The 60948-nt window shown below is 50.4% G+C and overlaps 7 protein-coding genes and 1 pseudogene across 7 annotated transcripts; 2 read left to right on the top strand and 6 right to left on the bottom strand.

Moving 5' to 3' along the window:
- Positions 1-2711: 2711 nt before the first annotated feature.
- On the top strand, positions 2712-4367 carry LOC120683332 (E3 ubiquitin-protein ligase Os04g0590900-like). Its single transcript, XM_039965405.1, has one exon. It carries the CDS (start codon positions 2898-2900, stop codon positions 4119-4121), a length of 1224 nt encoding a protein of 407 aa, XP_039821339.1. The 5' UTR covers positions 2712-2897; the 3' UTR covers positions 4122-4367.
- Positions 4368-10236: 5869 nt separating this feature from the next.
- LOC120684025 (GPI-anchored protein LLG1-like) lies at positions 10237-10933 on the bottom strand. The gene is made up of 3 exons (XM_039966110.1): positions 10852-10933; positions 10697-10759; positions 10237-10604 (listed from the first exon to the last, which is right to left on the bottom strand). The coding sequence occupies exons 1-3, from the start codon at positions 10931-10933 to the stop codon at positions 10237-10239; spliced, it is 513 nt and encodes a 170-aa protein (XP_039822044.1).
- Positions 10934-23325: 12392 nt separating this feature from the next.
- Positions 23326-25107, bottom strand: LOC120683980 (E3 ubiquitin-protein ligase ATL6-like). Its single transcript, XM_039966065.1, has one exon. It carries the CDS (start codon positions 24701-24703, stop codon positions 23513-23515), a length of 1191 nt encoding a protein of 396 aa, XP_039821999.1. The 5' UTR covers positions 24704-25107; the 3' UTR covers positions 23326-23512.
- Positions 25108-26146: 1039 nt separating this feature from the next.
- LOC120682432 (pentatricopeptide repeat-containing protein At5g09450, mitochondrial-like) lies at positions 26147-28387 on the bottom strand. Its single transcript, XM_039964346.1, has 2 exons — positions 27997-28387; positions 26147-27129 (listed from the first exon to the last, which is right to left on the bottom strand). Exons 1-2 carry the CDS (start codon positions 28315-28317, stop codon positions 26212-26214), a joined length of 1239 nt encoding a protein of 412 aa, XP_039820280.1. The 5' UTR covers positions 28318-28387; the 3' UTR covers positions 26147-26211.
- Positions 28388-31085: 2698 nt separating this feature from the next.
- On the bottom strand, positions 31086-33213 carry LOC120682979 (dihydrofolate reductase-like). Its single transcript, XM_039964986.1, has 6 exons — positions 32861-33213; positions 32630-32728; positions 32487-32528; positions 32228-32357; positions 31600-31701; positions 31086-31376 (listed from the first exon to the last, which is right to left on the bottom strand). The coding sequence occupies exons 1-6, from the start codon at positions 33101-33103 to the stop codon at positions 31267-31269; spliced, it is 726 nt and encodes a 241-aa protein (XP_039820920.1). The 5' UTR covers positions 33104-33213; the 3' UTR covers positions 31086-31266.
- An 825-nt stretch (positions 33214-34038) lies between these two features.
- On the top strand, positions 34039-35023 carry LOC120680757 (the record flags this gene model as incomplete). Its single annotated transcript, XM_039962284.1, has 1 exon — positions 34039-35023. A coding segment is annotated over one exon (828 nt), but the record flags the coding sequence as incomplete, so codon positions are not given.
- A 2366-nt stretch (positions 35024-37389) lies between these two features.
- On the bottom strand, positions 37390-41523 carry LOC120681159 (annotated as a pseudogene).
- A 5757-nt stretch (positions 41524-47280) lies between these two features.
- LOC120680629 lies at positions 47281-48139 on the bottom strand. The gene has a single exon (XM_039962126.1). It carries the CDS (start codon positions 48093-48095, stop codon positions 47574-47576), a length of 522 nt encoding a protein of 173 aa, XP_039818060.1. The 5' UTR covers positions 48096-48139; the 3' UTR covers positions 47281-47573.
- Positions 48140-60948: the final 12809 nt, after the last annotated feature.

The raw sequence follows: 60948 nt of genomic DNA, 5'->3' as shown, positions 1-60948 counted from the left end.
AGCTCCACCACCCATCGCCCTCGGAGACCAAAACCCCAACCCCCCCCCCCCCACAAACCAGGGCTATGCAATCCGAGACGGTGCAAATGAAAATTTCAAAATCCCTCTACGAGTAGCAAGTGCGGACCTGATCGATGTGCAGAAGTCCAATCACCGTGGCGTCCTCCTGATCATCACCACGCCGCCCGTGTCGCCGGAGAGGGAGAGGAGGTTGCGGAGAGAGCGAGGTGCACGGCCGGAGACTGAGCGAGGGAGACGGACACTGAAGCGTCGCTCCACTTCTTTAGGCCCATGGGCCACCTGACCGGTGGGCCTGAACGCCACCGTGGCCGTGGATGCCACGCTAGTGGCCACGTAGGCCAAAACCGCCCTCCAAAACCAGCCAGGGGCTAAATCAGACTGTTTGTCATAGTTTAAAGTGCAGAATACCTGGTTTTGTAGGTTGGGGTGTGAAGTATTCCGGGCCCAATAGGTCAGGGGGTTATTTAGACTTTTTCCCCACAACCACAACTTGGCCTTGTTTAGATGCGAAAAGTTTTGAGTGTAAAGTATTGTAGCACTTTCGTTTGTATTTAGTAATTATTGTCTCGTCATGGGTTAACTAGACTTAAAAGATTCGTCTCGTAAATTATAGTAAAGCTGTGTAATTAATTATTTTATTTAGCTATATTTAATAATTTATATATGCGTTTAAGAAGATAGAAAATCTTATAAAATTTTGGAATTTTGAGTTCATATATACAAGGTCTTGGCCAGGCCGGTGCTTTGAAGCCGTCAAGGACGAGGTGACGAACCCCATCCCATCGCATCACAGCAACATGCCCCGCCACGCCAAGACCTATTTTTACAAATTTCTCCTTCCAGTCATCGTTCCGTCAGGTACACCACAGAGCTCACCGAGTCAAAAAGAAGATTAAGGTCAGATTTAGGCCCCGTTCGGCTTAGCTGAAAATGGCTGGCTGGGCTAGGCTGATCAGCCCAGCCGTTCGGCAGCTAGGGGTTGGGGGCAGCTACGTCGCTGCCGTCGGGGCCGCCCCGATCCGCCGCCGCTCGCCTCGCCTGCCCCTCCCCCACCGCATCTGCCTCCGGCCCGCCGCCCACTCACGCTCGCCGTCGCCCTCGCCCACTCCCGGTCGCGCTCGCCCGCCGCCCACTCGCGCTCGCACTCGCCCTCGCCCACTCGGCCCCGGCGTCTTTCCCGCCGTCTACATCGGCCTCCTTTGCTGGCCAGTGCGGCGTCGGCGTTCCCTGGGCTTTTCTTCTCGGCACACGCTGCGCTCCGCACCCCACCATGGCGTCGGAGGCCTTCGGTGGCTCGGCAGCCAAGGGCGGCGCCGCGGGTGGCCCGCGCCCGCCGCACGGCCTCCTCGTGCTCCGGGAGGGGCGCGCCCGCGAGGCGGTCGCGTTCGCGGCTGGCGCCATGGCGGCCGCGCTCGCGCTCCTCTGCTCCGCCTCCGTCCTCGCCCCCACGCCCATGCCCAACATCGTCTCCCTCCCCTCCCCCTCCCACTCCCCTGCCGCCTCCACCTCCATCGCCCCTGCCGCGGCGGCGCCGCAGGTCGAGCTCCTCTACAGCACCGCGTTGCTGGAGACCTCCATGGTGGCGTACTGGGCCAAGATCCCCGCCGTGCGCGCCGCCATGCTGGTGCACCCAGAGGCCGAGTGGGTCTGGTGTGTCGACGCCAACGCCGCCTTCACCGACATGGACTTCGCGCCACCGCTCGAGCGCTCTGCGAGCAGCGTCCTGGTGGTGTACGGGTGGGAGGCGGGGGCGTACGAGGAGCTGGACCTCATGGATGAGGGAGGAGCTAGCCGGGAAGCCCGACGCCGAGGCTGACGTCCAATCGGCGCTCGTGTACCTGCTGGCGAGGGACCCCAGCGGCGCGCGGCGGTGGCCAACCGGACGTGCCTCGAGATGCGGTACGCGGCCGCCGAGCACGAGAGGGGCGCCGCGGCGGCGGGGCTCCAGTGGCGGCACGCGGACGTCGCGGGTACTTCCGCCAGGCTGGGATGCTGGCACCAGCCATCCAGCCGATCCATCCAGCCGCTACAGTAAATACCAGCCGCCACTGTTCATTCAGCCACCTGACCAACCCAGCCGGCCATTTTCAGCTAAGCCGAACGGGGCCTTAGTTTTTTAAACGCCAGCGGCACCCTTCCAGTCATCGTCCCGTCAGGTCCACCTCCGAGCTCACCGAGTCAAAAAGAAGATTAAAGTCAGATTTAATTTTTAAATTCCAATCATAAATCCCATCACATCGTATGTTTAAACACAAATTAGGATCAATAAATATAGATTTATTATAAATCTTATTTTATAAGTCATAATTTAATCATAAGACGAATCTATTAAATCTAATTAATTTATAATTTGACCACTAATTACTACAGTAATCATCTTTTAATTATATATTAATTATATTTAATAAATTTGTTTAGTGTTTTAATTGCAACTTATGTAATTATTTTTATATTTAAATTGACACCCGAATATTGGAATGTTTGATATGACAGCTACTTAAAGACATAAACGGAGAGCGACAGCAAGGTTTATCTACGAGGAAAAAAACTTTTACTCCATGCCAGTTGCCAACAGTGACATGCCACTGGCCGCCGCCGGGCGGGGTTTTTCCACGCGCCCAGTCCAAGTCGGCCACCAACCAGAGCCCCGGCGCCCGCGGCCGCCCGGGCACAGCGGGCCGGTCAGCCTCCCCCAGTCCACGCACGGCACGGACACCCCGTCCGGCCGCCCGCGCACTCGCGCAAAGAAACCGAACCCCGCACGCATTCCCGCGGACCTTCCGAGCACTTTCCCCTCCGCCTCCCCCAGCCGCAGCCAGCCCCGGATCCACCAGCAGCAGATGCGACGCCCGATCTGACGCGGCCGATCCCCGGCGATGAGGCCTCGCCGCCGGGTCCTCCACCCGGACTCCGGCCCGGGCGCCGGGGGCTGCTTCGAGGGGTACGGCTGCGCGCCGCCACCGACGGTTCCCAGCACCCCTTACGCCGGCCCGGCCCCTTCCCCGGCGCCGGCGTCCACTCCGGTCCCAACGTGCCCCTCGGTCGCCTCCCCGCCGGCGCCTCCCCCCGCGCACAGCGGCAGGAGGAACCAGGGAGGAGGAGGGATGCAGGGGTACGGCCCCCCGCCGCCCGGCGTTGGCGGCGCGGGCGGCGACCACCGGTGGCACTACGTCAGGTACGTGCTCATCGCCGCGGGGGTCATCGCTTTCGTCTCGCTGATCCTGCTCAGCGTCTCGGTCGCCGTGCGACGGCGGCGGCGGCGGCGGGGGCAGGCGCTCCTCGCGCACGCCGCCCCGCCGCCGCCGGGCGCGGGGGACGGCGGCGGCGACCCCGAGGGCGGCGGCGGGGTGGTGCACCACGTCTGGTACATCCGGACCGTGGGGCTGGATGAGGCGGCGATCAACTCCATCGCCGTGACGCCGTACCGCGCCGGGCGGGGGCTGCTGGGCGCGGCCGACTGCTCCGTCTGCCTCGGCGAGTTCCAGGACGGCGAGCTCGTGCGCCTGCTGCCCAAGTGCGGCCACGCGTTCCACGTCCCCTGCATCGACACCTGGCTCCGCGCCCACGTCAACTGCCCGCTCTGCCGCTCCGACGTGCTCGACCCCGCCGTCACAGCGGAAGAGGAGACCAGCTCGATCCCCCCAGCTGATCCGGATGCGAACGCCAACGTCGAAGCCGAGCAACAAGCGGCTGCCGCGAGCGACGCAATCCCGGATAACGAAGAGGAGGAGAGCAGCCGCCAAGAAGCAGCAGCTTCACCCGCACAAGAGGACCAGCAAGAACAACCCAGCTCGCCGGAGCCGCCGCCTCAGCAGCAGGTGATCCGTCCTCCGCCGCTTCGCAACGTGCGGCGCGCGGCGTCCATGGACGCGGCCATAGCGTCAACCGCTCCAGAGGCAGACCCCGCGGCACCGGAGCGTTTGCCGGAGGCAGCTCCTGAAGAGGAGCAGATCGGTGGCAGGCGGAAGCGGTCCTGCGCGAAGCCATCGGGTTCCGGCCATCGGAGCAACCTCAGCACCGACAGGCCGGCTGCCGGCGGCGTCCCCAGGTCCTTCTTCTCGCTGCATTCGCGTGCTCGGAGCTCGGTGCTGCCGCTGTGAGCCACGGCGCTGAGATCCCCGAGCTGAATTTTTGCTCGCTGCTAATAATGCCTGCTCCTGTCGTTGATCCATGGCGCAATCTATATTATACTTGTAAGACTTACGATCTCGAAACCGAGGTTACGAGTAAAAAAAAGCACAATACGGTGAGTGGAAGTTTGCAATCGAGAGGTTGTCCCTAGCTATAATACTGTACAGCTATGTTCTTCTCTGCAGTATGGATTGAGGAATCGTCTTTGGTGATGACCCGATTCTTGTCTTGTTCTCCTTCCAGCGAAATTAAATATGAAGAGGTTAACCCTAAACAAGTACATATGTTCACGAATCTGCTAGGATGTGTTTAGATTCGTAAAATGATGGTAAAAAGGGTTACATCGGACACTGTAGCATATTGTAGCATTTTTCGTTTGTTTGTGGTAATTGTTGTCCTACTATGACCTAACTAGACTCAAAAGATTCATCTCGTCGTGTACATCAAAACTATACAATTAGTTTTTTATTTACCTATATTAAATGTTTCATGCATTAGGCAAGAGATTTGATGTGATAGGTGAATAGTGAAGTTTGAAGGAAGAAATTTTGAAACTAAACACAGCCCTACATGTTTGAGATATTCTTTCGTAGGCATTCTGTCGGCTCCATCTTTGTTCTCACGTTATAAGCCGGCTGATTTATAAGTGTTTAGGTTCTTGTCTTGTTCTCCTTCCAGCGAAATTATAAGCCGGCTGATTTAATAGTATTATATGAGAAGAAATAAATCAAAACAAGCCGAAATAAGTCGGAAAAAGAACAGCCGAACAGGGCTTTGTCCGATCAGCATTGGAACTGAGCGACGATCTTTGATCTGTCCTGAATCACATGAAGAAATGCATCTCCACATCTGGATTAGGCGTGTCTGAAACTGATCGACTGATCGTTCTCCATCACTCTTCCTGGATCAAAAACGTCCTTGGCAGCACTTGCTTTTTGATGTCTCCTGAAAGTACATGCTGCGGCTGTGTTTAGTTCCCCCAACTTCCTCCAAAATTTCCATCACATCGAATCATTAAATGTACCAAAAGACGTATGCATGGAGTATGAAATGTAGATAAACAAAATAACTAATTTCACAGTTTAGATGTACATTTCGAGACGAATCTTTTGAGCCTAGTTATTCTATGGTAGGATAATATTTACCACAAACAATCTAAAAGTGCTACAGTTCGCTACAGTGCCAATTTTGCAGGATTTCGTAGAATCTAAACACAGCCGCTGAGATCTAGGGAATACTGCCGAAACGTCGCATTCAGAGATCTGTTTATTTCCCAAAAAAATTTCTACAGTATCTATCCCATCGAATTTTCGGAAACATGCATGGAGCATTAAATGTAGTTGAAAAAATAACTAATTACACAGTCTAACTGATTAGCACGAGCTTAATTTTTTAAGCATAATTAGTTCATAATTAGATATTATTTGTCAAGTAACAACAAAATGTGCTACAGTACTAAAACCCAAACTTTTTCACCAACTAAACACCAACGCCAGCCACCAGTTCTGTACTGTACTGCTGTAGCTGGTAGCCTGGTGAAGTTAACTGCTGAGCCGAATAAAGGCCTTGTTTAGATCACTTTGCATTTTGGATTTTTAGATTTTTGGAAGGAAATCTTCAACATTTGAAGTATTAAATGTATACTAATTACAAAACTAATTATAGATCTCGTCTGTAAACTACGAGACGAATCTAATGAGCTTAATTAATTTATCATTAGAGCATGTTTACTGTATCATTACTGTAACAATTTAGTATCTAATCACATCGTAATTAGGCTCATTAGATTCGTCTCGCGATTTACAGTCCATTTGTGTAATGCGATTTATTTTTCGACTACATTTAGTACATCATACAAGCAATGTACAAAAATTTTGTATTTTAGTTTTATGAATCTAAACAGAGCCAAAATGTTACTCTGATCCATGTGATGTGGCCATAAGCCTCCTAACGATCCATATAGACGGTGAGCTAATTTTTAGATCAGTTCATAAGGTTATCAGAGGCAAAGTAGTCCATAACGCTACCGTCCGTCCACAAATCTAAAATATTATTTCTTTCTTTCCTGGTTTGCGCCTACGCATGCATGGACAGTTGTCTCATGAGGATCAATCCGTAGGCCATGGCATTTGGCTGTTCTTCCCGGCGGATCAGCTTTGATCGGCTGCCTAATACCCCTCTCATCTCAGGGTTTTTTTTATAGTAACTTTGGCTCTTTATTAATTCACCATAGCTTCAGTGATGTCACGAACCAATAAAATGTTTACAAATTCGTGCGGAGATGCACCTGAACAACAAGATGATCCTGTCCCTATCACAACAAAGTCAAGCCAAATCAGCCACACGATTGCGAGATCGCGGTGTGTGCACAACAACCACAGAGCTGAAGTTCATCCCCATAAAATACTTAGCTTCTCTGAAGAGCATACGCTTCCTCGCGCCCGGTCATACTAGCCGGATCGCAGCGCCTTAGCTAGGATTTGGGAGTCTGTCTCGAGTACACTGTGCTGAAGCCCCTGGTCTTCAGCAGCCTGAAGAGCGGGCGATACTGCCATATGATTCAGCAGTTAACGCATCGCAAACTGTTTCCAGGGAACCTGCTCCTGCCAATGCAGCATTTCCCTGATCATCACGCACCACAGAGACCCACGCTCCCTTCTTCTCCTGCTCCCAGAAAGCCCCGTCAACACTGATCTTGCATGTTCCTTCAGGAGGAGAAATCCATCGCTAGCGATTCGCCTCCAACATAGACGACTTCACCTTCCTGATTCGTTGTTGGGTGTGTTGTCCTCCTCCACCAGAGCGGTCCAGCCCCTTGGTTTCCCGGCAGTCCGGCCGGTTAGGCTTTCAATGGGCCCGCACGGAGCTTGCCGAGCACGGTGCCTCCGGAAGACAGCCGAACATCCAAGCGCGAGGACTGGACGTGTTTGTCATAGGGCAAAATTTGCCCAAAGACACCGTAGACTGAGGCCAACAGCGCGAGGCAAACACTTTTTTGCCTCGTGCTTGGCACTGTGCGCGCTAGGCAGCTCCTCCAACAGCCATCGCAGACATGAGAAGCATTTTGCCTTCGAGGCGTATCGTGATGCAAATATGCTCCTCCTCTCTCCTCCAACGCAAATCGCGTGCGCCTCCTCGCTCTCTCCCTCGTCCTCTCCGCCTCTCGTCGCCTCGCCGTAGCCCTCCTCCCTCCCTCCCTCCCTCGCCGGCACCCCTCCTCCCTCCCTCCTCCCTCTTCCCTCACAGACCTCCTCTGCCTCTCCAGATCTGGTCCATGGCCGGATCCACGGTGGCCAGATCCGCCCTAAGTCGGCGCTCCTCCACCCCCTCCATCGCCGGCGCCCTCCCTACGCGGCTCCCTCCCTCCCCGGCCGCCGCCTTGGGCGGGCGACGCGGAGCGCGGGCAGGCGAGCTCTGCGCCGCCGTGCAGGAGCAGACGACGCCGAGGAGCAGGGGAGGCTGGGTCCGCGGGCGAGCTCTGCGTGCGTGCAGCGCCGCCTTGGGCGGGCGAGGTCCGCGTCGCCGTGGCCCGCGAGCGAGCTCTGACGGCGGATCCCGGCGACCACGCGGCGTGCGTGCGTGCTCAAGTTTTTGCCTCTCCCGCGGTTTTTGCTTTCGTTGTTGGAGAGACGAAGTTTTTGCCTCTCCCAAATTTACTGTTCACGCGAGGCAAACTCGCGACTGCCTTCCCATTTTGCATTATATTGTTGAAGTCAGTCTTTAAAATTAGGTCTTTGCCACATGCCACTAAAATTCTCTATCTTTGCTGAGGGACACCACAAAATTGTGGATCTTTGCTAAGAGACACCACATCTATTATATTATTGAATTTAATTGGAGAGCCATGTAAAGTGACGAGATTACCCTACTGCCGACCGCGCCGGCGGCCACACCCGACCCCGCTCCTCTGCGCCCGCCGATCCTGCTAGCGGCCGCCCGAGCACCGTCACTGCCCCAGCACCGCTGCTCCACCACGGCCGACGCGGCGCATGCACGTGTGGCCTCCCCGCCTACGGCTCGACGCCGGTGCTCTCCCTCATGCACCCCCGCCTGTTGCTTGGCCGCCGTCGGGAGTCAGGACCGCAATGGAAGCAGTAACAGGCACCTTCTCGACGCCCAGCGCGCCGCGCTTCCCCGGCCGGCCGGGGTGCGTCAGATCTGCTGCGCGTCGCCGAGCGTGATCTGGGAGGAGCGTGACCTGCAGGCGAAGGAGAGCCGCCGCCGGCCGCCGGCCGCCGGGAAGGAGTCGCGCCGCCTCTTGGTTCGTGAGCAAGGAGAGAGGCCCGTGGATGGGTTCTCCGTGTGGGAGAGGATAAGACAGCAGGGTAAACTTGTCATTTCGCGTTGCTCTCCAATTAAATTCACTAGTATAATGGGTGCGGTGTCTTCCCGCAAAGAGATCCAATTTTGTAGTGTCCCTTGTCACAGACTAAGTTTTTTAGTGGTCTCGAGCAAAAATCACACTTTAATGGTGTCCACCAACAAATTTTGCCTTGTCATAGATAGCGACTCCAGGGGTGAAGACGGTATTGTGTGCATACTTTGGTCCTTTTTTAAATGCACTCAAAATTCCAAAATTTTATAAGATTCTCCATTACATCAAATCTTTGAACGCTTGCATAAATTATTAAATGTAGCTAAATAAAATAACTAATTACACAGTTTGACTATAATTTGCGAGACAAATCTTTTGAGCCTAATTAACCCATGACGAGACAATAATTACCAAATACAAACGAAAGTTGTACAATACTTTACATACAAAACTTTTCACATCTAAACAAGACCTTGCTTTGAGAGTGGCGGTAGCAGATAACTTCACAACTATACAATTTGACTAACTTCACAACTTAATACATATAAAAAATATTCTACACATCAAAATCACGAGCAGAGTATCACCTACCTTTGATCTAAACATCCGATCCAACACAAACATTCATATACTTAGTTTTTTTTTAAATAACCTATTCAAAATCTATGCACTAATTTCATATAATATCTACTAAATCAACCGGAAAATGGAGGGAAAAAAGGAAAATACCTTGGCCAAGCAGTGGGGAACATTTTCCCTCACTTTTCACACCTAAAGTTGCCGGGTTTGGGAGGGATGGGGGGAGGCAGCCACCGGCGGCGGAGCAGCAGGGGCTCTACTCAAGCAAGCGCGAGGGAAAAGAGTGGGAGGGAGAGGAGAAGGAAAATAGTGGTGGCCGGTACATCGGGCCTGTTGCACCGGCCGGACCGGAGCGACAGTAGAGGCCCACCACGTAGGGCGTCACACTAGCTCGAGTTGCTAGCGTGGTGGCCCGCATCACTGCATGTGGCGCGATAAAGACTGCATATCACGCCACCTGGCCCGGCACGATCAAACATGCTACTCCGTGTAAATAAAATTTGGATCGGGTTAGTTTTAAAATATTCTTTAAAAAGGTTAAAAATTAGGAAAAAATCTCTAACAGCAAGAGGTACAGAAGCACACAGTTGGTACACAGTAATGACCCCATAGCTTCTGGTCCAAGGTTAACCTAACCGGTGGGAACCGGTCCGGTTTGACCGGTTACCGGTCAAACCGGTCCGGTCCGGTTCCGGTTTCGACCGGTACCCAACCGGCCAAAATTCAAATTTTAAATTTGAATTCAAAAAATGAAAAATTCCCAAAAAATTCCTAAAAATACTTCAAGGTGTGATGAATCTAATGGTGTCAAATTTTCTCAAAAATTCATTCATTTAGTATAGTTTGTGGGAATTTAAAGTTAAATCAAAAAAGAAAAAGAAAAAAAATGGGCCGGCCCATGAAGGCCCACCGATCAAACCGGTCAAACCGGCCGGTAAACCGGTCAAACCGGCCGGTAAACCGGTTGCACGGGAGCTTTTGAATTTCAAACCGGTAAAACCGGCCGGTAAACCGGTCGGAACCGGTTGCATGGGAGTTTTTGAATTTATTTGAATTTGGATTTGAATTCAACCGGTTTCCACCGGTTACCGGCCTAACCGGTCCGGTAAACCGGTACCGGAGGGCGGCGGTTAGGCCGGTCCGGTCGTTTTTTAAAACCCTGTTCTGGTCTCGGCACAACATGATCAGTCTCAGCACGACATGATCAATGACACGGCCAGCGCGGCCGCCACCGCCATGGCCGCAGCCTGGGCGATGACAATAGCCGCGCCAGAGGCCTTCTGTCCCGGCTGCACCTGCGGCGTGTCCTCTGGGCATGATAGGCCCTTGTCGCCCTCATGGCAGGTGTTGGCGAAGAGGCCCGGCGGGTACTTGCCATAGAGGTTGATATAGCTGAACATGGTGGAGGCACAGTTGGTGGTGACATCGTTGATGTAGGTGGAGTAAGGGCACGCAAAGTCCTTTAGTGCGCCGCAACACAGGCTAGGCTGGTACAACGGGCCCTTGCACCGGCTCGTGATGATCGTGTAGTTGGCGTCCTCGAAGCTCACCGGGCAATCTACAGTGGGGAATCAACCGTTCGCGGCAGAAGCCCAGAGATCAAACGGCCTACCGGACGGATCGAGACGAGAGACGGCAGCACAAGCTCACCTTTCTTGGCCTGCAGCAGGCTCCGGCCGGTGGCGGCGTGCCCGTGCTCCAGCAGCGCGTCATCTACATCCACGGCGGAACGGCGACTGCTTTAGTATAGATCGAACCGCGAACCTAGAAGCGGATCGGCGACACCGTAACGGAATGCGACCGACTTGAGATGAACCCGGCAGCTGCGAAGCCGAGGACGGCGGCGAGCACGGCCGCGCGTAGCGCGATGCCCCTGTGGAGACCCATCGCTGGCCACGCCTCCTCCCCGGTTGGATCGATGGCCCTACTCCTCCTCCGGTGTGTCCGTGGAAGAGAAAGGGAGGGAGGGAAAAGCGGAGGAAGGTGTGGCGATGGGCCCAGAGGACGTGAGGTGGGTTAACCGATGCTGACATGCGGGAGGTAGAGGGAGGAAGACGCGGAGCATGCGGCAAGAGTTTGGCGCTGGCGCGCGCGTGGGGCGTGTCCAAATGGGCATGGAGTGTTCCCAAAATAGCAGGTGTTTTTTTTTTGAAAAGATAGCAGGAGCACTGCTCTGTCGTTTAAGAAAAAAGTAATTGTACATCACACGCCGAAGCGACCACCACCACATAAACAACGCACACAACGCACATAACAAAACGCTACACCGCCACAACCAGGGAGAGGAGCCGAAAGTAAGCCACCGCAAACTGTGCCGTCGTCTCCAACGCTGTGCCACGCCGAAGCTGCGGCCCGCTGCAAGCCAGAGCGGCAACTCGAACTTCTCCCCCAAGGAACTATCACCTTGGCAACTACAGAGATGTTTTTGGACGGTCAGAAATGTTTGTGAAGAAGCTTCTGTAACTGCTGCATTCTTGCATCTACAGAGAGGGTGGCACGGCAAAAGCTATGTCATTCTTGTAGCCCATGGAGATCAGAGTGTATAAATAGAAGGAGGCTACTGGTAGCAACTACAGAAGCTGATTGATCATCTGCGTCGAGACAGCAACATGAGTTATCGGCGCATAGGGCTGCAAGAACTCGAGCAAGGGAGGGAAAGAGTGGGAGGGAGAGGAGAAGGGAAAGGGTGGGAGAGAGAGAGCCTGTTTGTCGCGCCACTCCATCTGACGTGATCAAATGGTTTACCATATGTAAATAAGGCTCTGTTTAGTTTCCAAAAAAATTTGCACAGTACCATTCACATCGAATCTTTAGACACATGCATGGAGTATTAAATATAGTTAAAAAATAACTAATTACACAGTCTAACTGATTAGCACGAGCTGAATCTTTTAAGCCTAATTAGTTCATAATTGAACATTATTTGTCAAGTAAAAACGAAATGTGGTACAGTATCAAAATCCAAATTTTTTCACCAACTAAACACACCCTAAGTTTGGATCAGATTAGTGTTAAAATATTCTTAGAAAAGGGTTAAAAATAGAAAAAGAAATCAGAGGTACCCCTAGCATGAAATTGAAACCGAACCAGTAATAACTACTGCTAGTTGAGACGCCAGAATGGGCTTGTGCCTCTGTTCGTCGTCTCGTTTGGGCCTTGGAATTGGGCCCCCTGGTACTCTTTGGGCATGCCGTGGTGGTGGTGGACCAGCAGCTTGTTTTGCTGCGTGTGTGTGTGTTTGCCTGCAATCTGGATCACGCTGATCCGCCCGAACGTGCTGCTGCCAAGGGCCATCCCTGACCGACGTCAGCCCGGTGCGCCGCAGCGACTGTCCGGTTACGGGCGTCGAACAGTTGCGCTCGCACCACAATGCGCCCTGTTTGTATGGATGGCCATGCAGCCCGAAGCCCACAGACCCGGCCCAAGCACAACAATTTTGGCCCGGCTCAAACACAGCCCGGTCCGGTCCAAGCCGTTCTCGGGCTTGGGCTGACCCCCACCCATGGGACGGCACGGGCCGGCACGGAGTTAGCAGGCCGGCCCGTAGGTGGCCCGCTAACTCCACAACCCATCACACAGCACCCCCCACAGCCCACACACACTCCAAACCCAAGACCCGCCCCGAACCACCCCGTCCGCACACACAGCGCTCAGGGCGCCAGCGACTCAGTGCCCCCCCACCCCGGCCCCCGCGCAGGCGGCGCAGCGCCCCTCCGGCTCTCCGGCCGGCCGGCCCCCGCCCCGAACGCTGTCCCCGTCGGCTGCCGCTCCTCGGCTCCGCCTCGCCGGCCGCCGCCTCGTCATCTCCGCCCCGCCAACCGCTGCTCCTCATCTACGCAACATCCTCATCTCCGCCCCGCCGGACGCCTCCTCCTCGGCTCCGCCGCCGCCGGGCGCTGACCGCCGCCGCCTCGTCGCCTCTGGCCTCTACTCCTTGAGGGCTTTGAGCGGCCCGACATCTGTTGTTCGGCCAGGCTGTCTCGGGCTGGCCCGGCACGAAAGTGGCCTGTGGGCTCGTGCCTGGGCCGCCAGGGGAGCCTGTGGGCAAGCACGGCACGGCCCGCAGCGCAATTGGGCCAGGGCCGGGCCGGGCTGCCCGAATGGCCAACTATACCTGTTTGGTTTCACTCGCGCTACAAAAGAATTTTGCATGTATGGAGTGCTAAATGAAGTTTATTTGCAAAACTTTTTCACGGATGAGTGTAACTTTTCGCGACGAATCTAATGATAGTAATTAATCGATGATTGTAGCAGTAATGCTATAGTAACCAACCTCTAATCGTGCGGTCAAAGGTCTCATTAAATTCATCTCGCGAAGTAGCGCAGGAGTTGTGAAGTTAATTTTGTAAACTGTTTTTATTTAGTACCACTAATTATTGGTCAAAGTTTGTACTACGTGTGCTACTGCACAAATCAAATAGGACCGCAGAGGCAGCTCGGCCTTGGCGTTCTGGCCTGTGCGCACCGCCAGGGTTTCGAGACCAGCTAGTGCCACTGCCGCCCAGACAAAGATCATGCATGACGAACGCATGACCGAGGAACTGCCTGCCTGCACCGGCCGCTTGGTGCCTGCAACGATGCGTCCACGGCACTCGCACCTCGCCGGCGGGCAGCAAATCAGGTGGTGGTATGGCTGCGCGTTCGGGTTACCCGAAAATTTCGAGTCGGGTTTTTTAGGCTTTTAAAATTTCGGGTTTTGAAAATTGGAACCCGAAATTTGCTGACACAAACCAGAACCCGACATTTCGCGTACCCGAAATTTCGGATTCGCGTTCGGGTTTACCCGAACTATCCGATAAACTCCACTCAGATCTGCATCAACCAAACTCAGAGTATCGTCGCGCGCGACGCCGTCGACCTCCATCTCGTCGCCGCGAGCGGTGTCGATGTGGAGCACCTTGACGAACATGTCGAGGTCACCGCCGGGCCCCGCGAGGCGCTTGAGCTCCTCGACGGCCGCGCTGCACGCGAGCAACGCCCTGAGGCCCTCGAGGAAGTGCCTCGCGGAGCCCGCGACGGTGGCGGCGTCGCAGCCGAGATAGGCGGAGAGCGAGCCGTCGCGGACGGCGGCGGGGCACTCGGCGATGGCGCGGACTCCGGCGACGGCGGAGGGGCGGCCTCACGGCACCGGCGGTGCCGTGGTCACCAGCGGCGGCCTCGCGACCTCTGTGCGGGTGGTGGTAGGGGGTGGCGGGGGCCGGGGGCGGACGGCGCTCGGGAGCGCGGCCGGCGGGAGCGGCGCCGGAGGTAGGGGCCCGCCAGGGGGTGGGAGCGGCGGCGCCACGGTCGGGATCGAGAGAGAGAAGTGGGAGAGGACGGGACGCGCGAGGGGAAGGCTCGGGAGACGGGATGGAGAGAGTGGATGGATGAATCACGAAGCCGAGTAAATATCTGTGCTGATCGGATGTTCGGGTCTGTTCGGGTGTTCGGGTACCGGGCTCCTAAACCCGATTTACCCGTTATAATTTCGGGTACCGTGTCTTGCTACCTGAAGTAGTGTTCGGGTTTTTCGGGCTCGGGTTTTTCGGGTTCGGGTTTCTCGGGTTTGGGTTTTGGGTATCGGGTAATTTGCCCAGCCATAGGTGATGGCTTCGCCGCCGCTCTAGCACGTTTTCAGACAGGGGCGAAGCCAGACGAGAAAGCTGAGATTGGACATATGGATAAACATTGTAAATAGTAAGTTTTTATTAAATTTGGCAAATTTCATCGAACCGATAGCTGCATGCAGCTCCACCCCTAGTTTCATCCATCCTATAAGGGACCGATTGAATTAGACTACGTCCACCCCAAAAATCGTCCCCCCGCTGAGAGACTCTCCAAGATGTGCACCAAACATATTGCACCCGCAATCTCACCTCTGTAAAAATCCGGCGGCTCAGGTTTTAAGGATCATCCGCTACAACGTGCGTTGAAGCGGACACCCCATCGCCCGCGCCCCCCGCGCGCCCGCCCCTCTGACGCGCCCCGCGTTCGAATCGCCCCCAACCCCACACTCATTTTCTTCCCAAAATTGGCGTTGCGCTCCCGAGAGCCTTCCTCCCTACCCAGCGCCGAGCCCTCCACCCTCAAACCCTAGCAAGCGAGAGGCCCTCGCCCCCCACCCCGCCCCCATGGAGTGCCCCCTCCGCCACTTTGCATTGCTGCTCGGCCTCCTCGCCTTGGCCACGGCGGCCGCCACGAGGGCCAAGGCACAGCCGGCGTGCGAGCCCCCCAACCTCCTCCTCTGGTCCGCCGCCTCCTCCTCTTCTGGTCCGCCGTCGCCTCCGCTGCCGGCCGGGCATGCCGCCGTCCGAGGCGGTTGAAGGGGCTCCTCCGCCGGCCGGGCACGTTGCCATCCGAGGCATCCTACGCCGCCCGGAAATGCCGCCGTCCGGGGTGGAGGAAGGGCTCCTCCGCCGGCCGCCCATGCCCGCCGCAGTCCGGGCCGGAGGAAGGGGCTCCTCCGCCGACCGGCCGTGCCCGCCGCCGTCCGGGGCGGTTCAAGGGGCTCTTCCATTCGGCCGTGCAGCGTGCGCCCGGCGTGTGCGTGCCCCGTGCCGTGGGCTGCGGCCCTGCATGGACGTCCGTGCATGCCCCGCTGCGTGGGGCGCTGCCCGGCGCGTGCGTGCCTCACGGCCGGTGTGCGCAGCGCACGGCCGGCGGGAGGCGCGCGGACACCGTGCGCGCCACGGCCGCTGTGCCCCCCTCCGATCCGCTCCGTCCCTTGCGGAGTGGATCCGCTCTGCCCGGCAGCCGGCGCGTGCGTCGTCCATAGCCCGGCCGTCGGCGTGCGCGTTGACCTTGCTGACCAGGGACGCCCTCGTGGTGGTGGCGCTGGAGATGGAGGAAGGATCCGGCGGGGAGGAAAGGGAGCACACCATGCCGGGGCCGGACCGGCGGCTGCTGCTGCTGCTACTGTCGCGGCTCCACGGGATGAGCAGGCGGGGGCCCGCCGGCGACCAGCGTGCACGAGCTGCTGGAGTGCCCTGCCTGCAACTCCATGTTCTCACAAAGGTGAGGATTTCCTCAATCTTAGGGTTAGGGTTTGGGAGATTTGGGGATTTTCATTATGCAATTCGGTTCTGCATTCCTCTATCGTTCTACATTGTTTAGCAATGCCTGCTAACATTCGAGTAACATTTTGATTAGGGTAACATGGATTTATTGTTCGTGGCAATATTCTTTTTTTTATGATCGATTATCAGGACATATATCGGTTCTGTAGTTGTTAGAGTTCATGAAGGATGGAGTGTGCTTGCTTGGCGTGGGTTGAAATGCTTGGAGGGAAGGGATGGTGCTCGGCTAGAGGAGTTGGAGTCCGTGAGTTGCTCTGGAAGCTGCTCGGTGTCTAGGGGTACAGTAAAGCTTGATGTCATCTGCACTTGCTCTACGTTTCAGTCTGTTTCCATCGCATATCAGTTTGTTGGTTGTCCTTGATAGAGCAAGAGATAGTCCTCTTTGGTGCTCTTATGGAAGAAGATGGTCCTCTGTCAATCTTTTTTTGGTCCTAGATAGATCCATAGAGATCCTTTTCTTGTGCAAGTTCAACCAGCGTCAATTTCCCTACCATTGTTTATACTTTATACTATCAATTGGTTGTGCAGTATCCATATTGGTACCTTCCCTTGGCAAACATATCTTGTCTAGGAGGATGGGGATTTTCTTTGCCTGAAAATGATTGCAAAATATTTTGAATACAATTATTGACAGGTAAAAATATTTTGATGCAGCATGCCTGAAGAAGCCACCGGGTTTCAAGTAATGAGACCGGTTGCAGGATGTCTGAACTCATATAGATTTGATTATCATTTAAAAATCATATGAAAACTGAGATAACTACTTTTATCTGTAGCTTGCATGCAATTTGCCAGAATGTGCAAAAAAGGTTAATAAAGGGAATTGCAGGTACCTACTTGAACCTAGCACTTTATTTTTGTGTCTTTTCGAAATATTTGATGAGCTTCTTCCAAGATTGACGAAAGAAGGAAGTGATGGTAACCATGGATCCAGTGCTCTTAAAGTATTGATTAGTCACTACCTTTCATCATTTGTATGCAGGTTGATTAGTCACTACGTTTCTTAAAGTGTTTCTGTTTCATGTGTCCCCTTCACAAGTCAAAATGGACTGCCACTAAATCCTATTTGTTGCAACTAGGAATAGTTTCTTTTGATTTGGTTATCTGTTGAGGCTCTATAGGTAGGGAGAGGCTTGTAGAGTATATTAGTGCAAGGCCTGCATCTTTGTTTTCAAGAATATACTAAATCTTTAGTATTGCAGCTGATTCTACTTTGAGAAATCATGTTTGTGTCATACTAAGTCATTCATCCTCATGAACTTGTCTTCATGGCTTTGCACCAAACTTGCACCATACAAAATCTTTAGTATTGCAGCTGATACTTTCATGGCTTTGCACCAAACTTGCTAAGACTGATTCGTAGAATTCTTGATCCAAATCCAAATACAGTAAGTTGAGCTTGAAAATTATTTAGATGGAAGAAACTTGCTAAGACTGTAGTGCTTTAATATATCCCTTCAGACATACTAACACAAAGAGAATATGATGTCAATTTTTATTTCTGCCAGGATCTCATATGCATGACATGAAAGCTCTGTTTCTTCAATGTTCAAGTTTCAGTTTGAAGCAAAATTCTACTTTGTTATTATACTGCGTTATACTACTTTGTGAGAAATAAGATGCTGCTATTCCTATATATATATAATTTAGATTTTGATCTCATGAGATTTTATTATTAATTCTAGTTTGCAGTGGATTTGGCCAACTAAATATATATTAGTTGACTGGTTTGCACATTTCGTTGTTACTTGACAAATAATATCCAATCATCGACTAATTAGGCTTAAAAGATTCATTCCGTGATAATCAGTTAGACTGTGTAATTAGTTATTTTTTCAACTACATTTAATGCTTCATGTATGTGTTCAAAGATTCAATGTGATGGGTACTGTATGAATTTTTTTGGGAACTAAACAGGGCCAAAAGAGCTTAACCTGAACACATTGCATTCTCAATTTACATTTTTCCTGCCCAGTCTTGAAAAAATATTAACTAATCAGGAAAAATAGGATTCCCTGGGCATTTGGAACATACCAAATTCAAGGCCCTCAACCAAATAGGAATCTTTACATATTAATAACTTTCTAATGTGTTCATGCTGCAGTGAACAATTGAAGTTCATGAATCCCGACAAGTATGCCGAAGCGGAATATGAGTTAGTGTAACACCCGGTTTATAAAAGGACATAAACCGAGCAATCATATACGTGCCAGGATCAAGTCACACGTATATACAACAGAATGAACAGTATATCATAGCACATATCACGTAAATAGACATAATAAAGCGAATACGAAAGTTATTTATTACATTAATGACAAAATGTCTGATACAGCGGAAGCGAAGTACAAAATACGATAAAGACTCTCCGAAGCTGAAGCAGGGCACCACAGGGACGTCGACTGGGAGACGAACGCCTAGAAGTCCTCGTAGTCCTGGTAGCGCTGGACGAACTCCCTCGTGTCGGCAGGAACTGAGCAGCAGTAGCGTAGCCAAGAGGAAAAAGTAGAGAAGAGGCAAGGGTGAGTACACAACTTGTACTCAACAAGTATAACACAAACTATGAGGCTCTAAGGTTGGCTGACTGACTGCATTAGCTTTTAAGTCTTGGCAAAATTTTATTAAAGCTATTTACTACGAGTTGATGAATTACCATTAACCCAATTACATAGTAATTAATCAAGTTTAATCATGAAACTACTGAGAACCATACCAAAACCACCAAGGAAACCCCGAGAAGCACCTCCCTCGTCGGAAGGAGATAACTCCACTAATCAAAAGGAGGATCTGGGCCGCTCATAACCGTGAGCACGGCTAGTATACCAGTTTTACACTCTGCAGAGGTTGCACATCTTTACCCACAAGTCGTGAGCTACACCAGAGGTTCATCACACTTCCTTAGGTGAGATGACTAGTGACTCACTACGAGGCCGTTACAAAGAATCTCGTTGGTAAGGCGTAACCGCGAGAGTTAGGTCAGCGACGATGGGGCCCACCTCCGGGGGTACCAGCACCGGAGCGCAATCCTAGCACAGACCAAGCCGGAGGAGCAGGGACTATTGAAGCTTACTACTCTTGCCTCGCAGGTAAGTTACTCCAAACCAAAAAGACCTAATTAGTAAGCCAAGTCTATCCCATTCTAGCCTTGTGGTAGCGCTGTTGTCCCAGGTTGTCGCTCTATGAACCGGTCCTTATGGAGAGTGGCCAACCAAGCACTAAGCACCGTGCTGGCCCCCTAAACCATGTTTCTACAAAAACCATCTTTTAACGAGACGTGAGCCACTCATCCACACAGAGGGCCACTCTCAGAATTAAGTTCAAGTAAACCATTAATCAATTTAATTAAAAAGGACCAGAATGTGTTATAGCGCAGCAACCTAGCATAACTAACCAAAATGCAACCCAAAGGATATATATAAAGGATATAAAGTGGCTAGGAAATCCTTATAGGCATACAGTATTAAAATGCAGTATGAAATTGTATTTAAAAGTGATAGGTTGTTCATGTTACACTTGCCTTCCTCGTACTGCTCTGGCTGCTGCTCAAACTGCTCCGAAGACGGCTGCTCCGGGTACTGGTACTGGGGCTCCTCAGATGGATCAACGTCTACTCACGAACACATGGCCAAAACAATGCACAATAATAAGCATACAAGCAAACACTAACAAAAACTAAGAAACAGTACATCAATACATAAAAACAGCAAGAAAAACTAAGCTAAAACTATTCTAAGCGTTACAACGATCGCGTGGATATAAAGAACGCTAAAAACGGAGCTAAAACGCGTATTCTAGGCTAAAAACAAGTTCTAGGGGCTTATCTGCGAGAAAAACTAAGTTCCAGGGGGTTTTCTGCAAAAACCGAGGGCCTAAACATAATTAAACTATAGATCCAGGGTCTGACACGTAAAACTACCAAGGGTGGACGGCGGGTTCAATTCTTAAGAAGCTCAGGGGGTAAAACGCTAAAATCAGGGCCTCACTGTAATTATTTTTGACTAAGGCTGGACCGCGGGTTGATTGTAGAAAACCTCAGGGGCTCTTAAGGAAAAAACACAGGCCGAACCGTTATCTTTGATTCAGGGCGCTTGGATCTAGATCTGACGGCTCAGGGTGGCTCGGTCCTAGATCTAATCTAGGCCGTCGGCCCTAGATCGAGGGGCTGGGGTGTTTTGCGGCGGCGGCGACGGCGGAACGCCGCCGGAGCTCTGCTCCGCGGCGGGGGAGGTCGCCGGAGTGGCTAAACCGGCGTTTCAGGGGGCTATTAAGGACAGGGTTTGGCCGTGGACCATCGTGGTTGCATGCGTAATCCACTGGAGTGGATAACGCGGGGCTGCGGGGTGCGGAGAGGGGCGCACGGCGTGGAGGCGGCTCGGCGCCATGGCGAGCCTCGCCGGCGTGGACTGCGACGGCGGTCCGGGGCCAGGAGCGATCTACGGGCTACGACTATTGGTCCAAAAGGAAGGGAGGGTCGGGATGTGGCTTACTGAGCTCAAGATTGGTCGATGGGGTTGCTGCAGAGTCGCCGGCGACGTGTTTGGGAGAAGCCGCTGGACGGAGCTCGCGGTCCGGGGGGGGTGGCGTACTCCTCCGGTCCCTAGATCACCACGGACCGGCTCGGGATGGTGCTGCGAAGCGGTGCAACGAGTCAGGGGGACGGGATCGGCACCGGGCAAGGTGAAACGACGGCCAAGGGACTTACCGGCGGCGGCGCTACTGGCGGAGCGACCGGCGGCTGCTAGGGTTTGCAGGCGGCGCCTGTGGGGTGGGTTGGAGAACCAGGGGCGTGGGGCACTATTTGTAGGGCGGCTCGGTGAGGCCTGGGCATGCGCGCCCGATAAGGGAGGACGGCGAAATCCCCGGCGGGGATTGGGGGCTCTGTTGCGCGCGGCGCGGGGAAGGAAACGGCGCCGACAGGCGGGCCCAGGGTGCAGCGAGAGAGGGGAGAGCAACGCGGTCGCCTGGGCTGGCGTGCGAGCGGGGGAACGGGCCGGCGCGTTGCGGGAGACTGGGCCGCGAACGTCTGGGCCGTGTGGGTGGGAAAACGGGCCGCGGGCTGAAGCGCTGGTAGGTCGGGGTGGAGCAGGCCTCGCGCGGGGTTGCGGGCTAGAAAGCGAGTTGCTGGGCCCGGGGGGAAAGGGTGGGCCGGATGGCTTGAGCTGCTGGGTTGGGCCTGCGGAGAGGGTTGGGCCAGGGTTGCTGGACTGGGTTTGAGTTTGGGCTGGTTTTTCTTCTTTTCTATTTCTATTTACTCTCTCTTTCCAAATCTAATTCAAACAAAGTTTGAATTCAAATACAAATTTGAATTCAAACCACACTCAAATAATTAAAACTATGCACCAGCATGAATGCAACACCAAAATTTAAACCTATGATAAAATTTTAATTACTTAAGGAACAAAATTTTTGATTAAATGCAAGTCTAACACAATAAACCTTAGAAAATTAAATAAAGCCAATTAAATTTATTAAATACTGGAATTTAAATTAGGGTGTTACATTTAGAGAGGCAAGTTCTTGCAATTTTTCATCAAGGAATTCTTAATGTAGTCTGGTGGATGAAATTTACAGTTATTGCTAGGGCTGAGGCTGGTATTACTGTGACTCATGAGTCTGCAGTAGAATTGTGAAATGTTAAGTGCAGTTTGCTCAGCTCTGAAATCTTAGTTGCCATGTGTCTGCAATCCATTGTTGAAGCTTTTTTAATATGTCATACCATAATGTCTAGGTAGCTTTAGTCTTTAGATTTAATACTGATATACTCAACTCCTGGTGATGTCACATGAAAGTTCTTCATTGATAAGAGAACTTGAGGAGGCTTCCTTACTAAGTAACCATTGAAATGCTTGAATGGTAAAACAGTTTTACAGACTTGTTAAATAGAAGTATAATTCCATATTCCCTGTGGTATATCACATTATTGGCCCTTGAACTCTCTTGTGTGTATGCACATCTATTGTAGTAATTGAATGAATAGATTGTGAAATCAGTGACATCTTTCCTCTCTCTTAAAGTTAGCTGCAATAACTTTTCAAATTCTTCTAAACTAATGTGTGATAGCTCATGACAATTTCTCATGCTCACTGTACTTTCCAGGAATGTTACTGGTGATAACAAAATGAAGGCCCCCGGTTCCAACTTCTAAATCAACAGCTAGCATGGTAGATGACCCATTTGTTGTTCTAGACACAGCCTCTGCTTCAGGTTCTGCATATACATCCCTAGGAAGATCTGCAAATTCCTTGGAAGATCTAGGGAAGTCTGCAAACTCTGAAGGCAAGGCTGCTGCTGATAGTTTATTTGAGGAATCAATTATATTTGATCAGGCCCCAAAATCAGATCCTAAATTTGCTATAAATATTACACGTGTTGTATTTTTTACCCGCTGCCTTCCTCTTCAAATAAACAAATCCCTCGTCCCGGCGCCGCCTGCCAAGAGACCCAACTGTCCTGGTCACGGCGACGTCTCGTCGACGGCTCAGCACAGGCGCAGCCCGTCGCCACTACGCGACGCGGCGCCTTTGAAAATGGCGCGACGGCCGGACCGGCCCCGCCTTTTATCCTACCTCATTTCTGTGAAAAGTAAAGTGTAATGGATGTAATAGTTCTCTTGTTAATGTGGTGAACAGTGATTACATGTATTCATATGTGTCCAAAGGACATCGACACACCTGTTCGGAAGGGGAGGCGGCCTATCTACAGACGCGTCCTATCATTAGAGGATGCTAATTATAGGATTAACTAACTAAGCCACACGCTAATCACGCAGTTAATCTAATTCAGCACACAATAAATATTTCTAACAATTTCTTCGCCGTTTCTTTACGCCGGTCGCCGCCGCCCAGTACACGAACCTTCCCCGTTGTTTTATACCCTAGTTGTGCCCCCGAAGTTTCTTTCTTTCTTTTTTTAGTCCCCGAATGGATCAAGTCAGAATGACACGAACCGGGACAAAAAGAAAAGGGACGCCGGTAGCAGCATGATTTGCAGTCCCATTACCGACAAAGGCCCTGCTAAAGAATGGTTAGCGGCGCAAATGATCTGGCTTAAAGCTGACGCCCGACACATGGTGCCTCTCCCACTCACGCCGAATCTCCTACCGGAAAAAGAGAGGCTATCGCTTCGAAATCCGAATGGAAAGGAGGATGAGGATATCGGCCTATCGGGAGTCAAGAACGGCACGTAGGGAGAACCCAAGAGAAGTGAGAACCCTCCACTCCACGGTTCTCTGAACTGGTCACTCTCCTTGTCATCAGTAAACTAAAGCTAGAAAATTTAGCAAAATTCAGGCCACTATCACACTATCGCCAAATATTCCTAGACATAAAAATAAATTCAAATGATTAAGAAAAAAAGAAGCACAAACTTGTCGAATTTTACAGTCAAGCAAAGCACACTGTAGCGCCGTCGGTCACGGCCGGCCCGCGGGCGGCGGCGTGGGCGAGCCCTTCCGGCTGGACTCGCTGTCATCCCTTCCCCTCCTCGTGGACCCGTCCCACCCCTTCCGCACCGACCCGTCGCCGCCGCCTCGCGCCCACGAGACCGTCCGGGCCAGGAACGACTGCCACCGGCGCCCGCCGTGGCTGCTCCCGCCGTTGCCGTTGCCGTTGCCGAAGCTTCCTCCTCCTCCTCCTCCTCCTCCTCCTCCTCCTCCTCCTCCTCCTCCCAGGCGGCGTCCGCCTCGGAAGCTGCCCTCGGAGCTCATGTCGGAGAGGTTGATCAGGCTGGTGGCGTGCCTCAGGCGGCGGGACCGGAGCACCTGCTCCCGGACGTGCTCCGGGAGCCGCAGCGTGAACCGCTCGTGGTCGCCCTCCTCGGCGGCGGCGGCCGCCGCCGCGAAGAGCGAGTGTCCCGTCGAGTGCGACCGCGGCATCCTCGCCGCGCGGCGCGCGCTGCGCAGCATCTCCAGCTCGATGGCCTCCTCCTTCCGGTCGTCCTCGTCGCTGTCCCCCTCATCCTCCGAGCCCTCGCCCAGCACCGGAATCGCCACGGCCTCCGGCGGCGGCGAGGGCCGGCGCTGCGCCACCGCCACCTGCTCCCGCGGCGACGGGGGCGCGACCGCCGGAGCCGGCTTCTCGAGGTTGGCGCGGCAGAGCGGACAGGTGACCCGCGACTGCAGCCAGGGGTCGATGCACTCCGGGTGGAAGGCGTGGGAGCAGTGCGGCAGCAGGCGGAGGTCGTCGTCGTCCTCGAACGCCGTGAGGCACACGGCGCACTCGAGCACGCCCTTGCCGATCTTGTGCGCCACCACCTCCCTGTAGGACACGATGGGGAACGTGGCCACCACCGCGGGGTCCAGCCCGCGCTTCCCCCTCCCGGACGCGCCCCCGGGCCCCGCCGCCGCCGCCGCCGCGGCCTCCCCGCGCGCGCCGGGGTCCGCGAGGCGGCACTGGTTGACGTACGCGCAGACGAAGAGCAGGAAGAAGAAGACGCTGATGGCCACCGTGATGAACGTCGACATGGTGCGCCCGAACGGCGTCTGCCGCGGCGGCGGCGGCGGCGTCTGCTGTGGCGGCGGCGAGGGCGGAGGCTGCGCGTCGCCGACGGCCATGCCGGCGCCAAGGAGGGAGAGGACGAGGAGCAGCTCCCGCGTCCCCATCATCGCCCCCAAGCGGCAAGCGCGCCGCACGCGGGGGCGCACGGAATTCGGGGGGAACGGCTCCACTAGCGCGCCGCCGCCGAGGCCTGCTCGCTGCGGTGGGACTCTGCTTTGACGACACGAAGAACCGGTCGTCCGGTCGGCGTGCTCGCCTCGCTCCCCCTAAAATCCCAGGCCGGGACTCGCCCACGCCCACTCCGCTCTTTCTCCTCGGCGATGCGGTGCTCGCCTGCTCGGCGCCTCTTTGCTCTTTCCAGACGTGCCTTTTTCGTCCCCCTTTTCCTACACCTGGACTGCTCCTTTTGACAAAAAACGGTGTCACTGGCTAACGTGATGCGGTGCGGCTGCAGGCACTGACAGCATTTTGGATTGAGTAATGGATGTCGTGGCGTGTGCCGAGTGTTTGACCTTGGAATATCCTAGAGGTTTTGGAGGTTTACCGGTACCTAAAGGAGGTGTGTCCGTGTGTGTGGTGAAGGTGCCCAGTGACGCAGCTGAAGAAAGGCCTATAAGGCTAGAAAACATGAAAAAAAAACTAGTCAGTGCTACGTTGGTGGTCAAGCTGCACGGCCCACGGGGAGCATACGATAGGAAGCGCAAATCAAGCTGATTCCGCGAGCCGGTCTACTCATGTGCCTCTCCGACAGCGTGGATTCGATGCACAGTCTCTGTGAAACCGCGCAACGCTTCAGGCACTTGCGCCGGGAGGCACCTCACGCCGCGCCCCCATCGTTTGGTTCCAGAGTTCGGCGGATGCTTCGCCCGCTCGCCCGCCTTCCTTTCTTGCCGATCCCTGCGCGTTGCTCACTCCAAACCCGCGACCCCCTTCTCCGCTTCTGGCTTTCCACATCTGGGTGGATCATTTTTTGACTAATTTAGCGTGAGCGTGACTTCTTTTTCAAAACAAAAAAAAAAAGAAATCACCGTGACACTGCGTCACCCCGGGGAGGCACGTTGCGCCAAACGAAGGCCCGGCTGCTTTGGCGTGTGCCATGTTCCACACCCCGAATATTCTGAAGCTTCGGGGGTTACCGGAGCAGGTGTGCAGCACGGCGATGATTGCCGAGGCAAGAAAGGCCTCGAAAAACAGTTGAAAAAAAAACCTGTAGATTGCGACCGGTCTCGTTACGCACAATCATGGAACAACCCGCACCCGTCAGTCGATCACCATCCTCGTGGCGAGAACGGGGAGCGTTACTACGTGAGACGAGACAAAGCAGTAGGCGATCAGCAGACCAGGCGGTGGTGGCTTCCGCCAGCGTGCAGTCGCTGTACCTGTCGTCTGTGGAAGCTAAACAAGAGCTACAGGCAGTTAGGCTAGGCTAGGAAGATCACGAGAAGGTGTCGACGAGCGTAGAGTTTTCAATGCGCCTCATCATGCCACGGACCTCGCAATATATGATCAGATACGTATCTTTGCCAAAATAGAAAAAAAAAACGTGCGAATAGATTGGCGGTATGCAACTCTTTTATTATTCCTTCATCGCACAGCAAACACGAGTCCAAGAAAATCAACAATCACTGCACTCAGCTACAGTTGCCCTGCTCGTCAGTATGCAACTCTTCTGCAGCATCAGTTCCCTGAACCTCTCCGCCGTGTCGGTGAGGCCGGCGTTCAGAAGCGCGTCGAGCAGCCGGTTGCAGGCGGAGACGTCGAACTCCGGAGCCTTGGACCGCTGCCACTGGTCGACGATCTCCCCCGCGTCCTTCACCCGCTCGCACAGCAGGTACGAGGAGATCACGCAGATGTAGTTCCGGCTCGTCATCCGATGAGAAGTCATGAGCATCGACTTCCATATGTCCTTTATCCTCTCCAGGTTGCCGAGGCCGGCATGTAGAAGGACGAGGAAATCATAGGTTATCCACTCACTCTGGCTGATCTTTGCCTCGGCTTCCACCAGTGAATTTCCTGAGGCAACAAGCTGGCTGGCATCAATGTAAATAGCGGCAAGCTTCCGGTACACCGTCCATCCTTCTTTGGAGTTTGGATCCTTTGACATCTCATCGAGAATTCCTTTGAAGCCCTCGAGGTCCATGGAAGCAACTGCTGCACTGATCCGGAGATTGTAAGTGAAAAGATCTGGGGAGACATTCTGCCTTTGTAGTTCTTCGGCAATGACCTGAACTTTATCAAGCTCCCGAACAGAAATGTACAAGGTCATCATTTCATTATAAACCAGGGCATCCATGGGCAGGTTTGCATCCTTCATTCTCCCAAACAGCCTTTCAGCTTTGTCTGTCATCTTTGATCGAGCATAGGAATGAAGAAGTGCCGTGTAGGCTTCTAGCGATTTGGCTTCAGATGGAAGCTTCTCAAAGAAATCTTCAGCCGCATTGGCACCAAAAACTCTGGTAATCAAGTCAATGCGCATTCCATAGTCACTCCCAGACAAATCAGACTCATGATGTGTCTTCATCCAGTCTGCTACCTGTAAAACGTGCAGTTAATAATTGATGATGCAATTTGCAAAAAAAAAAAATCTAGAAGGGGAAAAGATAGCAATCATTGACAAAATATATCGTAGTGCCTGGGTATCAGCATAAACAACCAAATAAAACAAGGGGGGAGGAATAGGTGCTGCAAGCTATAGCATGGTTATTCTGAAGTGCTCTTTCATGGGTTAGCAAAAGTAATCATATAAGATTGTCACACAAAACCATTTGGCAGAAGTATGATAAGATAAGACAATGATAATATTAGATGGATCATTATGCTGCACAACAAAACTTGATAGCCAATATAAGTTAGCATAAAATGGCACAATAACAAGTACAGAGAACAGTTCAATTGGCATAATATTGATTCCTAATTATAAGATCCTATCTGTAGCCTCTTCCATCATACCGAAGCACTAAGACTATATTAGCATCTTCATAGCCACCCTAATCAGTTCCAACGAGGAAGGAAGGTAAAGCACATAAATACAATTCAAATCCTGCATGCTTGGAATAAAGCTTCCTAGAGAAATACTGCTCAATATGGCAAATATGTAACATCATTTCCTTTCAAATGTTAGGATTAATCCACAATAAAACCTGTTTAGAAAACTCGACCTGTTTATGGAGACAGATTCATCTGCCTAGGGACTAGAAGTCAGCAAACAGGCTACCGAACCATCTCAACTACTGAGCCAGATAAACCTACATCGCGTGCACGTCACAACCATTTCCAAAACCAGAAAGGAACAGATCACATCACCACAGTTCAGTGCTCTGCACAGGAGAGCGCAATAAATCCTGGCAGGCAGGCAGAGCAATCGGAACTCGGAAGGGGATTGTTCAGCTGGCTACCGAACCTCGAGGGCGTGCTTGTAGCGGCGGACGCGGCTGAGGTCGCGCGCGATGCGGCGGAGCTCCGCGGCGGGGGCGGCGCGGCCCTCGCCGGACCACTTCTCGAGCGCCGCCGTCGCGCTCCGCTTCGCCAGTCCCAGCCGGAAGATGCGGCCGCGCAGGTCGCCGCCGTCCTCCTCGCCGCCAGCCGCGGCCGCGGGGGCAGGGGTCGGCGCGGCCTCGGATGAGAAGGGCCCGCGCACCGCGAGGACGGAAAGGCGGAGGGGGAGGCCGGAGCCGGATCGCTTGGCGCGGGCGGCGGCGGCTCGGGGAAGCGCCGCCGCCATCTCGTGCGGTCCGAAGTGCGCCGGCGTGTGATTTCTTCCCCGTTCGTGCGAAATGTCCTGTGTTCTCTATCATTGCTGGGCCAACCGTTGTAGGGCTGAGACGTGCAAGTCGCTTCTTGGACAGTCTGGGCTGCAATGTTGGGCTGGACTTCAACCACGCAATGTTGGGCCACAGCAGTAAGCCAACAATCCACACATGACACTCATTTCGGTCTAGCGGTTCCAAGAGCAAATCCAGCGAACCCTCTAGATAAGTCATCATCTTAAATTTAGGGGTAGAAAAAAAAATACACTTCAGCATACTTTTTACTAAAGCTCCTATTTTGAAAAGCTCTCCAAATCTCTTTCTCTACCCTCTATTCCTGTAGGGTCTCTAGCCTTCTATCCCCTGATAAATGGATCTCACCCTTTGATTGAAAGAAGAGGGTGAGATTTAGATACTATTGATGGAGTTGAATGTAAAAAAACTAGCTTTTTAAAAAAATAGAGGGAGCTCATACTAAAAAAGTAGATCTAATTTAAAAACTATGGTTAAAGATGCTATGTGGTTCCTCTACTATGCAACCATTGTATCACTGTAGCAGTAGCAGGCGGAGTTTGCCCGCCAGCGTCTTTTTAGCAGTGACATTATTTATTCCATTCTTTTTATCGGTTATAAAGGAAAAACGCGCAAGCACCAGTTGGCACACATGCGCATCACATCCAGCAAGCCATGTAACATGTGCAGCACATGTTTTCAACACTGATGGACGCACTCATTCTTGTTCGCTTGTGTAAATATACGTGGACGTCCTGCCAACATACCAATAATTTTGGTCCATCCGAGACGATCAATGACACAGGATGGTGGTTTTTTGATATGGAGTCAAGCAGGGAAAAGTTCCTGGAGATGACGAGTTTGAACTCGAAATTAATCTTATCAAACTCTCTGAATTTGATTTTTCCTAATACACGTCAATTCAGAGTATTTTTCCCCCGTAGTACTGGATTTCAACCGCCCCATTTCTTGTGACATGAAAATTAACACTTTACCCAACCAACTCAATTGGATTTGTTCTACCTGTACCTACTCAAATAGGACCAAGGGATTATATTCCACACTTTCACTGCAAAGGCAGCTCAGTAAATTCTGACCATATTTGGTTTGTGCTACTCTAGTCATTAGCACAACTTTGACCGTTAATTAAAGATATTAAATAAAGTCAGTTTATAAAATTAACTCCAGAACTCCTATGCTACTTCACGAGACGAATCTAATGAAGCCTTTGATCGCATGATTAGAGGATGATTACTGTAGTATTATTGTAGCTAATCATAGATTAATTACTATCATCAGGGGCGGATACAGGAGGGGGGCTAGGAGGGCTCAAGCCCCCCCTAAGCTCCCCTAATTACACATAAAATACTGTAGCAAGACCTCCAAATCACCATTAAATCTTCACACAAATCAACATCTCTATTGTTTCAGCCCCCCTTGCCTCCAATCCTGCATCCGCCACTGACTATCATTAGATTCATCGCGTAAAATTACACCCATTCGTGAAGAGGTTTTGTAAATAGACAAAATTACACCCATTCGTGAAGAGGTTTTGTAAATAGACTTCATTTAATACTTTATGCATGCAAGATTCCCTTATAGCGCAAAACAAACAGGGCCTCTGTCTACCTGCACGCAGTGGCGGAGCCACCACTAGGGCGAGCCCGGGCAGCCGCCCTAGGTGCTTCTAGACGAGATCCAGAACATACTGTTAACAGCAAAGGTAGCAGAGAATAAGAAGTAGGATGGATCTGAGGAACATAAGAAGAACAGAGGAGAACAAGGAATTAACTTTCAGAGGACAAATTACTTGAGTAAAGAGTAAGAGTTCATATAAGTTGTTCGATACCCTTCCTCCTCATATGCACTCAATATTTTAACTAGCGACTCTCTTGCATTTATATGGGTTGGGCTTGATACGTGCGCGCATGCACATCTAACAAACTCATTCGCTGCCACCAAAATTAACACTAGGCTTTCTGGTGGGGCTGTCCATAGTAGTAGATGCTTCCTCCGGTTCATGGGTACTGACAATATCCCCCGTTCTCTCCGACCGGGGCTCATGACGGTGCGATGGCGCCTCCCTCCCCCGAATGCGAGGACGACGGTCATCTACTGCCAAGAGTTGCGAGACTCAGACTGGGCCAACGCAATGGAGCACTACACGAGAGGACTTCGTGATCTCGTGGGCTGTCCGGTTGAGTGGACTGTAGCCTCTTAAGAGGTTCAGCCTAGCCCTAGCCCAACGCTGCGTCTTCTTGCCACCAGACGCCGTTGGCGACTTTGGCAGTTCACCATCCACCCCCTGCCTGCAGTCCCGCTCAGGCACTCACGGCGGCGCATTGCTGTCGTTGCACGATGGCGCTCCGCATCCGTCCGTCCGTCCTGCAACCCCAACTCGACACCCGCCAGCCGCGTCAGCGGATCTCGTGCACCGCTGCCGCGGGCGCTTGCAATCAGGCAGCAATCCTCGGCGCATTACTTTGGCCGTGCGAAAATTTTGAGGTAGAACTCCGCCCTGGGTCATTTTTTGGGCTGGCTTCGCCACTGCCTGCACGTTAGGATACAAGTTGCTCTACTATATTCCGGAGTACGTACGTAGCTTGTTTGGATAGCCCACTGTATGTCAGCGGACTGCTGGAGCAAGTTTCCAAGTAAAATTGGCATTACTTTGAACAGGCCCGAGCAAACTACAGCGATGTAACATTTTATCCTCTAAAGTGATACACTATTAGCCCATGAACATGCACTTTAGAGATATTCAGTTTGAAGTAAATAAAAGATACACGTGTCATTCTTTCATCAAGGTACAGAATAGCAGTGCCTCAAAATAGCGAGGCCACAGTTGAATGTTTATTCTACAGTACGAGTACCACAAGTGTTCGGATGCTAATAACCTAGCTATAGTCCTATCACATGCACACTTCTTTTTCGTCAACATCGGTGGATGCATATGCATGCTCGGATGTCTCCTTCTCGATCTTCTCAAGGAAACGGAGCATGACTTCAAGGCTCTTGTCATCTGCGCGTCAAAGGATAGTCGTATATTGTGGTTAGTTTGGCGGTCAGGCGCAGTTGATATTAGGCAACAACATTGCTAATAGAAGACTCGGTTAGTAAAGGACTGAAGACTGGCTTGAAAAGGACTATTTCCGTGTTTCGCATGTACACAAAAATCAAGGTTGCTGAACCCTGGATTAGACTGAAGAGAAGAAATTAGTAAAGTCGAAGGCAGAGGAGATTACCGAGCCTTGGAACCGTGTGGCCCTTTGGGTGACGAATTACGAACGGGTCCACGCATGATTCTATGAGCTTCTCACCATGGACTTTCAGGAAGTCGTTGTCACCTGCAGTGCAGAGCATGGGAACGTGTTCAGTTTTCATTGATTGTGTACTAACCACCGGTTGGCCTATAAATCTACCAAATTAAATAATAATAACGAACTGAAAAGACTGGAGAACTGAACCATGTGCATCAAATATTTTTTTTATAAAAGGAATGCGCGTCTAATATTTAGTTGACTGAACACGTTTTTTAGCACGGCAGCACTACTTAAATGCATGAAGGAACGTTCCTGAGGTATGGCAACCATCACTTTGCGGACTAGGAAAAACAAATTCGATAATGGATGCAAAGAGGGCATATTCGTCAGTTTTTTTATTCGCGGCATACGCTACGCGACTAGAAGCCAAAGCAATAGCAGAGTGTAAAATGCCGTCTCCACCTATTCAGCTGACTTGATGCCGGCAAGAATAGATGCGGAAACGGCAGCACGCAACGACGTCCCTACTACCGATGCAACTCTTTGGACGCAACCAGCCAACAAACAAACAGGCATAACAATGGAATGATGCGGCAAGACATTCAGGTACCGATGAAGTGAAGCGAGGGGCATGCGATCTTGCTGGCGTACGCCTTCTCGGCCAGGGCCGGAGACAGGAACTTGGCGCCGCCGATGATTATCAGGTACTTGATCTTGGGAACTCTAGTCAGGGCCAGCCCCTACCATGAAAGCACAGAGGAGGCAGTAAGGTTAGCGAAAGATGCAAGCTCTAAGAACTAGAAGCAGAACTTGACCTGCTCTGTTGTAAGGGTAGTAGTACTCCGTATCAAGTATGAACCGTGACTTACTCGTTCTTGGAGCCCGGGAAGCGCCGCGGATAGAATGGCACCCTGGTATCAACATCGTAATTCGCCATCGTCAATCAAACAACTGGTTAATCGGCATAGCTTTTCATTCTAAGGGGAAGGTTATTTCAAACCGAGCTGCGTACCTGGGAGAAACCCATCAGGCCGTCGAAGGGGCCATCTTTGATCATCAGCTCCTCGATGTAGGCCAGGCACTCGTCGAAATTCCTGTACTCCGCGAAATCCTGTTTCGGTGAAAGCAGATCGGTGAGTACAGGGAAAGCCAGATCCACGCCGTAACGGGGCACGCGCAGGAGAAGGAATCAAAGGAAATCAGAAACTTAATTGGCGGGCGCGCGCGCGCGCGCGCGGCGGACCTGGTCGAACTGGAACCACTCGTAGTACGGCGGGTCGAAGATGCCGTCGACGTCGGACTTGCCCTCGGCGGGGCAGGGCGCGTCGGCGAAGACGAGGTCGAGGCGCGCGGTGACGTCGGCGGGCCACTTCCCCAGCACCTGCTTGCGCATGATCTCGGCGCTGGTGCGGAAGCCGTGCAGGCACAGGAAGCGCGGGCGCCTCCGCCCCTCCGCCGGCCGCTCCTCGCCGCCGAGGCTGCCCATCGCGCGCCTGGTCGCCGGCTCGTCGGTCGCTAGCGGCGCGTCGAGGGGTCGAGGCGGCCGCGGCGGGGGCTGTGGGGCTCTGGCTGGCTGGGCGGCCGCGGCGTGGGGGCGGCCGGGCGGGGGTATATATGAGTTGTTCTCGGCTCTCGCTCGCGTCGTGGTGGGGCCGGACGGGAGGGAAGGAGGGAGGGAGCCGCCCGTTCTGGGCGTGCGGGCGGGGCGGGGGCCGCGTGCGCGCCTCCCCGTCGCTGTTGCCTCGGTCTAGTACTACTGGCTGGCCGGAGCCCGGAGCGCGCCCGTGTGTCGTGGCGCCTGCGGGAACCGCGTGGTGGTGGTGCGCGGTGGGCTCCAGGCTTTTTGCGTAGTCGGACGTCCGGCCTAGGGCTGGAATCGCGCCGACCCTCGATTTTTTTCGAGCTTTCTTCGAAATCAATATATTCGTATTTATTATAGTCTCCCGCATTATTTGATATTCAACTTCAAATCGAGCATAACGAGCCGAGCCTGCCAAAATTGACTTTGGTTCCAAATCAACTAATCTTTATTTAAAAAAAAACAAACGTAATCGGAGCACTTTTGAAACGAGCCACCGGGCCAGCTTAACGATTTTTTTTTGGGTTTTTTGTGTGTGGGACACTCCCAAAATGTTATTTTGTGCAGCACACACTCCAATCTTCATTTTAGTGGGTTGGACATTCTGAAAACATAATTTTGCCTGTTGCACATCGCCCACGTTAAAAAAAGATTTTGCAGCCAGGGAGGGAAGAAAATGCCTGGTAAATAGACGATTTTACCCTTGCTTCATTTTGTGGCTGTACCATTGTAATGCAGCGGCCACCTGCTTGCATGCAGCATGCTGCCTCATCTCTATCCCAATTCCCAACACGGCAACACCAACGATGCCGACGAGGAGGAAGAAGGCTGAGAAGGCGTAATCAACACACAAAGGCGAGAAAGATTCCATTCCATTCCGCCAGCGCAGCGTCGATTCCTCCCAAAATCCCCAGGCGCGCGCCCGCCCGCTTGCCAGCCAGAGCGCCCGCTGCCATGGCCGTGCCGCCGAAGGAGCACCGGCAGCAACACTGCAGCAGGAGCAGGAAGACGACGATAGCGACGAGTTCACGTTCCCCACGCCGCCGCCGCAGCTCCTCTCCGGTGGCGCGCGCGGCAAGGACGGCCGCCGCGTGGCGGACTTCCACCACCTGCCCTGCTCGGCGTCCGCGTCCTCCTCCCCACCCGTCTGGCTGCTCTCCTCCCCGATACGCCGCAGCTTCTCGGCCGCCGACTGCGCCGCGTCGCCGTGGCGCGACAGGGTGCTGCTCAGCCGCCAGCGCCGCAACGGCGCGTGCTCCCCCGCGCTCAGCGACTACGCCGCCGCCGGCGGCTTCTGCGACGACGACGAGGAGGAAGAGGAGAGGATGGACAGCCTCTGGGAGGACCTCAACGACGACGACGCGGCCGCCCGGAATGACGACCTGTTCCCGGGCTCCCTCGACGTGTTGCGCCGCCGATCCGTCGCCGGGCCGAACGCCGCCGGGAGGGCGAGGAGGGCGGCCCAGGACCAGCGCGAGGCCGCCGCCGCGGTGCTCGGCGCGTCGAGGAGCTCGCGGCGGCGGCCGCCGGGGCTGGTGGTGATGATGCGAGCGCTCAGGAGGATGTTCGTGGCGCACAAGGGCAAGAGCAGGGTGCACAGGGATGAGGAGAACGCCACCTCTGCCTCGGCTTCTTCCTGCAGTAACCCCTTCAAAATGAAGCAAGGGTAAAATGGTCTATTTACCTCCCTCCCTGGCTGCAAAATCGTGTTTTAAGTGGGCGATGTGCAACCGGCGAAAACCTGTTTTCAGAATGTCCAACCCACTAAAATGAAGAGTGGAGTGTGTTCTGCACAAAACACCATTTTGAGAGTGTTACGTAGACAAAAAACCCTTTTTTTTTCCAGCCCTAGTCCGGCCGTTGGTGATTCGTACCGCACGTGGGGTTGGTGGCAGGTGGATCGGACGGCTGGCTGGGTGTTTCGCTGCGGGTGGGTCGGTGGCTGTGCTGATAGCTGTACTGTATGCATCGGAAAGGTACAGGTCTGCCGGCGCTGCTCGGATCGCAGACGGGGGCGGTCACCCAGCGAGCTGCGGGTCATTTTTCGTTCTGGATTGAGCGAGGGAGGATCGGACGGCTCAGAGAGCCAAACACTTCGCTGCTGGTTGCGGAAATTCGAAGGCCCACCACCACCTTCAAGACGAAGGTAACTACAGTAACGGTCAAACAGAGGCCTTCTTTGGTTTCCATCCAGAATTCTCAGTGCACACAAGTCGAGAAAAAAATCTCGCATGCATGGAGTCCAGAATGAAATTTATTTGCAAAACTTTTTTAGGGATGAGTGTAACTTTTCGCGACGAATTTAATGACGGTAATTAATTGATGACCGGCTTCAGTGGTGCTACAGTAACCATCCTCTAATTACGCGGTCAAAAACCTCATTAGATTCTTCAAGGTTTTTAACGCAGGGATTCTAAAGTTGGTTTTATAAAATAACTTAGTTTGACACCGTAATTAACGGTCAAAGTGTTAATTTACTGACATTCTACGAAACCAAACAAGGCCAGAGTAGTCGATCGACCGTTGCTGGTTTGGTGCGAGTAGTTGACGGACGCGGTGTCTGTTTGTTCCCGGCCCCGCACCTGCCAGACCGGACCCACACTACCAGACTGAAAAATTGGGGCCTGTTTGGTTTGGAGAGTAGTTTAAGTTTCACGAACTTTGACTAATAATTAGAGGTAATAAATAAAGTTAGTTTACAAAACTAACTCCACAATCCCTGCACTATTTCGCGAAACGAACCTAATGAGATCTTTGACGCACGATTAGAAGATAGTACTGTAGCATCACTGTAGTCAATCATCAATTAATTACCGTCATTAGATTCATCACGAAAAATTACACCTATACGTAAAAAGATTTTGCAAATAAACTCCATTTAGTACTTCATTTAGTACTTGTGTATGTAAATTTTTTTTATAGCGCGAGTTGGCTACTGGAACCAAACGGGGGCCCTGCGGCCGGGCGGCTGCCTGCGTAGGGTCTGGGTCTCGTCCAGCAGCTGAGCAGCCTGCGCTCGTTGTCACGGGCGCGCGCGACCGTGTTGCACGACGCATAAGGCCTTTTTAGTTTCTTTGGAGTAAATTGTTTGAAAGAGAATTTTTTATTTCGAAAAATCTATTTTTAATTTTTTTTTACAGATGAGTTGTAAATCGCGAGATAAATCTAATAAATTTAATTAATATATAATTAGAGAATGGTTATTGTAGCATCATTGTTGTAAATCATGGATTGAGTAGTCTTATTAAATTCAACTCGCGATTTACAACTCATCTATGTAAAAAATTTTGTAAATATATTTTATTTAATAAGATAAAGACTTCTTTCCAACTGGTCGTATTATTATTGATCGGAACGGCCGGCCGCATCCCCTGACCTTTCCAGCGTTGGGAAATTTAAAAATTTGCCACCCTTACCGGTGGTCATCGTCCAGATGCCCCTCTTATATTGGAGCTAACAGATTTGCCACCGCATGCAGTTGAACTCCTACGCTTTTGCCATTTTAGATGAGCTGGCACGCCACGCAGTCGGCTAACCTGGCCGCGCTTCTCCTCCCGCTGCTGGTTCTCTCTCCATCCACTCGTTGACATGTGAGCCCCATCGGTCAGGGTCTTCTTCAACCTCTTGCTTGGGCCACGCAGCGAGGGAATGGGGAGGAGACCTCTGGATCTCCTGCCTCACAGCTTCCAGCAATGGCGGAAGAAGACTCGAGCAGGCGGCAGAGGAGGCAGGGTGGCTTGAAGACCATGCCCTTCATCTTAGGTGAAGTGTCTATCCTATCCTATTACACCCTACGCACTGACTGTCTCTGTTCCTGTCAATCACATTTACCATGCTCGGAGCTGAGCTTGAGATGTGCGCGCTGCAGCCAACGATTTCTGCGACCGGTTCGCGATGGTCGGGTTCAACGCCAACCTGATCACGTACCTGACGCAGCAGCTGCGCCTGCCGCTCGTCGAGGCCTCCAACACGCTCACCAACTTCCATGGCCTCTCCAACCTCACCCCGCTTATCGGCGGCCTCATCGCCGACTCCTTCGCCGGCCGCTTCTGGACCATCGCGGCGGGGTCGGCCATCTACCAGCTCGGCATGCTCAGCCTGACCGTCGCCGAGCTACTCCCGTTGCTCCGCCCGCCGCCTTGCGTGACCGCGGCAGCGGCCGGGGCGGACCGGGCCTGCGCCCGCGCGTCCACCTAGACGCTGCTCGTCTTCCACCTGTCGCTGCTCTGCACGTCCGTCGGCACGGGCGGCACGCGGCCGTGCGTCATGGCGTTCGGCGCCGACCAGTTTGAGCTCGACAGACCGTGCCACGGCGAGGCCGGCGCGAGGCAGCAGCGGTGGAGCATGCCAAGCGGGAGTTTGCCGGGCTGAGCACGCTGATTGAGCAGGCGCGGGTGCTGCTCGACATGGTTTCAGCCCTTCCCACTAGAGGTTGAAGAAGACCCTGACGGATGGAGCCCACATGTCAGCGAGTGGATGGAGAGAGAACCAGCAGCGGAAGAGAAGCGCGGCCAGGTTGGCCGACTGCGTGGCGTGCCAGCTCAGCTAAAATGGCAAAAGCATAGGAGTTCAACTGCATGCGGTGGCAAATCTGTTAGCTCCAATATAAGAGGGGCATCTGGACGATGGCCACTGGTAAGTGTGGCAAATTTTTAAATTTCCCCTTCCATTCTCCTGTCTCTTCCTCGGCGGACGTGCCGCAAGCCGCGTGCCCCGGGGGCATCTATACATCGCACCTGCGATTTGATGCGATTACATCGCATCTGCGCTTCACCCTCTGCTCCCCCCCCCGCCTCGCCCGGATCCGGCGCCGCTCGCGGCGCCTCCGCCGCCATCCTTCGCCGCCGCCACGCTAACCGAGCTCACCGTCGCGCCGTCCAGCCGCCGCCGCGCCGCCTTCTTCTCGCCCCCGTCGCCGGCACCGCCCACCGGGGGTCCATCCCCGCTCGGTCGGCGGCGCTCCCGCGCCTCCACCGTTGGGCCGCCGCTGCCGCCGAGCCCTCCTCTATGGCCGGCGGCCATGGAGCCATCCCACCCCCCAGCAACCCGGGATCATAAGGCCGCCGCCGCCCTCCACCACCCCGGCCGCCGGCGACCTCGCCGGCGGCCGCTCCGCCCACCAACCACCGCTCCCCGGCCTCCCCCCTCCGCTAGCTTGATGGCGGTCGTGCACCCCCTCCCCTAGCTCGGGGAAGAAGAAGAACAGGAGCTTCTTCCCCTTCTGCGACGGCGCGGCGATTTCTCGCGCGCGCAACAAATAGATTTTGCCGCGTGCCCCGCCCTCGGCCCTCGCTGCGACACTGCCGTCGCTCCTCGCCTCCATCATCAAGGTCGCCGGCGGGGAGGACCGCAACGCCAACCTCCCCGAGGAGCTCCTCGGCCTCGTGTTCGGCCTCCTCGGCAGATCCGCCGCAAGCACCCGTGTAGCGAAAATGGCCTCTCATGCCATATTTCAATATAATGTTTTGGTGTTTGATGACACACACAACACTTGGACTAATATGATTGTTAAGATGACCATTCTCAGGCTTTTAGGTTCAAGTGATGACAAAGAGAAGATAGGCGTAGCAAGGCCCGAAGGGCCGCCCCTACGGTGGTTCCGCTGTCAATGGACCACCGGTTAAACCAAGTCAAAGAAATCAAGACAGAGATACTTTAGTATCACCGGTTAAACCGACGCTGAGAGAATCATATACGTCGGTGCATTGACTAGGAGCAAACTAGGAAGTTTTAGTATCACCGGTTTAACCGACGTTAGGGAAGTTGGATACGTCGGTGCAATGGACCCAGAAGCTGAGGCAAAGTCTATACACCGGTTGAACCGACGTTAGGAAAATTGAATACGTCAGTGCAATGGACCCAGAAGCTGAGGCAAGTTCTATACACCGGATGAACCGACGATAGGGTCTTGGTGAACGTCGGTGCAGTTGTCCAGAGAGTTTGTTTTCAGAGTTTACAGGACAACTACACTCACCGGTTAAACCGACGCATCATCGGTTGATTGCCCGTACATGTAACGGCTAGTTTCTGAGGCGGGCAGTTTAGTATCACCGGTTGAACCGACGATGGCTTTTGGAGGTGCGTCGGATTAACCGGCATTAAGTGTTTTTCTGGCAGCTTTTCTCCAACGGCTATATTTGCTTGGGCTGCCTATATATACCCCCAAGGCCGAGTCATTTGAGGTTGCTGGAGAGTGCTGGAGACTAAGGAAGCATACTACACTTGAAGAACCTCTCCAACCACCATAGAGCTTCATTGTACATCATATAGGCTTAAGCACACTTGTGAGAGTGCTTAGTGCTTGTAATAGGGCTTAGTTCTTGCGAGAGCTCCCTTGAGAGAAGTCTTGCTGCGGCAAGCAACTTGTGTACTCGTCGTGTGACCCTCCGACTTGGTGTGGAGCGGCAACGACACTTTGTGCGGGGAAGGAGACCCCTCTTGGTGAGAAGCTCCGATAGTGAAGACGGTGCACGTGGTGACGCTTCGAAAGAGATGGTGGCGGTGGCCTTGTCTTGGTGACTTGGGGCCACTTAGCCTTTGCTTGCCGGGAGCCTTGGTGGCGAACGCAAGACGGTGATCAAGCGAAGAGACTCGGCATCACACTTGTTCGTGTTGGACAAGTGGCCGTGGACGTAGGGAGGGACTTGGTGTCCTAACCGAACCACGTTAAATCGTGTGTCTTGGTGTCTTCACGGGAGTTTGCATATTCTCTCCCTTACCTCTTTACTTACCGTATTACGTTTCCGCATTTACTCTACCTTGCGTGCCTTTACTTTCCTAGTTAGTTTGATTAGGATTGGCTATAGGTTGCAAGTTTTTTAGGGGTAAGTAGAGAGTAGCATAGATAAACCTTAGTCATAACTAGCATGTGTAGGACGTGTTAGGTTTATCTTATGCAAATAGATTGAGCCCTAGGATAGAAAACGATTAGCGACCCTATTCACCCCCTCCCCCTATAGGGTCAGACACCCCGGTGATCCTTATAGCGGTTCGGACCGGACCGCAGACGCTGGTTCGAACGCGGCTCCTTCCGGAGCGGATCCAAGTGGCGCGTGCAGATCCGAAGGGTGCTCGAGCAGATCTGGAGGCAGCCGCTCCAATGGCGAAGTCTGTGGAGGGAGGAGAAGGCAAGATCGGTGGTTGCAGCTGCAAACCATGAGCGGAGATGATTCAATACCAGATACATCTCTAGTACAGGCTATCGGATCCAGAGCTGTATGCGGCGCTGGGGGATCTCGCCGAGTGAGTGCTCCTACCTGCTCCGATATTTTGTGTGAAAGATCTAGGTTCTTCACACTATATTCTCGCCCATTGGAAATCAACAACTCTTCCACAGAACCCCCATCAAGCCCATACACATAGGCCAAAAATGACCGGGAGATCCATCCAAATAGCGCAGCCCATATTGTTGCATAACCAGATGGCTGTAAAGAAATTCATGTTGTGCTAAGATTGAATCAAATGGAGCAAAAGTTGCTTAGTTTTTTTTCCAGAATACTCTCTGTTAGACTGAAACCTTCTGGAGGCGTGTCATGCCAAGAATCATCGACCTCAAACATTTTTGTATCTAGAAGCACAGTCTTCTTAGGCCACTTCAAGACATCCCTATCAATATCAGGTTCTTCATCTCCGCCACTGCTTTTGTCATTGCTGTATTGTTTCTGGTGAAGCATGTCAGGCAATATGATGATTCCAGCCTTTGAAACTGAACTTAAAAAGGTACAAGTTAGTACCAATCAAAATAACAAAATTATGTGCCTCAAATTATAGCAATATTTGAATTATAGTGAACATATGCTCACCTGCGTCATCTACTTCTGATGTGCCTGAAGAAATAGCTTCTGCTGCCTCAATAAGTGCAGCAGCATAAGCCTCTGTAGATGCACGCCTTAGTGAAATGACTACCTTCCTCAGACTGTTTTATACCACTTGAAGAGCTTTCATATTGTTTGCTTGTTTCTAGAACACTTCCATTCTCATCCGTCCATGTCACAGACTGCATAATGCTCTTAGACCCAGGAAGCTTCATTGAAGACTTCAGTACAGGTTACATCTTCTCATCACTTGTCTCATCTTTTCCAGTGCTCACTGCTTCACTAAATTCTTTGCATAGCTGTTCAGCGTAAGCTTGTGTTGAATCTTTTGCTGCACACTGAGATGATGAGGTGTAATTGTCTGTCATTATAGAACTTGACAAGTAGTTATACTGATTCATTGTCCCTTGCTCCATGTTTGTCGAAGCATCCCCAACAATGATTGTACTTGTAAAGTCCACCTCATGACCATCACTTCCACCAAGCCTTTTTCTAGACTTACTCTTCTGTGACTTTGATGATGCTTTACTTGCTTTTTCCTCCAGTTGCTTCAATGGAATCAGATATGCAAGATGACAACATATTGTTATCTTCCTCCTGCTTCAACATCTTTGATGGGGTTTTAGTTGTCTCCTTTCTAGGTTCTAATGGGTCTCATCCGAGTGGGTAATCCCATTAGTTGCAGCCAGTGACTGCCTTCTTGCCGCCTATCTCTTTAACTCCCGTAGTAAGCCCTCAGGCAATGGCATTCGATTCCCTGCCCCAAGTAGAGGAAAAATGTTTGTCGCTCGCGGCCGATTGCGATGCCCGGCCTTTTTTTGCATCTGTTGGGCATCAGTTGGGTAGGGAATTGGTCTTTTCGCTTTGCCCTTCCATATCCACATCTCCAGGTAAAAATAGTTATCTCACCAGGCAAAAATGTGTTAAGAACAAGGTAACTCAGTGTATTTTACCCAGGCAATTCTTCTGATTTCATATGTGCAACTCAATGCATTTTGCCTAGGCAATAATGTCTTAAGAACAAGCAACTCTGTACATATATCTAGGTATTTTTTCTAGTTTTTGTATATGCAACTCAATACACATATCCAGGCAATAATGTGTTGAGAGCAAGGCAACAATGTGTTATTAACAATGTATTATTAACAATGTGTTATTACCCCCAAAGCCCTTTGCATCGGGTTCGTCCACTAATTTTTTTTTGGAAGGAATTTTTTTCTGAGAAGGGATATAGTTGCTATGCTAACATCTTTCAATGTTTTCTAGTTCTCTGAAATTAGTTGGGGGATCGGGGGCAAGGGGATCAGACTAGGTGAGACATTTCTTGATGGTATCTTCAATTTTTATTGCATTTTATTCACACATTTTTATCCCCCAATTTATGAGCGTCTGTGCATTTTCTCAGCCTTTATTATTATGAATTCAAGCCCCCTAACGTCAGAGTTTTTGCTGCTAGTGGGAAGAGCTGCCTCCTCTTGGTGAGAAATTGCAGAAAGGTTTGTCAGACCCCATTCCTTTTTAAAGCAGACCCCATTGCTAGTTTCTTTTTTCCTTTTAGATTAACTAGGGCATCCATATAATTGTGTTTTAGTCTTGCATTGGGGTAGTTGATCTAGTTGACCAGTGTAGTCTACATCATATCATTGAGATTTTGACTGTAAATACAGTAGAGAATAGATAACTAAGATCAGGAGCTGATAGTTGCGTCATTTTTTTACCGTATCTATCTCAGCCACCTGTAGCATAGCAGAGGACAGTAAGTGTGTTTTTTTGGCTGGCTGGGGCTTTTGACTTGCCACTGGATTGGACTAAAGCTAGTATGTTTATTTTTAGACATGCCCTTTTTTTCACCAGAAGAATGATAGCTTAACTGAATGATTTTCATGAGGAGACAGTTTGGATATAATAGCTTAATAGTGGTTGGGCTGGGGGGCTGCAGCGGGGATGCAACAGCTTGGATATTTTGCAGCGCAGAAACCACATAGTCGGCACTTTCCCTTTTGATTTTGTTCTGCTCAATTAGAATTGCTCATGTTTGTTGTAGTTTCTTCACTCCGCTTCATGCTGGTAGGGATAATATGAGCTCATCACCTGTTCATTGATTGGGTCGGCACAGCAGCGATCTGGCAATTTTTTCTACTGTAGTGTTAAGAGTAGGACCAATCTATGCTTTTTTTAGTTTACTATATGATTTTTTTGTGGTAGAAGGTATGTAGTTTTGGCAAAACTCAGAAACATTTTAATTAGGTTGGCTATGTCTTTTTTCAGTCTCGTATAGGCATTTTAATATTAGTTCTCAATAAAACTATTATACGGAGCCGGAGGCAATAATATTGATTCCCAATAACCAATTTTATTATTGTATCTAGGCATAACAACACATTTATTAAAACAATTTTTTCTAAGCATTTTTATTACAACATTACTGCTAGAACACAACTAACATGCCGATTTTTTTATAACTACATTTTGCAGCTTGAACAAAAAAGACTTGGTGGGAGGTGAGGCTTGACCAGCAGCGTGCCTGTGAAGAATTTGGCCGAACAGCTTTTTAGATCAAGCAATTTTACTAGGGGCAGTTGAACAACTTTGTAGATAAGGCAAAGGTGGTTCAGATTTTGTCTTTGCGGCAGTGAGGCTGGTGGGAGGAGGAAGGCTAAAATCATTGCACTGAGAATGCATGAACAAGATCTGCTCAAGCATTTTTTTTTGGGGGTTTTGCTGCATATGTACTTACCTCTGGTTATCCAGTTGTTCTACGTCATTATTTTCCTGGTTCTCCTCATATGGCTTTAGCAATTTTTGGTTGATATCGTCGCCGTCTCGCTCGGTGTCGCGGCCGTAATTTGGGCGGTTTTAATTTTTTTTTCTGTCTCGCGATGGCACTGCGGTGCGAGGGGCAGTTTAGCGTGAGGGGAAACCGGTGCGCCAGTTTGGTGGGCCCGATGGAGGGCTGGCGATTGGGTAAGAGCATAGATTTCAAATATGGTGCGGCCGTACGATAGGGTTATTTATGGTCGGCCGTAAATTAGACGGGTTCATTTAATAATTTATATATGGATCCAAACATTCGATGTAACGAGTTTTAAGATAATTTTTTTGGATCTAAACACGGCCAAATAGGTCATCAAACACGAAGCAAGCCTGTTTTTAGACTCGCGCAACCGCACAGGGCCCTCAAATTTTAGAGTCCCAAAATATAATGAGTATACTAGATATAATTATACAATAGTCTTTGTTTTACTTTTTTTTGTCCAATACGAATTAAACTATGGCTCAAATATGCCATAGAAGAGGAAAAGTGCCGCTCGATTATTGTCTTTCGATCCTATCTGCAGACTGTAGCGCGATCGTTTCCGCTTCCGCCGTTACAGCTCGCCAGGCACGTGTGATTCGCGACGTCTACACTTCAACCTTTCAGACTTCGCTAGGCACTCGCACGCTGCAGCGACCGAGCGGCGATTGAGCGACGCAGGCGTTTCACTCGTGTGGCCTGACGCCTTAGCTGGTGCGGTAGCGTGTCTGCCACTAAAGCCCCAATTTATAGTTTCGCACAAGATCTCTGAATTTGCTGATACCCTAGCACGAAGCCGTCGTGCTACATACTTCCAAGTATATATGAAGTCGTCGTGACTCGTTGACCCGCCAGGTCGTACGTGCAGTGTACTTGGAAGTCTTCTAGAAGCTCCAATGCACGCGTTGCCTTTGTCGTTTTCGAGCGACGATGTTGCAAATGTATTCGGCCATGGCGAGAGGGCTTCGTTTTCTTTTTCTTTTTTTTAGCGGGAAGATGTTCCAACTCTATGAGTATTTGGGCCATTTGGCCGAAAACAAAATTTGGAAGTCTTCCAGAAGGTCCCGGGGTTGCTTTACGTCGTTGGGCCAGCCCACTCTACAGTATCCGTTCGACATACTCGTACATCGCAAGCACGTGTTTTGGCCCAAGAAGAACTTGAAGCCCATCTCTGTCTCCACGGCCGGCAGACCAGCAGATCAGATGACCTGGTCTGTCCACGTGATGACCAGCCCATCTCAACATGGCGCCTCTTCTACCGCAAATCTTTACTGAGGGTTTGTTAGGTGGTAGAAAAGTTTGGGTTTTGGTACCGTAACATATTTTGTTGTTACTTGACAAATAATATCTAATTATGAATTAATTATGCTTAAAAGATTCAGCTCGTGCTAATCAGTTAGACTATATAGGTAGTTATTTTTTTTAACTGCATTTAATGTTCCATGCATGTGTCCGAAGATTCGATGTAACAGATTTGGGAACTAAACAGGCCCTGACTGAAACCTGGTCGCAGCAGCGAGCAGGAATTCAGCCATGTCAACAAAAAATCATTTACCGTTGGATTAAGATCTCATGGTAAAATACACCCTGCCCACTTGCTGTTCTGAACTCTTCTCCTATCTGCTGACGGCATCCGGCCTCCTGGCATCTGAAGCACGGTTGGCAATAACTGATAAGAAGTTTGTCGGAGAAAAAGCTAGAAAAAGAGATTGTTCATCTGAAAATGCACAAAGATGCAATACGCAAAGATGCAATATTCCAGCTCTATTTCTCTATTGGATTTGGGTACTTCAAACTATTTTGGAAATCGACAAACTTGTGCTAAAAATTAGATAGGTCATGGGCAACCTCTTTTAGTTGGGTTCAACTCAAAAGCTGAGCTAAATTTGAATTAAATTCTCTAAAGTTTTTGTTCAGTGCCTAAACTACTTGGAGCCAGGCGCAGGCCCAGACTTTTAGAAGTGGGTATTCAAAATCTTGAAGAATAATTTTTAACAGGCTAAATCTAGTTTTTGTCATTTCTAATTGATTATATCATCAATTAACACTAATTGTACACTATGTAGCAGTACTGCCAATTATATTTAGTAAGTTTTTTCTTTTGACTTATGCAATTGATATTTTTAGACCGACAAACAAAAATGAAAAGTATAACTAAATTTTAGAACAACAACAAATTTGAAAAGGAGGAAGAAGAGCAAACCGTAGGCTGATGCCGTCGCGGAGGCAAGGAAATACTGTCATGCATCAATCAACACTAATTTTCGAGCCTATCATTCTGCTGTGGTGTTTATTTTTTCTTTGTATACTTGAGAAATAAAATATCTATAAAATTTTTGGTAAAAAATAATAGATATTCAAATGAATACCCTTGCTTCAACTTGAGCCCGCCCCGGCTTGCAGCAACGACCAACACTACCGGTAGGAGTGACAATCACCAACCCAAAAAGGATTTCTCACGCATCATATATTCAACCTATATCCATATATCAAACCCTTCAAAGTGCAGTTAGAAATCAGTTTGTAATCGATTTGCAAGGTATTTTTTTTACACTTTTTCAATATATCTCAGCAACGCTCTCCAACATGGTTCATACAAGTCTTCGTCCTCAACAGTCTCGAGATCTCTCAGAAAGGCTATTTAGCGTGGCAATGCCACGCGTGATTCTAGTATACTATAGGAGCATTTTGTTAATCATCACTTCATCAGGCCCATGTCGCCATGGGATCGCGCTAGATCCACGTGGCTGGCACCTGGCAGGCACGCAAGATCCGCTCGATCCCGAAAGCGAAAAAAAAAAGGCACGGAGGATCTCGGCCCAGCTCTCCGCAGCCTGCGCGACACGACCGCCGAGCGAACTGCTCGCTGCCCGTACCCCACCCGCGCGACACACCATCCGGCCACCGAATCCTCCGCCCCGCGTCACCGCCGCATTCCGGTCCCCATCGACAGGTTCGCGCGTGCGGCGCGCCGATGCCACCCTACCGATCGGCGGTCCGATCCACCGCGCGATCGCGCTAGCTGGATGGCGTCGTGGTGCAGAGCCGAAAGCTAGTACGAGTAGCTCGCTCGGCAGCTACCTGCGGCGAACTGTCGCGGGGGAAGAGAAAGATCGCGGGAGCACCGTCGTCACCAGAGCAGCTTCCCGCGGCGCGTCTGTTCGATCTGCCGTGTGGGGCACCACGCCCGGGCGGCCGATCCGGCTGTTCGGTTCAGTTCAGTTCGGTTGGGGTTCAGTCCAAACTGCGACGCGATTGGAAATTCGAAATCCCCCCTCGCCATTAGATTAGTTCATCGGATCGACGGCGGCACCGAGTTTCTGTCGCTGTCAGACTTTTTTTTTTTACGTTCGAGTTGAGTTGAGCCTTGTGAGCGAGAGCGAGTAATGAATTAACGGGGAAACTAGGGGCAACTGTATATATCCCAGCCGTAGTGCTTCTTAATTAGGGGGGTCATCACTCATCAGCCTTCATCGTTAAACCTAATCATAACCTCGGTGTTATTGATGGAGCGGCAGTCGTTGCTGCTAGTGTTTGCCGATCGTGTGTTTTTTTTGAACGGCAAGAGATTTGCCGTAAAAAAAAATTTCAAGGGAACGGACTCTGTATTTTATTTGTCGCGTGCATTTGGGCGCGTCAGCTGACTGCTGGCTGCCTCCCAAATCTGCATAGCGATAGTATATCTACTGTAGCTGTACATTGGCTCTGGCATTTTCATCCATCGATCCAGGTGCTGCCATGGTGTCTTCTGTCTTGGCTACATCATGTACTAGCAGCTGATGACCTCGGCCAGGAGCTTGTACCGCTGCACCCTCACCCTGTGCACCCGAGTCTTCCCCGCGCGCATCACTTCCTTGCTGCTGCCGCTGGCATCGGTAATAATAATCTCCTTCGGCTTCGGCGGCGGCGGCGGCGTCCTCTCCTCGGCCTTGTGCTTCTTCTTCACCGGGCGGCCAGGCTCCGCGGGCGGCCTCCTCGACGAGCACCCCTCGTGGCGCTGCTGCCTCTCCTCACCGGACGCCGCCGGTGCCGTCTTCCGCTTCTCCTTGGGACTACTGTTATTAGCCACCGCCGCGGCGGCGTGGCTCGGTCGCCCGCCGTGGTCGGGTAGCGGCTCCCGCAGGCACCAGTTGCACCGCCGGTACGCGGCCGCCCTCGGGTACAGGTCGCTGCAGTACCGGTGCTGCAGCCGGCCGCGGCAGCGCCTGCAGCGGAACAGCTCGCCGGGGAGGCCCTGGTCGCCGCACATGCAGCACACGGCGCCGGCGCTCGGAGGCGGCGGCGGCGCCATGGCAGCAGCAGAGAGTCCGGACCGAGGGGCTGGGCACGGGGCAGAAGAACGAGAAGAGACGAGGCCGGCGAGGGTCTATTTATGCCGACAGGAGGGGGAGGGGATCGGAGGGGTATGTTGCCCGCATACGCGGATACGGATACCGGTACGCGATACGGGAATACTTCGATACGTCATTTTTTTCAAAGACAAGAATATGGTGATACGCCAATATATATATAAATAAAAATAAATAAAAGTTTCAGGAACTAGAATGTGAGAAAATAGAAATTACAGGGACTATAATGCATCATAAACTCATATATTCATATGTTCTATAATTATTAGAAAAGAGAATGGGCAAAATAAAAAAAAATCAACCTTATCTTACCTGTTCGTCTGTTCCACGAATGGATATCGGTCGTCTTCTTCCCCAACCTCCGCCACTCTCTCTCTCTTTCTCTGTGTAGCGGCCAACTCCGGCGGCCGCGGCTCCTCCTCTCCCTCTCCGGAGGCCGCGGCTCATCCTCTCCCTCTCAAGCGGCCGCGCAGGGCGTCCAGAGAAGTGCTCCCGCGGCCGTGGCGGCCCGCCAGCGGCGAGCTCCAGCAGCACAGCACCACCCTAAATAGTGCTTTAACAGATGTGCGGGCCTCTGTCTGGACAGCCCGCGCAGCCGCTGGAGTAGTAGGAGGCACGGATGGGTGGGCGGGCGGAGGTGACGGCAAGGGAGCGACAAGCGATGGGGAAGGAGCAGGAGGAGGCACGGGCGGGTGCCCGGGCGGCGGTGACAGCAAGGGAGCGATGAGCAACGGGGAAGGAGCAGGAGGAGGCGTGGGTGGGTGGCCAAGCGGCGGTGACAGGAAGGGAGCCGTGCAAGGCTGCTGCGGGCCTGCGGCTGCGCGAGTAGGGATGAGGGGATGGCACAGCTGAACGGAGGACTTTTATACGAAGCGATTGAGTGGTGGTGTTAGGGTTTGAAGATATCGGACAGGTATCCACAGGTATCCCACGAGTATCTGATTTATTTTTATTATTTGAAAATATCTAAATAGTCCGATACTTATGGGATACGTATCTGGGAGTATCCGTGGAGTACGGATATCCGATACTATATCCGATATCGGTACGTGAGTTTTGCGAAGTATCCGCGTATCATACGGGAGGGGAGGTTTTTGGTAGCAGAGATCTGTATGCATGTGAACGCGGTTGTCGTGGACCGGGGAGAAGACCCCGCCCTGTCCTTGCACGCATCGCGATCGGCTAGGGGACCCACGGTCTCTCTCTCTCGGTCCGGTCCCCGAATCCCGGCCCGCCGCTCGCCCCGTCCGGCACGGCCGGTCCGACGACGACGCGGACGTCGACGCGATCCGGCCAGCCTCTCGATGTATCGTCACCGCCACAGTAACGAGCTGTGTTTCGCGCGGACGGACACACGAGCCGCGCGTGCGTCGCCGTCGACGTGACGACGGACACCCGGCGGCGGCGATGTGGGCGGCGGACTATCTCAACGTCGCCGGGCAAGGCGAAGCGTCGATCCCGGCCGGGCTGAGAGAGTGAAATCGTTCGGGTGATGAATCGCGGCGGCGTGACGTCGGACTACGGCGCGAGCGAGGCGTGCGAGGGAGGCACACGGCACGACCAGGACCCGGACTTCGCGTCGCGTCTCCAGGTCTTGCTTGCGCACTAAGACAAAGCGGTAGCGGCTGCTATAGCTTAGGCCGTGTTTGGTTGTAAAATTTCAAATTCCATTTTTTTTTTCCGGCACCTGCATGGAGACTTAAATATAGACGAAATAAAAAACGCATTGCGATTGCTGTCTGTAAATGGCGAGACGAATCTAATGAACCTAATTAGGCTATAATTAGATGCTAAATTGCTACATTAATACTACAGTAACACCCTCTAATAATGGATTAATTATGTTCATGTGACAGAACCGCCTAAATTATCCCGGCTCAAGTGCGTAAACCATCACCATAAAGGCAACATTAGCTTAAACGCACTTCAAACGGAACAATTTTTGGTCTGTCGGGTAACGTCCCGATACAACCACCGATTCTTGGATCGAACAAGCATACCCCGCACGAAGGCGAGTCCAGAGGTATTACAACCAAAATTTTTACAACACAGGCATAGTAATGATTACAAACCAGTTGAAAAGATTATTACAAAACCAACTTAAGTAAAACAGTTATACAAAACATAAGTGTAGAATCAGAGTTTAAACAGCGGAAGATAAAACACGATAACTACATCACGTCGCCAAGGTATACCGAGCTAGCCCAAGCCTGGTATCACTCGTCATAGTCATTGCCGGCCGAAGACGTATCCCATTCTACGGACCAGCCAGGAGGCAAAGCGCAAGGATAGGTCAAGCTAGCGACCTGATCCTCAAAAGTCATACCTGAAAAAGGGTTTCAACAGCAAGGCTGAGTATTCTAATACTCAGCAAGACTTAACCGACAACGGGTATAAGTAGCCCACCTTAGCTAGACTATGCAAGGCTTTGTAAGGCTCTGGTTTTCCTTTGCTGAAAAGCAATAAAGAGTAGGTCCTTACTTTCGAGTTTTAGCTTCAAGATTCTAGTTGATTAACCATTCTATGTATGCATCTACTAACCAAACATGGTGGAACTTCTAAGCAAACATCAAGATTAATAAGAATATTGTTGCTCTTATTACTCTGTGTGGCAAAGAGATCAAGCAGTCTCATTTCATCGTGAGAGGCGGACGATTCTGAATCGAAATTCAACCTTGCAAGGGTAACCTAGCACACACGTCTGGAATACCGTCGGGTCATTCCCAAACAACCGTTAACCTTTCTTTCCGGCTTGTGGATAGTGCCACTCTCCCCGACTACAGGGCTCCAAGGCCGAACCTTGTCCCTAGAAGTCGTAGTGTTGCGCAACATATAATAAAACCTATCCCTACTGAGAGAGTGGGAGGTATATCCACTCCCCGGTCCAATCGGCTACTAGGCTTGCCGCGTACCATATTTACGGCATGTGACTAGTACTTTCAAAAACTTAACCAGCACTACCACACACCGCGACCTTAGCAAGTTCATCAACACAGACGGGGTCTCACATAGGACATAATATCGAACACAACCCCGTCCGTCGTCCTTATATTAATAACAGAAGTAAACAAGCAATTCCTATAAAGCTCGCGAGTGACAGGCAATCACTCGACTTTTACCGTTCCTATTAGCTTAGCAGATAGTCGAACTCAGGTCTAGTGTTCAGTACATAGGTTCCTAGGATCATGCATCTAGGGTTTCAATTCAAATCCTAAGAACTGTAAATGCACAAGTAAGTAACAACAGTAAATGATAATAATTTGAAATATAGGTTATGTCCGGGGCTTGCCTTCTCGGTAATTGCTAACTATTTCAGCGCTAGGCTCTTCCGAACTTTGGTTCGGGGCTTCAGTTAGTTCCGCAGTGTTCACTTGAGTTTCGAGATCACCTCCGTCAGATTCCGGGATCAGCTCGTACGTCCCGTCCGATAAGGCAGTCGTGTCTATATGCAATGCAAGAACAATATTAAAAACAAACATGGGTAATCGTTTATAGAGTAGTTAAATAACAAATTTAACTACACAAGGCATCATGATCAACAGCACAAAAGAAGTTAACTAACTTCACAAAATGAGTGGTGGTGATTTTCCTATACAAGTAAGTCATGGCTTGTAAATAAATTAACAAATCAGAGTACAAATAGTAATAAAATCTACCAAAATTACACTAAACAGAACGTGAACAAAGTAATCTACCCTGTAAAAATCATGCCAAGACATTTAACCATTTAAACACAACAAATCATTTACTACGATAACATCTAGAACAAGCAAGAATTACACAGGTCAAACTAAAGAAGATCAGAAGCTCAAAATTTAACATGAGATCTACACAGGGATGATCTAGCTACTGTGAATTTTTCATGATTTTATCTACATAGAATTTATTCTGAGAAAATAAACAAAACAGACATCAGTTTAACAAAAATCAATTTTAACTACTGATCTAGCCATGAACTGAAGCTTAAACTTCATGGACAAACTAAACTACTCAAAAAGAACATGTCAAAATAAAATCATGATTTATTACAAACAGAAAATATTTACCATAAATAAAGTGTACTAAACAAAGATTAAAACAAATAAATAGCTACACAAGAGAACTGACCATGAAATTTTTATAGCAAAGCTAGTGTTACATAAGTAAACTACCACCAAAATTTCATAGCAATATCAGCTTTCAAGCACCAGATAAGAAAAAGATTAAACATCTAGTATTTCTTTATCTAGTGACACAAAACCATTTATACAGCAAAAACTTGCAACTAAAGCCTAACATATTAGGGTTCTACTGCATAGAGCTCTTCAAAAGGATTCCAAAACATCAAGATTTGCTATTTTACGAATTTTCTATGAATTGATCTAGAATTTCAAAGTTCACTGAAAATATTACAAAGCAGCCCCTACTGGCACTATTCATCTGAGTCTAGACCTATGCAAATAACCCCCTTGGTTTTCTTTCCTTTCAACCCGAGGTCCCTGGGCCGGGTCAGAGAGGGGAGGCGGCGGTTGACCGGCCGTTTCCCGGCGAGGGGCTCACCGGCGGCGAGAGGGGAGGGGTGCGTGAGCTTCACGGGTGCAAGGCGCACCTCTGGGTGGCCTAGGGTTGCGCGGAGGGGCTCGGAAGCGGCGGCTCGGCGGAGCAGGGCGGGTCGGCGGCGGAGGCAAGCGACGGCGAGGGTGCTCCGGTGAGGTTCAGGCGAGGGGAAGTGGCCTGGGAGCTGCGCGAGGTCGAGGCGGTGCTAAAGGTGGGGGCTGTAGGGGTGGAGCGGGTCTGGGGTGGCGGCTCCGCGGCGGGGTGAAGCTCGCCGGCGTTCGGGGTGAGCGGCGACGGCGTTCTGGGGCGTGGGGTTAGGGAACTGGCGAAAAGAGGAGGGGAATAGAGCGCGGGGCTTCTTGTAGTGCTCAGGCGCGCGAAAGATCGAGAGCTGGGCCTCGGGTTTGGGCTCTCCACGGCGGCGTCGCGGTGGCGGCCGCCGGGGAGGTTCTGGGCTCGGCGGGGGCGCGTGGCGAGGGGTGGGGGCTCCAGCGCGAGGCAACAGGAGGGGGAGGAGCTCGCCGGCGACGCGTGGGAGCCAGCGCACGGCGAATTGATGGCCGGGAAAGCCGGGAAGGCGTCGGCGGGCGGCGCTGTCGGTGGCCGGCGGCGAGAAGCAGAGCAGAGAGGGGGAGATGGTCATAAGGGCGATTTTGCAATTTCCAAAAGTTCCAGGGACCTTTCTGTAAACAAGCAATAACTTTTAAACCAAAGCTCAAATGGAAAAGTGCCCAACATGAAAGTTGTTCAACTTTTCAAGATCTACAACTTTTATGTTGTGCAAAAATTTATTTGACCAAAGATTCAAGAGTTAAAATTAAAATCGTTGAAGGATTTTTGAATTCCAGGAATTTTGTCTTTTTCAAAGCAATTTCACTTCAAATGTAGACCTTTAAGCAAAATTGACTACCATGCATTAAATGCACTGAAATTTTGCACAAACACCCTCCACTAAAACTATAAATACACAATCCATTCAACACAACTGCAAAAAGGACCTTGCAAAAAATTATAATTACACATATAACCTTTCATAATTACAAAAAGATCCTTTTTACGCATTTCAAGCACATGATGCAAAACCAACCTACACCATTACTGTGCAGACACTTATTTAATTACTGTGCAAACACCCGGGGTGTTACAGCCTTCCCCCCTAACAGGAATCTCGTCCCGAGATTACAGGAAGAAAAGGGTGCAAAGAATTGGTACCTGGATTGGTTCTAAGAAAGTCGGGAAAGTTTCTTTGAAGAAAATTTTCAGTTTCCCAAGTAGCTTCTTCTACAGTATGCTGATTCCACTGGATTTTGTACATTTTAACTTTCTCCCTCCTAGTACTTCTTTCTTTTGTGTCAAGAATCTTGATTGGATACTCCGTATAAGATAGATCGGATTCAATTTCGATATCTTGTGGTTCAAGGATTTCAGTAGGTACCCTGGTGCACTTCCGAAGTTGTGAGACATGGAAGACATTATGAACAGCGGCCAACTGAGATGGAAGACTGAGTCGGTAGGCAACGGGTCCACAAGTTTCGATAATTTCAAATGGTCCGATGTATTGGGGTGCTAATTTCCCTTTTAAGCCAAAGCGTTGAACACCTTTAGTAGGAGATACTCGCAAATATACAAAGTCTCCTACCTCGAATTGTAAAGGATCTCTCCTTTTGTCTGCATAACTTTTCTGTCTTGATTGAGCTGCTTTAAGATTAACCTGGATAATTCTGACTTGCTCCTCTGCCTCCGAAACTAAATCTGGCCCAAAAATTTTGCGTTCTCCAGCTTGTGACCAATTCAAAGGAGTTCGACACCTTCGACCGTATAATGCTTCAAAAGGTGCCATTTGCAAGCTGGATTGATAGCTATTATTGTATGAAAACTCTGCCAGTGCTAGGCACTTAACCCAATTCTTGCCATATTGAATAACACATGCCCTCAACATGTCTTCAAGGATTTGATTGATTCGTTCAGTTTGCCCATCTGTTTGTGGATGATAAGCCGAACTACGAATCAATTTTGTTCCAAGGGATTCCTGCATTTGCTCCCAGAAACGTGCTATAAACTGAGGCCCACGATCAGAAATAATCGTCTTTGGAATGCCATGTAAACGAACAATCTGATCGAGATAAATCTCTGCGTACTTCTTGGCAGAATAAGTGGTATGTACAGGAATAAAATGAGCGGTCTTGGTGAGTCTATCAACGATTACCCAAACAGAATCATGCTTATGAGGAGTAGTGGGTAAACCAACGATAAATTCCATACTGATGTCCTCCCATTTCCAGGATGGAATAGATAAAGGTTGGAGAGTACCAGCTACTTTCAAGTGACTAGCTTTAACTCTTTGACAGACATCACACTCAGAAACATATCTGGCGATCTCTCTTTTCATTCGAGTCCACCAGAAATTTTGTTTGAGATCATGGTACATCTTGGTACCACCGGGATGAATCGAAAATTTCGAAAGATGTGCTTCATCAAGGATTTGCTTTCTAAGCTGATGATCCTTAGGTACTACCAGTCGGGATTCAAACCACAGAACTTCCCTATGATCCACTCTGAAACATTTATACTTTGCTTCTCCCTGTGATAACTTTTCCTTGATGACCTTGATACCCTCATCATGTAATTGTCCCATGATGATACTGTCATGAAGTGTAGGCTCAAGGGATATATGGTTCAAACTTCCTTGAGGTACCATTTCTAGGTTTAACTTCATCATTTCCTGGCATAGAGTTTCATTGAATGGTTCTACAGATAGACAGTGGCATTGTGACTTGCGGCTGAGTGCATCCGCAACCACATTAGCTTTTCCTGGATGATAGTGCACTTCTAGATCATAATCCTTTATCAACTCTAGCCAGCGTCTCTGCCTCATGTTGAGATCAGCTTGAGTAAAGATATATTTGAGGCTCTTATGGTCAGTGTAAATATTACAGTGAGTTCCCATAAGATGATGTCTCCACATCTTAAGAGCGTGAATGACAGCTGCTAATTCCAGATCATGGGTTGGATAATTCTTCTCATGATCCCGGAGAGCTCTCGATGCATAAGAGATAACCCGGTTGTCCTGCATAAGCACACAACCAAGTCCCGTACCCGACGCATCACAATAGACATCGAAAGGTTTAGTACTGTCCGGTGTAGACAATACTGGAGCGGTAGTTAATCTTGCTTTGAGAGTTTGGAAAGCTTCTTCACACTTATCATTCCAAACAAACTTCACTCCCTTCTTCAATAACTCCGTCATAGGCTTGGCTATTCTGGAGAAATCAGTAATGAATCGACGATAATATCCAGCTAAACCAAGAAAACTGCGAATTTGATGAACTGAAATAGGAGATTCCCAATCCATCACTTCTTGTACTTTAGTTGGATCAACAGATATACCATCACTGGAGATAGTGTGACCTAAGAATTTCACACTGTCCAACCAAAATTCACACTTGGAGAATTTGGCATAAAGATGATGATCTCGTAATCGTTGGAGAACGATACGCAAATGTTCAGCATGATCTTCTTCATTCTTGGAGTAGATCAAAATATCGTCAATGAAAACCACGACGAATTTATCCAGCTCCGGCATGAAGACTGAATTCATCAAGTACATAAAATATGCTGGGGCGTTGGTAAGGCCAAAAGACATAACCAAATATTCATATAGTCCATATCTGGTAGAGAAAGCAGTCTTTGGAATATCACAAGGCTTGATCTTTATTTGATGGTAGCCAGAACGAAGATCAATCTTAGAGAAAACCTTAGCTCCAGCTAACTGATCAAACAGAATATCAATGCGGGGAAGAGGATACTTGTTTTTAATAGTGACCGCATTGAGTGGTCGATAATCAACACATAGCCTCAAACTATTGTCTTTCTTCTTCACAAACAGGGCTGGACATCCCCAGGGTGAAGAACTTGGACGTATAAAACCTTTGTCAAGAATGTCTTGGAGTTGGACTTTCAATTCTGCTAATTCATTTGGAGGCATTCGGTACGACCTCTTAGAAATAGGGGCGGTACCGGGTTGAAGTTCGATAATAAACTCGATGTCCCTATCAGGAGGCATTCCAGGTAAATCCTCTGGAAATATATCCGCATACTCCCACACGATAGGGATATCTTCAAGTTTAATTTCTTTTGCGGCATAAGCACAAGAGTTAATGCACTCTCGTTGTGGTAGATAGAGTATGGTGGCTCCTTGATGTGGTGAATCTATCTCGACAGCCCGGGAAGAGATATCTAATAGCACTTTATGTGTAGTCATCCAATTCACGCCTAGAATAACATCCATGCCTTCTAAATTTAGCAAGATCAAGTCTGTCTTTATCAATTTGCTACCCAGCTTAATTGGCACACATCTAGTGATTTGATTGGAAGCTATCTTCCCACCAGGGGTTGTTATCATAAAAGATCCCTTAGTATGACAAAAATCCAATCCTAATCTTGCTCCAAATTTGGCACTTATAAAACTATGCGTTGCACCAGAATCAAATAATATGACTGCGGGTTTATTGTGGATAGAGAAAGTACCCGTCATTACTGGTGCTCCTGCTGGAAGGTCTGCAAGAGTAGTAAAATTAACTCGCCCTTGCCGGACTTGCACCATTTGCCTCTTGCCCTTGCCCTTGTTGTTGTTGTTGTTGTTGTTGTTCTGATTAGAGTTTTGCCCTGGATTATTCCTTCTGGGTTGTGGACAATTCTTGGCAAAATGAGAAACACTGCCGCAGTTGAAACATCGATTATTACTATTCCCACTATTGAACTGTGGGGCATTCGGCCTTGGGCTAAACTGCTGCTGTTGCTGTTGCTGAGGCACTGGAGGTCTGAATCCTCCTTGTTGCTGAGGCGGCCTAAAGACAAACCTACCCACTGGGGCATTTCTTTGTGGAGGCCTAGGTGGAGTATTTTGCACCAGGCGATACCTCGGTGACTGGGCACTCGAGGGTCCCGTTGGTGCCTTCCGCTTCTTCTCAGCACGATGTGCAGCAATACAATCTTCCTGTGTAATGGCCATATTAACCAGCTCATTATAGGTATTGGGCTGAACCAAGTTTAAACGTTCTTTGAGCTTAGTATTGAGGCCACGACGGAAACGATCACGTTTCTTGGCATCAGTATCAGCATGATGGCCCGCATATTGGCACAGATGATTGAAGGTCTGTGCATATTGAAGAACAGTGCGGGTTCCCTGGTCTAGAGCCAAGAATTCATTCAACTTTCTTTCAATTAGTCCTTCCGGAATATGATGTGATCTGAATGCAGTTCTGAATTCCTCCCAAGATATGATATGTTCAGCAGGCTGCATTTCACAATAATTATCCCACCATATACGTGCAGGACCGCGAAGCTGTTGGGCGGCAAAGGGAGCCTTGTTTGCATCAACACATGGTACTGCTAATAAAGCAAACTTGGAATTGATTGTACGGAGCCAAGCATCGGCATCCAATGGGTCATCAGCTTTGCTGAACAGTGGAGGTTGGGTACCAAAGAATTCCTGGTAACCCGCTGGTTGTGCCTCTATTCCTCCATACTGTTGTCGTGGCTGATTTTGTTGCCCTTGGACAAGCTGGCGAAGCAACTCTGTTTGCATGGCCATTAACTCGGCCAGATTTGATGGGGGTGGCGGTGGTTGCTGAGATCCACTGCCAGTTTCACAACCAAAGCCATCAGGCGTTCCGCGTGTATGACCAACCATCTGTAATCATGGAAGACATCCATTAGATACATATTTCTCGCTTCCAAAATCAATGGTACATGCAATGATCATACATTTGGATAAAACAACATCAGCAAAAATGTAACTAGATGCGGTGTAGCACAATGTGTACAACACATAAATGTGCAACCCACAAAAATCAAAACTGGTCAGCTGCTAGATAGCCTCATGCTCCATCGTATAAAGACTCAATGCTGAGAGCAAAGGGTAAAGGAAATAATCTATCAATTCGCTCTTCATCGCTATGTGCTATGTTGCTAAACAACAGAGATCATAGAAGTGGTTGGACTAAAATTTAGTCTCACAGATTCAACATGCTAACATTTGATGAACACATATGCCACAAAAATTTGCAACCTCTTGTATTCATCAAAGGGCGTGAAAAATGCACAAATAAAGAGATTTGCTAAGTAGAAGATTATTATTTCCAAACTGGTAGTCACTACTTATATTACATCCAAAGCAGCCTTGTTCTTACAACCTAACATCGCTTAACCTTACCACATATAATACAACAAGTGGTACTCCTCCCTAAGGCTATTTTACAATAACATCTTCCCTATATACATATGCTACAACAAGAGAACACAACTATCTAGGACAAGTCTAAGACGCCTAGAAGTCGTCGAGGTTGCCCACAGAAGAGGCACTGCCGGAAGAAGAGTCGTCCGGCTGAGGGTTAGGCTCAGCAAGTGCGTGCTCTGAATCTAAGTCAGATACTCCCTCAATCTCCTCTGGGTCCTCCTCTGCTGCTGCCGGCTCAGCTGGGGCATCTAGTTGCTCCTGGAGCATACCAACATGTGCTAAAGCATCAGCCCAATCTGCTTGTAGCTCATTCACCTGCACCTGAAGAAAACCGATAACTGTGTTGCGCTGCTCTATCTCAGCACCATACTCCATAGCCTGATGCTCAAACTGTGCAATAGCAGTGTCCCTCCCAGCAACGGCATCCTGAAGTCCCCCAATCTGAATATCCTTCAGACGAAGACCTCGCTGAAAACTCTGGGCCAAGTCTATCACCTGGTCCATGTGTCGCTGCTGAAGTATCTGGTAGTGAGACTGGGCATTCATATATCTGACTACTGCCTCGATAGTCTCATCCGCTACATCTCCAATCAAGTGCCCAAAGTGTGTGACCCTGAACAGCCACTCTGCATCGCCAGTACGGACTGCTGGAAACAAACCAATAGGATATGCTGCTACCTCCTCGGGGTGGTGCTCACAAAAAGTGGTGATAGCGTTGAGAGCTGCTTTCTCAAACGCATCCACAAGACGATACCCAATCACCTCAATCTCAATCGGTGGCCACTCCAAGGTGGGGTGCTGAGGAATGATCATCTTAACTCTGTTCTTCTTAATTCCATCCTCCAAAAACTGGCGTCCCGTGTACTGGGGTGGATCTGGGTAGTGGAAGATACGAAGTGAATCCCAAAGAATCCTCGGAAAACCCTCCCAGTACAGACAGTCGGTATGAGCATTTCCCTCCTCATCCCAAAAGATCTGGGAACAAGTCGCCATCTGAATCAAAAAGGATTCAAATGTGAGTAATGCAATTATCTCAAGACTTCTCAAATAAAGCTTTAAGAAGACTGCGGTAAAACAAATGTGATTCTAATTCACAAGATGATATGATTCCAACTCAAAGAATAATAAACCACAATTGGTACTGGTTCATCATTTGAGATTCTAAGGAATGAAAAGATCCTTATAACAACAAGATGGGGCTTAGGAGGAAGGCATGACTCGAAACCATATTTTTCATCCAAGGAAAACTATGCATTTTACAAGTATGCTTCTAAAATCAGAGTTTCACTCACTCATGTTTTAAGCACCCTAACACTTATCTTATAAGGATTCATACTAAAAATTCCTTAACAAGCTCATGTAGCAACTTCAACTATTATAAACCAATCAAACATCAACCAAATATGCATGCACGTCCTGACCGTCCTCACAAGAGAGACAATTGCCAACTATGGTTGGGCTTACGTGGTTAGCACGGTGGTATACATAAATACGGCTCTCCCTATATAGCTAGTCGATACATTCTAACCGTTCTTATCTTAACAAATCGCGGTTAGTGTTCCTGCAGAAAATTGACAGAACATATATATATCCAATGAACCTTTCATGCCAGCACCCATGAAAGCATTCCCAAATATTACCGCTCACTATAGAAGCGGCAGCCATACAATTTCCGCCGTATGGCCAACGTTAACATACGCTACTCAGAGGCGTATTCACAAGTTCCTTTACTCCCAATATAGTAAAGGGAGCGATGAGCAACGGGGAAGGAGCAGGAGGAGGCGTGGGTGGGTGGCCAAGCGGCGGTGACAGGAAGGGAGCCGTGCAAGGCTGCTGCGGGCCTGCGGCTGCGCGAGTAGGGATGAGGGGATGGCACAGCTGAACGGAGGACTTTTATACGAAGCGATTGAGTGGTGGTGTTAGGGTTTGAAGATATCGGACAGGTATCCACAGGTATCCCACGAGTATCTGATTTATTTTTATTATTTGAAAATATCTAAATAGTCCGATACTTATGGGAT

The sequence above is a fragment of the Panicum virgatum genome, chromosome 7N, assembly GCF_016808335.1.
Source record: "Panicum virgatum strain AP13 chromosome 7N, P.virgatum_v5, whole genome shotgun sequence".
NCBI lineage: Eukaryota > Viridiplantae > Streptophyta > Magnoliopsida > Poales > Poaceae > Panicum > Panicum virgatum.
This window is presented reverse-complemented; position numbering and strand designations above follow the sequence as displayed.

Excerpts from the sequence above, each read along its gene's own strand:
- LOC120682432 (XM_039964346.1), bottom strand. The coding sequence starts at position 28,317 with ATGGCGGCGGCGCTTCCCCGAGCCGCCGCCGCCCGCGCCAAGCGATCC. Across the intron at positions 27,130-27,996 it reads GCTACAAGCACGCCCTCGAG|GTAGCAGACTGGATGAAGAC; the intron begins GTTCGGTAGCCA and ends CACGTTTTACAG.
- LOC120680629 (XM_039962126.1), bottom strand. The coding sequence starts at position 48,095 with ATGGCGCCGCCGCCGCCTCCGAGCGCCGGCGCCGTGTGCTGCATGTGC.
- LOC120683332 (XM_039965405.1), top strand. The coding sequence starts at position 2,898 with ATGAGGCCTCGCCGCCGGGTCCTCCACCCGGACTCCGGCCCGGGCGCC.
- LOC120683980 (XM_039966065.1), bottom strand. The coding sequence starts at position 24,703 with ATGATGGGGACGCGGGAGCTGCTCCTCGTCCTCTCCCTCCTTGGCGCC.
- LOC120684025 (XM_039966110.1), bottom strand. The coding sequence starts at position 10,933 with ATGGGTCTCCACAGGGGCATCGCGCTACGCGCGGCCGTGCTCGCCGCC. Across the intron at positions 10,760-10,851 it reads AGCTGCCGGGTTCATCTCAA|ATGACGCGCTGCTGGAGCAC; the intron begins GTCGGTCGCATT and ends CCGTGGATGTAG. Across the intron at positions 10,605-10,696 it reads CCTGCTGCAGGCCAAGAAAG|ATTGCCCGGTGAGCTTCGAG; the intron begins GTGAGCTTGTGC and ends TCCCCACTGTAG.
- LOC120682979 (XM_039964986.1), bottom strand. The coding sequence starts at position 33,103 with ATGGGCAGCCTCGGCGGCGAGGAGCGGCCGGCGGAGGGGCGGAGGCGC. Across the intron at positions 32,729-32,860 it reads AGTGGTTCCAGTTCGACCAG|GATTTCGCGGAGTACAGGAA; the intron begins GTCCGCCGCGCG and ends TCACCGAAACAG. Across the intron at positions 31,702-32,227 it reads CCCCTCGCTTCACTTCATCG|GTGACAACGACTTCCTGAAA; the intron begins GTACCTGAATGT and ends TCTGCACTGCAG.